Source organism: Lissotriton helveticus, chromosome 2_1 (assembly GCF_964261635.1).
Source record: "Lissotriton helveticus chromosome 2_1, aLisHel1.1, whole genome shotgun sequence".
NCBI lineage: Eukaryota > Metazoa > Chordata > Amphibia > Caudata > Salamandridae > Lissotriton > Lissotriton helveticus.
The window spans coordinates 797147342-797219430 of NC_136059.1; positions in this window are offsets into that span (position 1 = coordinate 797147342).

Consider the following 72089-nt stretch of genomic DNA (forward strand, 5'->3'; position numbering starts at 1 on the left):
TTACATAAGGGCACCAACCAGTACTTTCTGGTTTTACTGTAGGCGGGTGCAAAAAAAGAGCATGTGTACTTCATCCTCCTTGATCGCACCACATCCAGGGCAGAAGTTACTTGTGGGATTAGACCACATGCTTGTATGTGCCCTTAGTGGTAGTGTTCCATGCCTCCATTGGATGTATAGCTTCCTCGCTCCTACAGGATATATGACATTCATAAACTCCTCAAAACCAAATGAGTGTTTGAGAGTTAGAAAGGTGATGGTCAAGGAGCCAGCTTCGGAGTCATGCAACCATATGTTTTGTTTTTGATCCATAAAGGACTTCGCAAGCGTTTTGTCTGAAACCCCACTGCATGCCCGTTCTGGATCATACCAGAGGCCAGGTAGTCCCATTTTCCCGAGTTCATTTTTCACAAATACAAGCCAGGGAATTTTTGCTGCGCTACCGTGGCTCAGCACATCCTTCAATTCGAGCCTATAATTGGACAGTTCTGGAGTTATCCATAGCCTGCGCCAAAACCTCAAAGGTTTCAGGGCTAAGTCCAATCTCAAAGGCAAGAGAGGTGTGCTTTGGGGGAGTGCAAGTAACTGCCTCATAAACTTATTCTCCTCCCTGGGGATTTCGGGCCTACAGGAGTACCCCCAGAGTTCCCCACCGTAAAGAGCCGATGCCCTTGCCTTTACTTTGTAAATCTCCAATGCGGGACTCACTGGCTTGAATGTCGATGAATTTGACATTTTAAGGATACCACCCACTAGTTGGGAGAGTTTCAATTGGGATTTCGCCTGTTGGGGGCCCCAGGAAAGATTTTCGGTAATCGTTACCCCTAGATAGTGAAAGGTCTGTACCCTCTCCAGTCTAACCGAGCCCAGAATCGGAGTTGGACGGGTCCGTGCTGGTGGACTGAAAATCATAAATTTGGTCTTATCAGCATTGATTTCCAGTCCTCGGCAGCGGCAAAAGTATGTGAAGCCGTCCAGGACTCGTTGAATCCCCATAGGGGACTTGGATAGCAGGAGGGTGTCATCGGCAAACATTATCGCTGGCACCCTCCTGCCTGCCAATCTGGGTGCGTCATTGTTGGGGACCGCATCCAGGTGCGATATAACACCATTCACGTAGAGGCAGAACAGGGTTGGTGCTAGGACGCACCCCTGCCTGACCCCCCTGCAAACTGGAAACCGGGACGACAGCGCCCCATCCCTCCCGCATCTAACCTGTGCATAGTTTTGTGCATGCAGCCTCATCAGCATCGCCAGTAATGCATTTGGGACTCCCAATCCCAAAAGCACCACCCATAATTTGCCCCTGGGTACTAGGTCGAACGCGGACCGAAGGTCCACGAAGACCATATAGAGGCTGCCACCCTCTAATGTCGCCGTCTTCGAGAATAGCATTATTAGTCGGAAGATCTGGTCCACAGTCGACGTGTTCTTCCTAAAACCAGCCTGATAAGGGCTGAGGATGTCACGCTCCACGATCCACTCCTGTAAGCGGTCCAGGATTAAGCAGGAGAAGATTTTTTGAGGGACGTCAATGAGGCTAATAGGCCTGTAGTTGGTTGGGAGCAGAGGAGAGCCCTTCTCCAACCAAGTACCCTGTACCACCATGCCTCCCAAAATAGCGTTGAATAGGGCACATAGGTAAGGGGCCCAGATCGCCGGTTGATCCTTGAATAGGTCACCGGGGAGTCTATCTAGGCCAGGAGCCTTGCCCATGGCCAACTTCACTATGGCAGTATAAACCTCCTTCACTGTAAACTCCTGGTCGTCTTGTTGTTCCCCCAGACCAGGTATATATGCCGGTAGGCTTTCCAGACCTGTATCGGCATAGAAGGTCTTAAAGTGTAGCTCCCAGACCCCTGCCTCAATGTTAGGTTCAGTTGCGGATCTAGGCTCTTCTGAACCAGTGCTGACAATTGCCCAAAATCTACGCACGTCCCTCATATCCAGTGCGGAGGAGAGGTTAGACCATTTCTCCATGTCCCACTCCTTCCTGGCATAGTTCAATATTTCTTTATATTGTGATCTTAGGGAGCGAATTTTAGGTTTGTCTCTCCTGTCTTTTAAGGCCCCAATAAGCTCTGATTTTGCCTTCCTACACGAGGCGTTGTACCATGTGGATACAGGTGCCTTACGCCTCCTATTAGTGCCAGGGGGGTTGAAAAGTTCCGCTAAGCAGGCTACTAGGTCCTGATGCGCACCCTGCATATTATCTTTAAAATCTAGTGACAGAGGCTGGGAGATTAAAGAACCCACCTCCGTGACAGAGGGTAGAATTGCACTATATAATTTGGGCAGGGCGTCTCTTCATACCGCCAGTTTCTCCCATTTGACTCTGTGTCTGTTGTTGGTTATGGTTAGCCCTTCAGCCACATCCAGGCCAGTTTCCTTCCCGCTTGCCCTAGGCCCTGGACCCTCTATCTTCAGGCTGAGTGCATTGTGGTCACTATCCACCCTAGGCACTACCTCAAAGTCAATCACCTTCGACCACAAACACGACTCCACCATTATATAGTCAAGCCGTGATTCATGGCCCTTCTTGTTGAAGGTGCACTTTGACGGAGTGTCAGATGGAGTCCGACCATTACAGGCCCTGATGGAATTATTCAAGGTCAACGTCGTAATCTGTATGGCCAGGGGAGACCAAGACTTCGGATGTGGGGACTGGCATGGCGGGATTCCCCAATGTTCGTCCTCGCCCGTCAGAACTCCCTCATTTAGACCACGAAGTGGCTCGTAATGGCAGTTTAGGTCCCCAACGACCAAGAAATGTGTATCCCTACTAAGGGAGCCAAGGAAAGTAGACAACTCTTCGATAGTTTTGGACTCGTTTGCCACACATGTAGGCCGTGAATAAACATTCACGATGGCAAGTTTATAGGGGGTTGGCCAGGACAGGAGGACACACTGAATATCATCAAAGTAGGTCGGGATGATCTCACCCGAGCAACCCAGATGTAACCCGACCCAGATTGTAAGGCCCCCCGATGGACGTCCCTTTCCTCCCCACCGTGCAGCAATGTTAAATGCTGCAAAGCCAACTCTATGTTGGTCCTCCCTAGCCCATGTTTCTTGGAATACGCATATATCACTGTCATCCACAAAGGTACCCCACTCCGGACAGGCTAATTTGTTTTGTAAGCCTGCCACGTTCCATGACAGGATGGACATGCAGTTTGTGTTCCCCTCCCTAGGACATGTACTTTCGGGTCGAATGTTAACACTCCCCGATAGTTTATGCGGACTGGTAGTAGCTAAGGATAATACTGGTAGGGGGTCTTCTACTGCCCTGTCCGAACCAGTGAGATCAACACTCCTGTTTCTCAATGTTGGGGACTTCTGGGCTTCTGGCAGCTCGGATACCTGGTCACTCTCTATCACAGCCAGGCCATCCCTGGCAACCACGTCACAAGGCAGGGCCTCCTCCTGCATGTCCTGCCTGGCCAAAGTCAGTCAGTCGACCTGATCCAGGCCACTGAACCTATTATAGCATGGGATCCGGTAGTGGGCGGATGCGTGGTGGCCGAGCCGGTTCATCCATCCCCTCCGGGCTCGACTATGTGATACAAGAGACCAACCCTCATCTGGGTCTCTCAGTTGTTTACTGGGGTAAAAATAAGAGAGAGGCCTAACTTCAATTTTTGTGCCTGCGCTGGCCGGATTCCATTTACATATGTGGTCTACAATGTGTGGGTCCCTAAAGTTGACCAATACACAGTCGCCCTTTATAGTTTTAGGTGTACTGCCTACCCAAGCCACCCTTCGGACCATAGTTATTTCAGTAGTCATATGTGGGGGAAGGGGTCTATGCACATTAAGCCAGTGAGTGGCTTTATTTTTCAAAGTTGTATATGATTCAACGTTTGGCATACTACTTTCTGGGACCCCTGTTAAAACAATTAAATAGGGACTCACTTCTGGTGGCAATTCAACTTTGGGCCCTGTTCGGAGTCTCTTACTAGAACCTGTATCTGCGATGGCCCGTCCATCGTGTGAAGTAATACCAGACACTACCCCACCTACACTGCTAGGCACTGTATCCTTAACAGCCTTGGGTCCCCCTCCCATTGTACTAAGCAATGCATTTGTTCCCCCTGTGGATGCTGCAGAGTTACCAGCAGCTTTTTGTGTCACAGAGGCGGCAGGATTATCGTGCATCACAACTCCCCCTGCTATAATCAGCAAGTTCGGGTTGCCTTGAGCTAAAGCATTGTTTACTAAACTATTTAAAGTGCACACTGTTACTTGTTCAAAGTTAAATAATTGTCTTTCAATACTGGCAAGTCTCTCTTCCAATGGGCGTAGTAGGGCACTCAATAGCGCAGTGATTTTCGTACATGATGAGTCCTCCCATGTCGATGATTCTTCCCTGGGTGGGCCTGCACCAGTCACAGTAACACCCCTTGAGCTTCCCAGTGGCAGCGGTGAATCAGGTGCAACAACTATCATTTGCGTCTCAGCGTCCTTTGGGCTTGTCGGGATTGCGTTTTTGCTGCGACCTTTTGCTGGTTTGGGTGTCCTGGCTCCTGCCTTATTTGCAGTTGGCTGTTTCTTCTTGGGAATTGCACCCGTGCAGTTACCCTGGAACTGGCGGGTATTGGGTCTTTCAGGCGTTTTTATAGGGGAAGGGGCATCCATTTGCACTAAGAGGTCCTGCGGGGTCAGATGAGTGGGAGGGAAGGTACCGACCAGGTCCTGAGTAGGTGTTTGATTATGGTTAGTCAATTGGGTGTTATCAATGTCAATGTTCACAACCCTACCCACCTCAGGTGTTCGAGCATTCACAAAGTGCCCCAGTGAGGATCTTTTGGCCATGGCAAGATCCTGGGACACCCTGCGTTCCATAAGCACGATGCCCTGGTCTATCACTGAATTGGCTCTAACGATAAAATTGTCCAATGTTCCTGTGAGTTTATTAGTCTGGGCTTTACTCCTGGACTCCCGTACGGCCATGTTACAGATATATGCTATAGATAAATATATTAAAATTAAAAAAAGAAAATCTGTTTCCTCCACTGGGGTACTTACAAGTAGCTTACTCCAACTGGTTCCACAGATGGCGAAAGGGGGGTGGCCTGGTCCGGTCTCCACCGGGCTCAAACGGGCTATAACGGTCCCACGGAGCGTGAGTGTGCCGTAGATAAATACCACAGGTAGGCGGGGAGAGAACGGGAAGAGGCACCAGCTGCAGGTGATTAGGGAATGCTGGTCCTCGCAGTCCCGAACTCCCGCTCAGTCGGACAGTAGGACACCACAAATCCGGGTACCAAAGTTCCTCAGTGACACAGGTAGTCTGAGGGCAGAAACTGCTGCGAGCGGCTCCCGCGAAGCGGGGGCCGTGAACAGTTAAGAGCAGGCAGGCAGGCACTGGTAGGCGGGGAGATAACAGGAAAAGGCACGGGAAGAGGCACCAGCTGCAGCAATCATCCAGCTGATTAGGGAATGCTGGTCCTCGTAGTCCCGAACTCCCGCTCAATAGGACACACAAATCCAGGCACCAAAGTTCCCCAGTGACACCAAAGGTCCGTGTGACAACAGGGGTCCGTGTGAGAGCTACAAGTAGTCCGAGGGCAGAAACTGCTGCGAGCTAATACCGCCGCTGAACACCGAGAATGATGCTGTGTATCACTCACCCAGCACAGCTGCCAGTGCAGAAAAGAAGGCTGTTTAAGAGCAGGAGCAGGAAGCCAACTTGTTAATCTGTGAGTCCGCGTCTCTCACCGCAGGTCCACTGGTCTGAAGGGCTATAAAATCAGCAACAAGTCCGTCAGCACAATATTGGTACGTAATTGGCACAAACTCGCCGCTTATCAGCTTTCCGCTAATATAGAATGGAAGAAAAAGCGCTGCACACTGGTGACATGCGAGCTGCTTACAGGCAACTCCTCCAGGCTTCAGGGGATCCGAAATCCATCAGAAAAAGCAGAGCCAGAGACGCCAGCTACTCGCTACTTTCCAGCCGCCACCATCCATAAAACGACCAGCTTTCTGGCAGCAGTCGGTTGCGACCTCTGGTGGAGCCGCTGACCTCTACGCACAGGGCCTGGACAAAGAGCTTCCGGAAGTGCTTCCAAGAGAAGAGGTTAGCAAAATGGAAGCAAGAAATCCTGAGTGGTGATCCCGCCTCCAGGGCTGGTATTGAAAACATTGTATGTTAATTGCGTGTCAACAATGAAAATAAAATCAGCCGTGGAATACTGGTTGAAAAGCCACATGTGTGCAATCAATGGCATCCAGCATCCAAGATAAATGAGCAATGACATTAAAGTGGTGTGCCTCTCGTCATCTGTTCTGCAATGACTGTGGCATGTGGACGTTGCTGTATTTGACGGTTAGGCATAACAAAACCTCTTACTGTGCGTGGATTGGCTGCGGCACTACTGGTCCTCTGGGAATGGACTTCTGTTGAACAGATCTCCAGCTCCCCTCTTGCAAAGATGTCCAGGATCATATAGGGTGACCAACCGTCCGTAAATTTCACGGACAGTCCGTCATTTTGGCCTTCTGTCCATTGTCCGTGAAGGATTCTTTAACGGATGCAATTTGTCCGTCATTTTAGCCAGGCACCGGTCGCCCCACCCTAACGCCGGCACAGCTTGCACCCACCTCCCTTTTTGACTCCGATGGTGTTCCAAAGCTCCTCAGATACTCAGCAGCATTGGAATGCGCAGCGGGATGGCAACCCTCACACCTCCAGCCCTTGATGAGCTGTTAAGAGGTGCTCGATGGTGACTGAGAGGGAGGGGCTGCAGGTTCAGGAGCAGGGGCATCCATTCAGATGCAAACAGCCCTGAATGGTCATCTCTCTGCAATTTAGAGGGGGCCTCACACATTCCCCTCAGCCCAGGGCCCCAAACATCCTAGACTTTGCCAGATTACACCGAAGCAGCACGTGGTTCTCTTCACAGAGCTTAATTACTGTCATTAAATTGTAAGCAAACCTCGGTTCTTCAAACATGCAGTCTATAATGTAAAAAAAATAAAGAAAAGGCACAATCGCACCCACACTGATTAACAAAGTATGGAGGACAATCAGTTCAATCAGTTCTCTTAGAGTATCTCCTGTAAGTACTATACATCACAGTGGGGGATGGTATTTTGGCCAGAGAGCCTGTCTTCCTTGTCTAGTGCAGGGGGGGGCGAGGAGCCCAAGATGATACTAGAATACTGCATTCCCACCCCTGTGCCCACCCTGGTGGATCCTGTTCCCCCTCCTGTGATGGCACCTGTCCCCCCTCCCCCCGCCTGTAATGGCTCCTGTCCCCCCTGTGATGGCTCCTGTCCCCCCTAACCCCTCCCCCCACCTGTGATGGCTCTTGTCCCCCCCTGTGGTGGATCCTGTCCTCCCCCCCTAGCCTGTGATGGCTCCTGCCCCCCCTGTGGTGGATCATGTCTCTGCCCTGGGTGGCTTCTGTCCCAGTCCTGGAACGGCCCCTGCAGCGAGGGTGAAGTTCTTGATGGGCCTCTTCTCAAAAGGGCTCAGCTCAAAATTAATATGGAAAGGTGGGCGAGTAAGTGAGTGAAGGGATGGGTGGATGGCTGGATGAATTAGTGAAAGGGTAAATGGAAGACTGAAAGAGTGAATAAATGGATAATGAGAGAGATGGATGGATTGATGAGTGAGTGGAAGGATGGATAAGAGAAAATGTAAATAGCTGGATGTATGGGTGGAAGGGTGGCTGGATGATGGATGAGGGGAAATATGGATGAGGGGAAGGATGGATGAGGGGAAGGATGGATGGATGGAGGGAGGGAAGGATGGTGGATGAGGGGAAGGATGGGTGAATGAGGGGAAGGATAGATGATGGATGGATGAAAGGAAGGATGGATGAGGGGAAGGATGGATGGATGGATGGATGGATGCTGAGGGGGAGGATGGATGGATGAAGGGGTGGGTGAAAGGATGGGTGGATGATGAGGGGAAGGATGGATGGCTGGATGGTGAGTGGATGGATGGATGATGAGGGGGAGGATGGATGGATGATGAGGGGGAGGATGGATGGATGGATGGATGGACTCGTGGGTGAAAGGATGAATGGATGATGAGGGGGAGGATGGATGAAGGATGAAAGGAAGGATGGATGAGGGGAAGGATGGATGGATGGAGGGGAAGGATGGATGGATGAAGGGGAAGGATGGGTGGATGAGGGGAAGGATGGATGATGGATGAAAGGAAGGATGGATGAGGGGAAGGATGGATGGATGGAGGGGAAGGATGGATGGATGAGGGGAAGGATGGATGATGGATGAAAGGAAGGATGGATGAGGGGAAGGATGGATGGATGAGGGGAAGGATGGATGGATGAGGGGAAGGATGGATGGATGAGGGGATGGATGGAGGGAAAGGATGGATGGATGGATGGGTGAAAGGATGGATGGATGATGAGGGGAAGGATGGATGGATGGATGGAGGGGGTGAAAGGATGGATGGATGATGAGGGGAAGGATGGATGGATGGATGGATGATGAGGGTTAGGATGGATGGATGGATGGAGGGGTGGGTGAAAGGATGGATGGATGATGAGGGGAAGGATGGATGGATGGTGGGTGGATGAAAGGATGGATGGATGAGGAGTGGGTGGGTGAAAGGATGGATGGATAGATGAGTGGATGGGTGAAAGGATGGATGGATGGATGAGTGGATGGGTGAATGGTGGGTGGGTGAAAGGATGGATGAGTGGATGGGTGGGTGGATGGTGGGTGGGTGGATGGTTGGGTGGATGATGGATGGGTGGGTGGATGAGTGAAATGATGGATGGATTGATGGATTGATAAGTGCAAGGGTGAATGAATGGACGTATGAGTGAAAGGGTGGATGTAAGGATGGATGAGTCAGTGAAAGGGAGGGTAGATGGACAAAAGGATGAATAGATGTGTGAAGGAGTGAAATGATAGATGGATGAGTGATTGGGTCAATGGATGGATTCATGAGTAGATGAGTAGATGGATGGATGGGTGGGTGGATGTATGCTGGAAGGAAGGTTGGCTAAGTGAAAAGGTCGATGGAGAGAGAAAGGGAGGATGGATGACTAACAGAGTGGATGGGTGGAAGGATTAGTAAGTGAAAGGATGGCTGGATTGGTGAAATGGATGGATGGAATGAAGAGTGGATGGATAAGTGTACAGATGGATAGGGCGAAAGGGTGGATGGATGGATAATGGATGGATGAGTGAAAGGATGGATGAAGGGATGGATGAGTGAAATGATAGATGGAAGGAATACATGATGGATAGGTTTGCAAATGGTTGAATATGTTTGGAAATGGCTGGGCTTACTTATATACTATTGCGCGACCTCTGATGTGTCTGTAAAACGTAACTATTGTCCTGAAGTTTTGTCCTGAATTTTGACCTCCTGTCCTGAATTTGTGTCCTGAATTTTGACCCTTTGTCCTGAATTTTTACACTCACCGTCCTGAATTTGCACCAATGCCAGTTGGTCACCCTAGGATCATACCAGGACTGAAGCAATATCTTTCCACTATCACATCCTTCAAGACAACATGCCAGAGATTGATCCTATAGCCGTATAATGTCTCCCCCGCCAAAGTAGTTGTCCCGTAGAATAACAACCTATGCAGGAAACACGCTCATTGCCATTGTGTGGAACGTGATATGCCTCTATCTTGCCTTTAATGTGGCCAGGCTATGTGTGGGTGACTGATGGGGTGATGAGGCCCATTTGCTGAAGGTCGCGCTGCAGGTGTTTTTAATGAACCTCTTCTCTTTGAATTAACAGGTATATATTACACGAAATGTGAAAATAAGAGGATGCTTTTCCTTGTGAATCAAGACAATGCATAATTTCATGTGTATTTGATCTGTCAGTATGCCAATGTGTGCGTTTGCGTTGTTGCTTTTTTGTGTTCTGACGTGGGCAGCTGTGTTTTGTTTCTTTTTTGGTTGTTGTTACGTTTGATTTTTTTCCTCTGTCTGTGCATTTGTTTGAGTGTAAGTGTTTCCTATTTTGTGTCTTTCTTCTGTGAGTTTGTGTTGTATCGGTGTCAGATACGGTTGGCACCGGTACAACAGTTGTTCGATTTCCAGTTTACGTTGTTCCTTTTCTTTAGCGTCCTCAGTGCTTCTATTCATTTATCATCAGAGCAATTTTGTGTTACACCCTTTTTTTAAATGTCCAATTTGATGATTGCCATTCTGTCTTGGCATTTTCCATGTTTAGTGCTGTGGATATATATATCACACAAATAGGTTACAGTGTCCATCATAAGGTTATAATGAAGTTTGTGTAACAGTTATTGTTTTCTCACATTCCTGCACGCAGACCATGCATGCAAAAAGAAAGTTTGTACCCAGGAGAAGACACTGCTACCAGCACGTAATGTAGAGTAAATCCTCTAAGTGGTGACAGCCACTTAGTGATTCCACACAAATCCTTGCAAGTGCCCTCTGTAGCGGTTCACTCCCTACCGATACTCTGGTGTGAGGAAAAGGACTACTTTCAGTCTTTCTGTGGGAACCCTTTGGTCTCCATAAAGAGTTATGCAGCCACCACCAAGACGACCACTCACTCTGTAATCCCACAAGCGTGGACTTAAGCAGAGTTTCGCAATCAGACAGAAAGTCGCAAGCAATGCCAGCCCTGCAGTCCACTATCAGAGTTCTTGACTCAGAAACAGCCATTGTACATTGCTATTGCCTTTGTCAATAGCACATTGCCCTTGATGGTCCACCATTATCCAGTAGTGCAAATCTCACACACTTACTAGTGGAGGAGGATGAAGGTAGGTTTGCAACCGTAGTTTCAATTCATTAGAGTAAGCATTATCAAAATCTCCCTCGCCTCGGCCCATGCAGCAGTGAAATACCTCCAATGTTCAATTATGAGTTTTTCACAGACACTACCAATGTGGGCATCTGACATTCTCCTATTGCACTTGTGAGAATCTCTATTTTTCAACGCACTGGCGCTGGAGCATCCTCAAATGCAATGATTCCTTCAAGTATGTTTACAAAGTCCTGTAAGTTGCACTAAAAGTTACCTACGTTTCTCATATTCATTCACAACACCTTCCTCGTGGGAGTGAATACAGATCTTAAATCCACTTCTGTTTATATGCTTTCAAAAACCTCGGTAAACTAACCACACCAACTCAAACCCTTCAGATGCAGGGTAAAAGGAGGAGGGCAGTAATGTATACGGCTTGTTTTATAGCAGGGCTTATGTCTAAATGTATCAGGACCGTTTCATTTGTGTGCACCTCGTCTTGCTACATTGATGTGTACATTCATTCACCTTTGATACTTTAATGAGCGATAAACCCCTGTACTGGTTGCTGATGGGTGAACTTAGGCAACATTTCTAGTATGATTATAAATTACTTTTTTGTTATAACATTTTTTTTACGTGCTCTTACCATTTGCAGTATGTACATTTATCCAGTAAAAATGAACCCATATGCACACAAGCATACATCCTTTGGGGTAACTATTACATTACAAAGTTTTTCATCGATTGATCTTTTCATGCGCCCTCCGTGATAAATTGTCTCATCACTGTTTCTATAATTATATTTTTCAGTGTGATTACTCACTGTGATTTGAGGCGCTCTCTGATTTGCTGCTTCACCTTTAAGACACAATTTACTGCTATGTTTTCCCGAATCATTAAACACTTGCTTATATATATATTTTTTTATTAAAATAAAATGCAACATGGCATTGTGCAAAACGGTGCATGTTTTCTTCGATGAAAAGGCTGTACCGTCCAGGGCTTGCATTCACAACTGAACACTAGGTAGTAAATAATGCAATCTGAATTTATAGTAAGTGAATTCTATGAATCCATCTCGCAAATTATCAATGTAAGTCATATATGAACGTTATAAAGACTCAAGTGTGTAGCTGTTTTCGTGTTGGATTTATATTGAATCTCTATTCGACTAAAGCATAACCTCTTACGAATAGCCCCCATCAAGTAATTCATATTTTAGTTTTGCATATGATCAATTGCACATTTACTGCTGCCTTTTGTTTGGAATCCTTGATACTGTAGGGACCTCTTTTCCTAAAGCATGTGGTAGTAATATTGGAACCATTTGGGTCAACTGAGAGATCCTTGAGAGAATATGCTGGTAAAATCCCCTGGGAGCAATACCTTTGGTGCAAGACGACAGTGTTACCCTGTGTAATTTTAACTTCTGATTCCAAGTTTCATAGGTCAGAATAGGGAATAACGTTGTTTCAGTTTTACTTAGTTTCTCTTTCTGACCTATTTTGCCCATTCAAATTCCTCTAGGATAGAGTTAATGGCGAATAATAGTTATCAATAATGGCCTATGGGGTAATGTCCCATAGTCTCTGAGAAGGTTCAATGCCCCGGTCATTAATGAACATCAACAGCCTTAATAACAGTCAGCCTCACTGAGGAGAGGTTGTCAAAAAGTTGGTCTACGGGCCACAACATCGATGTTATTTTATGTTCTGTTGATTTGGATAGCCCACTAATCACCCGAGAGGGTATCCAAGCGCATGGAACAAGTGTGTGGTCACAGGGTGCTTATAAGAAGAGCCAGGTCAAAGATGTTAATACAAAAAATAATGAACTAATTGCTCTATGTGCATACACAGAGACAGAGCATAACAAGCTTTTTAAAAAGGCAAACTTATTTTTAAATTCTTCCAATGTTTGCGAGCACTAAGAGCAATTAAAAATACTGAAAACCTTGTTGACTTTTTGAACTATGTAACTTTTGCAACTGTGGCATTGTTCAGAATTTTGCATTCTTATTTTCAAAACCTTCTTTGGTCTTCATCTAATAGTTGTAATGCTCTTGAATAGTGTATGTCCTATACAGCAAATATAATCTTTTTTAAAATACATTTTTATAGGGTATGTTAAACATCCATCCTCCTGGACTAGTCCAAGAGCTCTGAGGGGTATTTGTGCTCCTTGCCTTGCCCATGCACCGGGGAATGTTTTCTAAAAAGAAAGAAAATGTGGTCCTAGTCTCCAGACAGTTGTCTCTGTCCTCCTTCACCTTAGCAGCAGTGAAGGAGGACAGAATTAGAGGAGTGCAAAATTATAATTAGGGGCTTGCGAAATTACGTCCACATGGGTGGTGCAAAATGTTCCATACAAAAGTCACTGGTGATGTTTTATACTTAAAATAAATAAACAAAATACTTCACTTCTGGTAGTGACTCTGTGTTCAGAATTCACAGCTGCTCTGAACTTCCCAATAAGGGCTCATTTGAAGCTGTAAGCCCACTCAGGACAGATATATTAACTCAAATGTCTCACTATGTCACTCAATGTGCCAAGATTACAGGAATGTCTAGAAGACTTCTTTCTACTGTATTAGTAGTGCAAGAGTGTGGGTTACCTGCCGTTAATCTGGTTGGTGTCCCCAGATAGTGCAACAGAACGTGTAACTTACACACAAGCCCATGCTTTAATCACCAAAATTCATATCTATTCTCACAGCAGGCACAAATCGTTCTGAAAAAGACCCACCGCCATCACGTGTCCTTAAGTACTTTCCACCCATACACGTAATTGTGTTGACCTCGGTGTAATAATAGTAAATTAGGCAGCCCTTTAATGCAAACGTGTAACATGCACTATACACCCAAACTAACGATTGCCACAAACCTCGTTGCTAAGGGGCTGCAAATAGGATATGAAAAGAATAGGCACCATTTTGAGTATAAATAAAAGTAACCAACTCCATGGCAGTCCCACGTTTTGCTCACCGTATACCACAATGCCATACTATGTAAATGTGATAGGGAAAATTGGGCGCCATCTTGAGTGTAGACAAAACAAAACATCACTATAATTTTATCATATGACATTCAAAAAGAGGAAACCAATGTACATTGGTCTACTAATATGTTGCTCTCTCATTAGATTCAATCTTTCGATATAATAAGGAGATTTGTGCCCAGATGTAGGTAAAATAAATTTACCGATTATTAATTACCGAAAATTACCGATTTTTACCGATTCGGTAATTAATAATCGGTAAATCTGAGGGGTGGATATGTAGGTATTCCAGATGTGCTTGAATAACGATTCGGAAACATTCGGTATTTACCGATTCGGTAAATACCGAATCGGTAATGCCCATACATTCCTATGGGCTTTGAAGCCCATAGGAATGAATGGGCATTACCGATTCGGTATTTACCGAATCGGTAAATACCGATTTTCACAAGGGTGCAGGGGGTGTCACTTTGACACCCTCTGGCACCCCCAAAACAGGCTCGGGTGCCATGTGGCAGGCATACATGCCCTAAGGGCAGGTCTGCCTGTCACATGGCATAGGTGTGAATGCACACATGTGCATGCACACCGGAATCGGTGTTTTACCATCAAATTGGATTTGATGGTAAAATACCGATTCGGTAAGGCCTCTGGGACTCAGAAGAGTCCCACCTACATCTGGGTGCCTCAGATTCGGTAAATTTACCGATTTTTTTATTTTACCGAATCGGTAAAATTACCGATTCGGTAATTTTACCGATTTGGTAATTTTACCGATTCGGTAAAAAAATGCCCCCTACATACCTGTCACCCATTTACCGATCGGTAACGGCCAAAATCGGCCGTTACCGGTCGGTAAATGGCCTGAAACGGCCACCTACATCTGGCCCCTGGTGTTCTAACAGCCATATCATCCATGTTTTAATATTTTTAATATTGTTAAAGACAGCATCAAATCTTCTCAAATAACACTACACTTTTCCATGAATTTCAAACCCAACCATCAAGGCATCGACTACTGACCACGGAATAAATCACAAAACTAAGTGCCTTCTAGAAATGTAATATGATACATAATTAAACCAGCATCAATACAATTATGAACATGGACACCATATTAGACTATAATGGAATGCATCATATAATATATCTATAGCGACAATGTTGTTCCATTTAATAAGTTATCATATGTAATTCAATAAAAGCTACTACGCATATGTACAAACCATCCTAGTTAAAGTATCCATATTGAATCCTATCCAGTACATTCATAATAAATCATCATTTTACTTGATGGAGCAGGGTTTTTCGTAAATAAAACCTGCTAGGATTAAACCTTCCATGGTGTGAAAATCATTAACAAAGTTTGAGATTAATCAAAAAATTATTAACATATGGTTTGGGAAAAAGAAATAAGAAAAGTGTGGGAAAATGACACTGTGCTTAAGTAGGCCACACATGATTCCTGTACCATGAGCAAATACAGCAAAATGGAGTACTGTTTATGAATTTAACTAAGCAATATTTATTACACAAAATAATAGTTTCAAATGATTGTTTTTGTTATTCTAATGAAAGATTGAAATTAAATTAGGAACTGGAGCTTTTTATTTTGAGCAAATAATCGAAAATGTTTATTTCTCCTAGAGAAAAGTACACATTTTTGAAGACGGCCTCAACACTGATGCTAGAGTTAATTTTTCTTTAAAAATGTAGAACTGCAGAAAAGGAGTTTTATACTAGATAGATGACTATTGTGTTCTTCCTTATCGATGGCTGCTACGTGTTTAGTGTACCAGCAGTATTTCCTACAATCCAAGGAAAAATGCTTTCTTGTGGATGACAGAGCTGGAGAAATGTTTCCATGTTTGTTCGAAAATGCGTGTGTTGAGGAAGGAGAAGATTTGATTTCCTTTGCCGAAGGACGGTGATGACAGCATGAAACTAAAACAATGGACGTTTGAAAGGAAAGAACGGCGGATGTGGTATGACTTAACACCCTATGCTTATGGACCAATAGGGGAAAAGATTTCTCAGATTTTGTTACAAGAATAAGCCTGAACTGATTAACATTAGAGTATAATTATTAGTGATAGATTCTTCTGCAAGAAGAGAGAGAGAGAGGAGAGAGAGAGAGAGGGAGTTCTATCTCTGGTACGAGGCAGCCTTGTGAGCTGTTTCCATGAGATTTCCTGGCTGATACTGTCTATGAGCGGACTCCTTAACTTTGCTCCTCATACTTTGTGAGGATAGCCCCAGCTTTCCCTTCCGGATGAAGGGTTATCATTTCAGCAATTAGCACACTGTGCTATAGTTTTCTAGGTTCATATTAAATTCTGTATTTGCATTGATCTTATTAAAAATGCCTTTTTTCTCTTACACTATCCACTCAACTCATGCTCCTTCATTGAGATGTCATTGTGATTTCCTGAATTATATTCTTGCATTGGAATTCAGATTCAATGCTGTATCTTTGGTTGACCATTTGATATGTGTTAGAACTGGGGGTCTCTAGTTGGCAGAGGTAGGTACCTTTGTCCAAATAGGGACCCTTGATTCTAGTCAGGGTAAGGGGGATACACACTTTAGATAACCCTTGCTCAACCCCTTGGTAGCTTGGCATGAGCAGACATGCTTATCCCAAAGGCAATGTGTAAAGTATTTGTACCAACACTCACAGTAACACAGTGAAAACACCACAAATGGACACCACACCAGTTTAGAAAAATAAAATATCTTGATCTAAACTAAACAAGACCAAAAAGACAAAAATTCAACATACAGATACTCAGTAGAATGGCTTTAAAGAGGGTTGTTGCAAAAATAAACTTGCAGATGATAAATGCAACACTTTAGTCTCAAAATACCTGGGATGCGTAACGCAAAACAAAGAAAAGGGGTGCAGAGAAGGCAATGCGTCGATTCTTCCTGCGCTCCGGTTCTGATGCAACAGGAATGGTGCCTGGATGCGTTGTGGCGATCCGGTGTGATGCGACAAAATGGCGTCTCTGTTGCATTGTGAGAATGTGGAGGTGAAGTGTGCATGCCCGCTGGCCGTGCGGCACACTCAGTGGTTTTCTGAGCCACAACAGGCCCTGTGACACGCTTCTCCGGTGATGCAATGACACGCTCGCTGATGACAACACGCTCCTCCGGTGTTGCAGCGGGCCCTGCGACACGCTTCTCTGGTAATGCGATGGCACCCTCTGTGGTGGTGGCACGCTTCTCTGGTGATGCGATGGTGAACAGCGGCAGTGGCGACACGCTTACTCGATGATGCGACAGCGGCTGCTGCGGTGGCATCACGCTTCTCTCTCATTGCGTCGCGCTTCCAGCTCTCCACAGCAAAAAGGCCTCACACACAGTTACAGGTCCTCCTGGCAGACTGGAACTCCAAGCAAGGAAGTTCGAGGAAGCTGGGGGTGAAGTCCTTTTGTGCCTGGGACTTCAGAAACAGGAGGCCAGCTCTTCTCAGGCCCTTGGAGACTTTTCTTCAGATGGACACAGCATACAGCAAAGTCCTTCAAGCAGGGGACACAGCACACAGCAAAGTCCCTTGGTCCTTTTCTCAGTAGAAACAGCAAACTGCAGGCGAACCCCAGACACATAGCAAGGGCAGTACTTCTCCTCAGTCTCTTCAGCTAATCTTCTTTGGCAGGGATTCCTCTTGATCACGAAGTAGTCTTAGAAACCTTTATATCCCTGTGTTTCCACAACAGGAGGCCAGCTCTTCTCAGGCCCTTGGAGACTTTCTTTTCAGGACTGGGTGCACTCTGCCAGTGCACAACTTCTCCCTTTGTCAGTGTGGGCCAGGGTCATCAGACGCACCAAAGGAGGTGGAGCCAGCATTGTGGAGGGGAGGCACAGCCCTTTTCTGGCCCAAGTGGTCCCCTCCCACCACTCCAAATGCAGATCAGCCTATTCAGCTTAGTGCTGACTCACCCAGACTCCTGGAGGCACCCCAGTCCCTGTCACTCTCAAATCAGACAGTCAGACCACAAACAGGCAGCGGCACACAGAAAAGGTGAACAAGAAAATAACCACTTTCTAAAAGGGCTATTTTCAAACACAGTATTTAAAAACCATCCTTCCTAAAAGATGTGTTATTAAATTCTGAGTTCAGGGATTCCAGATTCCAAGTTTCTATCTCACTCCAATGGGAAGATATGCAGGTAAACATGTTACACAGCATTCCCCATTCTGTCCTTTGCAGTTTGCAAGCCAACCTCAGACACACAGCAAGGGCAGTACTTCTCCTCAGTCTCTTCAGCTGATCTTCTTTGGCAGGGATTCCTCTTGATCACAAAGTAGTCTTGGAAACTTTTATATCCCTGTGTTTCCACAACAGGAGGCCAGCTCTTCTCAGGCCCTAGGAGACTTTCTTTTCAGGACACAGCACACAGCACACAGCAAAGTCCTTGTCAAGCAGGGGGACACAGCGCACAGCAAAGTCCCTTGTCCTTCCTTTGGCAGAAATAGCAATTGCAGGCCAACCCCAGACACACAGCAAGGGCGGTACTTCTCCTCGAGCTCTTCAGCTTTTTTTTCTATGTGTGAGAGGTCCTGGACCCAGTCCAAACCAGTTCTGGGTGTACTCTGCCAGTGCACAACTTCTCCCTTTGTCAGTGTGGGCCAGGGTCATCAGACGCACCAAAGGAGGTGGAGCCAGCATTGTGGAGGGCAGGCACAGCCCTATTCTGGCCCATGTGCTACTCCTCCCACCACTCCAAATGCAGATCAGCCTATTCCGCTTAGTGCTGACTCACCCAGACTCCTGGAGGCATCCCAGTCCCTGTCACTCTCAAACCAGACAGTTAAAACACAAACAGGCAGCGGCACACAGAAAAGGTGAACAAGAAAATACCCACTTTCTAAAAGTGCTATTTTCAAACACAGGATTTTAAAACCATCCTTCCTAAAAGATGTGTTATTAAATTCTGAGTTTAGGGATACCAGATTCCAAGTTTCTATCTCACTCCTATGGGAAGATATGCAGATAAAAATGTGACACAGCATTCCCTATTCTGTCCTATGGGCAAGATAGCCTTTCAATAATGAAAAACAAAATTGGCAGTAGTTCACTATCAGAACATGTTACACACACTAGTACATGTCCTACCTTTTACATACACTGCACCCTGCCCAGGGGGGTACCTTGGGCCCCCCACAGGGGTGTCCTAGGTGTAAGAAAAGGGAAGGGTAAGGCCTGGCAAATGGGTACAATGGTGAGGTCAACATGCCAGTTAGCAAACTGCGCACAGGCACTGCAGTGGCAGGCCTGAGACCTTTTTTCAGGGCTACTTATGTAGGTGGCACAATCAGTGCTGTACCCCACTAGTAGCATTCAAATTACCAGCCCTGGCACACTTAGTGCATTTTACTAGGGACCTACTGGTAAAACAAGTATGCCAATCATGGATACCCAATCACAATAATAATTTAGACAGAGAGTATATGCACTTTAGCACTGATAAGCAGAGGTAAAGTGCCCAGAGTCCTATAGCCAACAACCACAGGTCGGGAAAAACAAAGGAGGAAGAATCAAAAAGTTTGGGAATAACCCCGTAAAAAGCGCAATTTCCAACAATATGCTTTCAAAGAAAATAGATCAAAAGTAAAGTAATAGAGAAACTGAGTCTGTCGTTATTCATTATCGTAAATGATGAGATATATGAATAGTTGTATTTAGAAAAGTGTATATATAAATATTCCTTTTATTCTAGGTCCTCATAAGGGTGAATATTTCATCTAAATCTTTTGCCAAATCCCTGTCAAATTCTCCGATCCATCGGAGGACCTGACGTAATAGGGGCCAAAAGTTAGTTGTATAAATATATAGAAATATAGCATTGAAGCATTTTTATAGTGTGTGGTGTAAATGTTTTACGCTCTTCCTTGGTTACCAAAAACCTTTTTCCGGCTGTGCCGCACACTATCATACTCATCAAGTACTGCAGGTGTGTTATCAAGCATACTACAGAGAATGCCCTAATCCCCAATTATGGGTCAAAGGAAATCGTGAAATTAATTGTTTATATTTTGGCCATTTTTTATTGATCTTAAGCGGCATATCCATTTAAATTCAGTTTGTCTGAGGATCAACTGCTTATCGCCACCGCTTTAATTCACTGGTATATAATTTATTCCATGGAGACAGAAATTCAGATTACCCCCTATGTATTTCAGTATGGTGTAGGGTCATTGGATATTTGGTATCACCATTTTTCAATGCTCTAGGTTGTTCTTCGATCTGAGATTTTACAGTATGGACTATAATACCAATGCAAATAAAATTACATTCACAACCTATAAAATAAATTTAAAAACTGGATATTTCAGTTAGTGAAAAATGTATCACATGTTCAATGTTACATTTAAAACTCTTTATCCTATTTTTACCATTTTTGCATATATTACATGCATTGCATGTAAAGAAGCCTAAGCGGCATTCACCTGCCAAATTCCTGTAGGGGCGTGACATAACTTGGGTAGAATAGATCTCTTAAAGCTCTGCTCCTCCAGAAAGTAAACTTTGGATTAGGGGAGATATCCTAAATATCCTAAATACCAGGAACCTCTGGAAGTTGGCAATCTTTCTTCAATATCCTACAAATCCTAACACTGTATAATGTTTATTTAGTAACGAAGGTGTATGGAACGAATATTTAAAAACAAATTTTTACTTGCAGACCATGTTAGAATTTCACCTTAAAATGTATTCAAACAGTTGCAGAAATGTTTTCACATAGAAAATAACACATAGGTAAAATGTGCTTGCTTTAACCGTATATGAAAAATAACATAAATACTTTTTAATACTAGGCTATCATTCTTAAATGTGCCTCTGTAAATAGTCCAAAGACTTTTTTTTAGACTCTTACTCATATTCAAATGGACGTTTATTTAGGACACTTTCCATAGCACCAGCAACTTGCTAAAGAATATGCTGACTTCAAGATTATGTTCCCTAAGCCTTATCATGCCATATTAGATCATCTCATATCAACAATTAACCTTGCTGTGAATTTATAATGAATAATCTACTAGAATGAACAATGATTTAGATATATTTTATATGTATGCTTAACTAGAACATCTATTTATATAAATAAAAATGTAAATGTTCGTTTGTTCAAAATCGCAAATCTCGGAAAAAGCACATCAATTGATAGAATTCAAGAAACTTCACCACAAATAGATCACATTTCTATTTTATAAAAATATGAAAACTACAGAGGGAGAAATCGTGCATGCGCTGCAACTTTTAAATGCTGCATTTCTTAGCTGTCAGTGCAAACTGGCCAGACAATTAGTTTTGAAGCCTACTTGGGCTAACTTGAACTCACAAAAATAAACGTAATTTTTTCCTAATAAGCCTGCTCTAACACCTATTACAGTAATCGGTGCGAGTTCATGTACCAAAATACCTTTCTAAAGGCTTTAGCATAGTCTAATATGAATCCACCCGTAAAATATGTTTTTCACTATAGATATGTCAGACAAACTTCCTTTATCATATTTTTTTTAAGTTTACAGATCAGGTCAATAGCATTCATCATTGGCTTTTCATCACAACTAACTAACTCAGTCCTCATTTAATGAGTGTAAGCGTTCCCACACGGCAGAAAATGGAAAACAGCACTCTTTTTCAGTAGAGGCACACAAACTCTGCCCAATCAAAAGTTGTACTCTGGAAAATTTCAACTTGTGGGCTGAGCCAAAGCCCCCCTCTCAGTATTGGTTCATAAAAGTCCTTTTCTATTGATCATTTACAGTTTAGCGACAGCTGCGCTGTAAAACCAAGCCTACAAAATGGATAAACACCTCTGAAAACTGAAGTATACGGTAGGTTTTCAGTTGTAGTAATAGGCATGGATACTGGAGGTCAAGAGTTTGTAATAGCTTTCTATGTCTCTGTGTGGTTAGTTATAGCTCGGATCATAAAGCCCCATTATGGTATTGTGTTTTTTTCCGCAAACGAATATTACTGTTCCGCGCTGTAATTTGAGTATTTGTTGAGAGTTTTCTTCTGTCCAGATGTCAATGAATAGTAATTGAGAACAAAAAGGCCACGATACTGCGGAGGTTGATCTACTTAGAAGAAGATTGAAGCTATTTTTACACATGCATGTTATTCTCTGACAGGTCTGGCGCTATGGCAACGTCTCCCTCTCCTGTCGAACTCCAGACCATCTTTGTAAATCAGACATCAGACTCATATTCTCGAGCGCTCAATAAAGCGAATCTTACAAGAGAGCAGGGACTTGAACTTCTCTCCAGTGCTAACACACAATTTCTTATTAAGTCATTGTGCTCTTCGGTGTCAGCTTCCCTCTTTCGTTTTCATGACTATTGCAAATGTAAGAGCACAACATGCATTACATGAATTCGACAAAAAACATAAAATGTTTAATTAATCATGTTCATGAAAATGGTGTCTGCTTCCCTCTTTTGTTTTCATGACTATTGCAAATGTAAGAGCACAACATGCATTACATGAATTCGACAAAAAATATAAAATGTTTAATTAATCATGTTCATGAAAATGCAGCATTGAAAATTCTCTTAGGTAAATGTGTTTATTAAATCACTTTTTTCTAATATGGATTTGGTCCAATCCAATCAGAACAGCAGCATAATTCATGATAAGTGGTCAGTAGTGATTATCTTTCCATATTTGGGGGTTAGCTTTGACTCTTTGGGATTTTGTAATTCTAACCTGGCTACCAGGCATCTTGAATTTACCCAACCGATTGGTGCTCTTTTTAATATGACCCTTAAGTTAGGGGGCAAGCCTATAGCAGCTTTTTTAGAAATGCCCAAAACACAATGGATTTTGTTTTTGTTGTTTTCAACGTTTATGACAAAATTATCACTTTGAGACCCAAAAGAATGTTGGTCTGACGTGCAAATGTGCAACAATTGCTAATAATTCTATTTATAGTGGTCACACCAGATGATCCAAATATAGAGAACAAAAACGGTGTATATGAGGAGTTTGTATTTAATACATTAAAAAGATCAAACAGAAAGGGTACAGACAATATATCAACAGTGTTGCAAGAAGTGCATGTTCTTCACAAAATAAAACACTTCCTTGAAAGCGTGGCTCAGTGGTTAGAGGCGGCAGACCCGGAAGCTGAGATCGACCGTAGTAGTGTGGCTCAGGTGGAGTAGTGTGGCTCACTGGTTAGAGGCGGCAGACCCGAGAGCAGAGGACTGCCCGGGACCAGGGTTCGATTCCCGGCGCGGCAGGTTTCTGGACCAGGGTCAGCGGACTCGATAATTCTCTCGCCTCGGTGCCCACTCTGATCAGCGATCACACTCGGCAACTCTGGGCATTAGCTTGCCTCATCTTCACTAACGGCCCCACCAGACCGCCGGGGATGCCTGGTCTCACCCTGGAGATACCCATTAAGGGACCATCTCTCAGGGAAGCCAGGAAGGGTTTCGCAGCGGTCGAAGCGCCTTGGGACCCTACGGGTAAGTAGTGCGCTATATAAATGCCTATACATTTACATTTACATACATTTACCGTGGACCAGGGTTCGATTCCCCGCCTCGGTGGGTCTCGGGCTCAAAATTTCCACGGACTCAACAATTCTCGCTCCGGTGCCTACTCGAATCACGGGGTCACACTCTGCAACTCTGGGCAATAGCTTGCTTAATCTCCACTACGGCCCCTCGCGGCGGGATGCCTGGCTTTCACCTTGTGGACACCCTGCCGGGGTTTCTCACAGGGGAATACCAGGACGGGTTCCCTAAGCAAGCGCCAGGATGCCCTTTGGGTGACAGGTTTGCGCTATATAAGTACAGCTACATTTACATTTACTTGTGTGCGCTTTTCTTCTTTGATACAGTTAGTGCAATGTTTTTGACAAAGAAAAAGCGAAAGTCGACGTTTCGGTCTCTATAAATTAATTGATGAGACCATCTTCAGGACGAAAAAGATATATGTGAAGACCCCTATTGTCAAGAATAGAAGCAATCGGAAACAGAGTAAATTTTGTTTTCGGTGTAAGGTGATTCGCCAATATTTCTGAACCTGAGCAAGTCTTTTATTTAAAGAAATAGGTTTGAATACGGCCGAATCAGTGTAGGACGGCTTCTTGCGAGAGTCGTGGCCGTAGCGTAAATAGCTCAGACTTGTGAATGCCAAATCGTCACGAATAGCTGACAGAGTTGAAGGTCTTTGTACCTTGTATAGCGGAACAAGTCGTATCGTCCAGCAGCTCACTAGCGTGACAATTTGGCATTCACAAGTCTGAGCTATTTACGCTACGGCCACGATAGTCAACAGAATGAATGCTGTTGGGACCACCCTGCACACACAGGGTGAAATCAGGAAGAGGTGGAACGACCTCAGGGAGAAGATGCATGGCAAGTACAATACCCACCACCAGGAGGCACAGAGGACTGGCTGTGACCCTCCCATCGCACTGTTACAACTCATGCCCTGGGAGGAGAAGGTCTTGGCCATCTTGCATACTAAGGGCTTGTAAGGAATGCCTGGGGGACTGAACTCTGGTATATTACACTTCAAGAAGTGCCACAACATCAAAATGTCCTGTTTGTTCTCAACTCTGACTTAGCTATCGTTTCCTACATCTACTCTCATAATATGCGATCTTGAAAGTATCTGAGATTTCTGCTTGTCTGTGGGGTATTGGTGCCTGTGACACCACATGCCTACTAATCTTTGACAAGCCATCTGTTAAAATGCTGTCTGTAAGTGCATCATCATCAAAATAACAACCCACGACCCATGACGTGGCAATATGGAAATATATAGACTGTCAAAAATGCATGTTTTCAACAGCTATTGTACACTTAACCTTCGTCAAGTGTTGCAAAAGTGACACTGAACTGACTACAGCTACCATGAGGTCTATTCACTCCAACTCCAAACAAGATGCTAGACTGCTTGTGTCCCCACTCACTTGTAGGCCATGTTACTCCTAATCTACACTAGTCATACTGGTTAACATATCTCAAGTGTTGGTAAGCAGAGATAGAGAAGGTACCACAACCACTATGAGGCCATGTCACTCCAACTCAAACCAAGATGCTAGACCTCTTTTGCCCCTTCTCACTTGTCGGCCATCTTACTACTGATCTACACTGGTCATGCACCTTATCTTTTCTCAACTTTTGCTAAAGTGACATGGAACTGTCAACAACTACCATGAGGCCTTGTCACTCCAACTCAAACCAAAATGCTAGAATGATTTTGTCTCTTCTTACTTGTCGGCCATCTTATGACTGATCTACACTAGTCAGGCAGCTTACCTTTTCTCAGCTGTTGCTAAAGTGAGGTTTATTGGCTACCATGAGGCCTGTCCCATATGGTCAGCCTGGACAGACACCTACGGTTGGGCTCACCGTGCCCATACCACCCACCACAGTGGCAACACCCCAGCTAATTGCTGACCCCAGAACCAGTGGACCTAGCACTGTCAGTGACATCCATTGTACACCGGTCCTGGCCTCTCAGATGGCCATCAAAACCACCGCAGTGTGCAGCCAGTATTCAGTGGGAGGGTGCATTCTGTGCCTAAATCTAGCTGTCTTGGGGCTAGCCGTCACCCAGAGGCAGCCCACTGAGGGTACGGATGCCCAGGCTGCCATCGCACAAGTCCCAAAACTATACCAGAACTCCCACAGTGTGTTGGGCCAGGTTGTTACAGAGATGGGGAAAGAACTGCACAAAGGCATATAGTAGAAGGTTGCAGAGATACAGGTGGAGATGGGATACTCCTACACTAAGGTTGCAGGCCTATGCAATGAGGTGGCTGGTGTCTTCACCAAGGAGGCCGGCCTCCGCTCTGAGGTGGCCTCTCTGGTAAGGGTGCTGCAGGGTGTTAACACCACCATCTGCAGGGCTTTTCCACGGTCATCTATCCCTCTCTTTGGGCGTAGTAAATCCAAAACGTCAACATCTGCTGCAGTCACATGAAGAGAGGCCCCACAGAGAAGGATACTCCTGCAAGTGACCCTGGACCAGCAACTCAAAATCACCCTCTCTATCAAAAAGAGGGTATGTCCATGTAAGAATTCAGTAGCAAAGGATGGCAAGAAATACACCCCAACCAGCAAGAGAGGTCTTTCCTAATGTCCTCCTGTATGTCGCAAACACATTCATCCTGTTAACATTCTGGCCTACATTTCCATTTCTGAAAGGAGGAGTATGTTGTACATTGTACTCCAGAACCAATGGACTCCATTCCAATGCTTCTAGTCACCATGACTGATTCTCACACTTTGTTATAATGTTTTTCCACTCATTACATTTCAGTTGATTACTTTGGTTTGTTCACTCAATAAAAAAACTCATGTCACCTAAGCATTGTCTCCTGTTGTCATTCTCACATATGACAATGTGAAAGTACAACTATGTCGAAATTGGGGACTAATAGAAGCATGGATATGGTGTCTGTTAAAAAAGGAACACATTTGAAACACTACCATGTCACAAGGCATACATAAAAGTGGTTGGGCTTACAACATCTTTATTAGATTGGCCAATTCATAGGCTGACATGATGTCAGACACATTTAAAAAGAATGGCATGGCTCAGTGATACAGGGTCAATGATCGAATAATCTCCTGCAGACTTACAAAACATGGTAGGAGGGAACACATCTGACAACATACCACACAATAGCCAACAACAAATTAGGTCCTCATCATCAGCTTCAGGCATGTTGATGACCTCACAAAAGGAATACAACCACAAATAAATTAGTACACAGCCACATGTCAATATCAAAGTTTCTGACAACAGGGTCTTTTCAAATCAGTGTAGCATGCATCTGGAGGAATGTTACAAACTAATGGCAGTGATGGGCTACAAGCAATTTGATCCACAAATGAGGAACACAGCTACACCTACATCCAGTTCATAGATAATGAGAAATCAGACAATGGGAAAGCAGGATAGCATGATGTGGCCACTACACAACAATTTGCAGGATCAGATGATAGCACAAATATTGCATTAGGACCAACGCACAACAACAACAAAAAGTCCAATGGAAGCCAGGTAACTTCCATCATCGCTGTGCAAGCTTTCTTTTTTACCAGCTTTGTACACCTAAACTCTGTGATGCACATTCCCAGGAAAAGTCCTTGTCCACTTCGTATGGCTGATCAGCAGTATACACCTGCTGATGTCACAACTCTGAAATGTCCAAATAAAGATGACATGGCAAAGATACCTTAAACAGACCAACACAGAGAGATTAGCTGTACAAAAACTACAAATGGCACACATCACAATGTCAAGTTCAAAAGAGCACAGTTTTAAACAACATTTACATCTGAACAAACCTACACCACCAAAACATATACCTTTCCCAAAATGGTACCAGACTGACATAGTCCCAGTTGCTAGCTTCAAAATCAGCCTCAGGACATCACTAAAAGATTGCCTAGATTGTTCATTCATCTCATCTCACACATCCTTACAATCGGGGGAAGGAGGTTTTGATGAGATTCTGATGCATTCTGCTCCATTGTCTTCACCCCTATCATCATCCTCATTTGGTATTTCAGGGTCTCCACCCGGTGGGTCTTCATAGCCTGCATCCTCTGCGAAGTAAGGGATGTTCCGTTGCAGGGCAATGTTGTGAAGGATGCAGCAGGCCATAGTAATCTGACACACCTTCCCGGGTGAGTAGACAGGGCTCCCCACAGTCCTGCCCAGGCGTCTGAATCTGGCCCAAAACCAGCCCATTCCACGGGCTGCGGTTTTCTTCCATGGGCCTCATTGCAGTGGACTTCCCTTGCCATTGTAGGATTCCTCAGAGTGGCCAACAACCATAGGTAATTGGGCTTATGCTGAGTCTCCTAGGTGGAAGATATATAGAACGGCAGCATGTAAGAACACACAATCAGATCGTACTACCTCACTTTTCACAAAACAGAGCTGAAATACATTACACTTTCCTAAAAGCCAGGCCCTCTCTGGAAGGAGTTGTGACATCAGCTGTGGTATGGTCATGTTCCGAAGTATGAAGCCATCATGTGCAGATCTTGGGAACCAGGCACAGACGTTGGAGATTTACAAATCCGCTAAACAGACAACTTGCATGTTGATAGAATGAAAGTGCTTCCTGTTACAGTAGACTTGCTCTCTGTCATTTGGTGGTCCTAAGCCAAAAAGGGTGCCATCAATCGATCCTATCACAGGTGGGATGTGACTGGAACTATAGAAATCCACCTTCACAGTGCTAAATCCTGACATCTGGGGAAATGGATGTAGCTGCTTATGTATTTCAACATTGCTGTAAGCACCTCTGTGAGGACACAACTGACCATCGGTTGTAAGATTGCACCTGAAAGACCAACAGTGAATTGAAATGAGCCTATGGCCAGAAAATGCAAAACAGACATTAGTTTAACTAGTGGTAGTATTGAGTTAGGGTTATTGAGGTGAGGTAGGAGGCCAGGCTCCAACTGATGACTGAGATCCAGGATTGTTTGACGATTTAATCTGAACTTCTGTATTATCTGTCACTCTTGCACAGTGTATAGGTCCGGGAATGGGTGGAACAGCGGCAGCTGCCTTCTCCTCCCTGTCCCAGGGTAACTATGTGAGAATTAAATGTAAAATGAACATTGGTTTCAGTTTGCAAACTTATATATATGTGACCTGTAAGGCCAAAGTCATGTATTTGTACATTTATGCATCAAGAAGCACTACACATGTGATTTCATGACTGCACAATCTGACTCGTCCAGCAGTCATCCACAAGCAGGTTTACATAGTACTATCACATGAGTGTGCAATTCAATCTGAGTGAGCAGCATATTACTCTAACGTGATTAGAAACAGTAGTAACCCTTCTAAAAGAGTCTACTCCATAATAAAAAATCTCAAAACTGCGGCAGATAAATCTACACCTTCTGTAATATCTGATGCCCAATGTGAGACCCTTGCTTCCTTTTTTGTGAAGAAGGTAGAAACAATATACAGATCCTTACCTCAACAAGTGGTTCTTAAGGGGCCTGTGTCCTGACCCTCCTGCAGTCATCTGCTGGTTGCTTTCCCCCCTATCCCTCAAGAGGAGCTGGTTCGGCTCTGCCATAAGATTAAAACTGGCTCCTCAGTCAACCCTGTTAAGCCAGATCAATTCCTGAAATTGCTACCTGTGTTTTTACCTCCTTTGAGCCATCTGATTATTCAGTAACTGCTTGCATCTACGGTCCCTAGTGCCTGGATGCAAGCTAGGGTGGGTCCTTAGCTGAAAAAGCCCAAGCTTGACACTACTAAACCAGAGAATTTCCGACCCATCTCTCTCCTACTCTGGATTTCCAAGATTATGTTAATTCCATACTCACAGGTTACCTGGAGGAGAACAACTTACTGGATCCCTCCCAGAATGGCTTTCAGCCATGCCATAGTATGGAATCAGCCCTCTTGGCTGTGACCGAGCATCTGAGGAGGGCCTTAGACGAGGGTCGTACATCGGCACTGATTTTGTTAGATCTCAGTGCCGCATTCGACACCGTCTCCCACTAGATCCTGTTGCAGAGGTTGGAGGAGGTGCGGATGGCGGGCTGTGCTCTTGAGTGGTTTGCTTCCTTTTTAGCTGATAGGACCTTTCAGGTTGCAGTTCCCCCTTTTGCTTCCAAGACACACACCCTTAATTATGGGGTACCGCAGGGCTCAGCCTTGAGCACAACGCTGATTAACGTATATGTGCAACCTTTGTCAGCAGTTGCAAAAAGTAAAGGGCTCACAGCAATGTCTTACGTGGAAGACACACAGTTGGTAGTTGCTCTCTCTGAGGACTCAGGACAAGGTTCATGCAAGTTCCAGAGGGATCTAGAGTTCATATATGAGTGGATGACTGCCAACTGTCTTCAGTTAAATGCCAACAAGTCCAAGGTCCTGCTGGTTGGGAGAAACACTGAGTTGTGGAGTGAGCATTGGTGGCCTGCCAAGCCTGGCGATGCACCCATCTAGACTGGACTACGCCATCTCCCTCTACTTGGGAGTAAATAAAGTGGAATCACAAGACTGCAAAGGGTTCAAAACGCTGCCGCCAGAGCCTTGTTAGGTCTGCCCAGGACATGTCCTACCTCCAACGCTATCCATCGGCTACATTGGTTGCCTGTAGCAAAGCGCATTGAGTTCAAGACTCTTTGCATGTCTTTTAAAATTCTGAATTCCTCCTCCTCGGACATCTTGGCTAAATTGCTTACACCCTACATTCCCTCCCACCAACTTCGGGCTATGGGCCAGCATCTGGCAGTGATCCCACGGGAGAGAAGGGTGCGTGCTGGTGGATGCTTTTTGGTGAACTGGCAGCTGGACTCTAGAATGCGCTCCACACGGTCTTTTGTAGCATGGAAAACTACATGTCATTCTGCAGGGCCATCAAAATGCATCTTTTTCCATAATAGACTGTTGTGTGCTGTTTACCTGATTTGCTGCTTTCTGTTTCAGTGCTGGGATGCCCCTTTGCTGGGGCAGCTGTGCGCTATACAAAACCAAAAAAAAAAATCAAAGTAGAGAAACTGCACTGTAGTGAGGTGTCCATGACATGGATAATCGGCATTGCACATATCACAGAGCACATTGTACAAATGTGCACAGTGATGCAGATGAAGTGCTGTAGAGTAATGACATGGGAATTGAGCTTTTCAATTGTCAAGGTCTCAGCACTCAAAATTAATAGTCATGGTGGTGCATTTGTGTGCCAACTACAGTCTGCAAATGTGAACATGCCATTTGCAACACTGTAAACATGACCACAACCATGCCTGATCTTGTTAATAGGACCAATAGAGGGTTCCTCTTGCATCAGTCAATGACCGCACATTTGGCGGTTACTGGCACTGCAGCCCCTGCCATAGGCTAATGTTGGGGAACGTGACTGCGTTGGGCCAATGGTTGTGTGGATCTATGCTCATGACCTCGTAAGTGGCGTACATATACGTAGCGGTTTGATAAAACACTCCCTTATCTACCGACACTGCTGCCATCAACACCTCCTCGCCGTCAGCTGCTATGTGGCACCTCTGGGAGCAACCATGCCACGCTAAGCAGGTGAGAGGTCCCCTACCTTCACACTAGAAGTGCTGGAGCTGCTGGTTGGAGAGGTCCTTCCTCTGTATGGCCAGCTCTATGGCTCACCACAGGAGCAAGTAAATTGTGCATGATATATGAATGATACTGATATCTCAACCTTAACATGTCTATGTTCGATTATGTGCAAGAGTGAACACACAGTTCCATTGTGATGATTTAATCTCACTATTTCAGGTCAGAGATGTAATGAATGATGGTGCTCTGTGCATTGAACTGCAAACACAATCCATAATGATGTTGGAGTCAGACTATATCCTACCCTTGTGCAATACAAAAACAACTGCATCCATAGTGAGATGTGGAGCAATATGAGCTTCACATGGAGATAATGTTCAATCTGCCAAGGAATGATCCTGTAGCGATGCATTTCTAGTGGAGGTAACATATAAGGTGGAACAGTAGTTGAATACAGGTATGTGTATGGTCCCCAGATCTCTCAGCACATATCAGTCCACACCAACCTCTTGGCTGGGAGTGACGGAAATTCACAAACACTTTCAGTGAGCGACATAACATTGTTGTCCTGTATTGCATGGCCATTATATTTACACCAAGCTATTATCAACTTGCAAATATGATGTTAATGTGTATTCACCATGGTAAGCATGCAGAAAGCTGATCCTGCCAATGAATCCCACCCACCCTGGCCCAAGAGTTAGCTGAGGTAAATGTGACATAGCACAGCAGCACAGTGTCCTCCTAAAGGAGATCTGCTGATCCAGAGATAGTGTCTGAAATAGTGTTCAAGGACAATTGGTAGCCCAAGACAATTTAGTAAAGCCACCTATATGATTAGACCTGACAGAAGCCACAGACCTGAGTGTACTTGCCATGTATCTTCATTGTCAATGTGTTGCACTGTCTTAGAAAAAGTCCTTCACTACCACAAGTGTGCAAGCCCATTATTCGTGCTGCCATTGTGCAGAGTATCTGCACTCTTGAGACATGTACTGTGCAAATAGTTGGTGAGTACAGCAGTTAATTCCATCACTGCATCACCAGGTGTGTCACATGAAGTTAGCAGACCATCTGTAAAATGGAATGTTGGTGTTTTCCCTTTGACAGTGTCTGAAAGTGCTAAATGGCTTAGCTCTGCTGCCAGGACATCGGCCACACGCTCCATGAGTCATACAACTTTTTTATGTGGAGTTGTACACATGACGACTATTTTGGAGATTGTGAACACAAAGTGTGACACATGCCAGACCTTCTATGTTAAAGCACATCTTTGGGATCTATCACTGTGTGTTCTAACAGTCATGTTGTAAACAGCATGGACAAAGTCACACGTCTGGTCTGTTAAAGTGTCTGTCCAGTCATGAAGATTTTCCCAGGTGTCATGTGCTCCCAATGGTGTGTTGTGGTACATCTTGTATAAATCAACAGAACATGTGTAGTGGCCCTGGCATTAGTGTTGTAGTTAGGTTGGGATACGCCATAGACAACCCAACCAGAGTTTGGTATAGTTGTCAGATGATTAGTGTAACATTGCCTCATTTCAGTTTGCATGGGCATCAAGGGAGACCATATATTTGTGGTCTTGTCAAGTTCTGTTTGGACATGCCAGGTGTCTACAACTTCTTGATCAGCTACACAGATGACCTCTGTATTGCATGTCTACTCAGTCTTCTCATCTATTTCATCCATCCAGGTCATTGCCCATCTCAAGCTAAGACATTGGAAAGCCATCACCAGGAAAGTGCGGTCCCTGGGAGACTATCGCAGGTGCAGCGTCCACTGCAGGAAGAGGTGGGAGGACCTGAGAAGCTGGAACAGGAACCTTGCAGAGGTCCAGCTGGGAAAGTCCTCCCAATGTTGTAGGGGCGCGCCAGACCCTGACTCCTCTAATGGCCCAAATCCTGAAGGTGACCTACCCGGTGCTTGATGGGCAGTTGAAGGCCCAAAAGCAGCTAGGAGTGGGTGAGTATTGTGCCAATTCTCACATTGTGCATTCATATTTTCCTCCTGTTACAAGCAACAGTTGCCCCATCAATGTTGTAGGTAACTCATGTCCTAAGGATTATTGGTGATGTTGCATGTGTAGATAGTGACATTGGTGCATGATGTTTGGGCAAGACTTATGTCTTGTGGTCCTGATCCAGAGCTGTGTGGAGTCACATGTCAATCTTCAGATTTGTACAGACACATGCCTGAGTAATGTGACATTTCACCTATACATGTTTGATGATGTGTGCAAGCTGTATCTTGTCTTGGGAATCTTGTATATGTGAGATGGCGTACAGTGTACATAGGATGCCATGAATGAGCCATACTTGGCCTTGGTAAATGTGGTATGCACAGCATTGTGAGATGACAAAGAACACTGCCTCCATCTGTATTTATGCTTACATGATGACATGCATAGGTTTATTTTATGATATCACCTGCACAGGGACATGTTGTAAGGGTGTACATAGGTTAAGGCTGAAGGTCCTCCAAATTTGTATGTGTTGGCCAATATGTAAAGGTAAATGTTCATTCATGTTGGAAATGCAGGTGATGTGTACACACAGACTGGGATGTGTAGACATAGGAGGGTTTTTTAGTCATACGTAGGGACATAGGTATATCTCATTAGTCATGTCCCAATGTTGGGGCTATGTATATGAGGATATGTCCACTTACAGTTGTGTTGCACAAACTGTTACTCGCTAGCATTGATTTGGGAGTATGGAGTCGTGTGGACCTCACATTTCCACTGTTTAAGGTACTTTCACTGACTGAGGACATGCCTCCGGGAGTAAAATGCTAAGTTGGTGTGCCCATTTGTGGGTTTTTGAACACTCTGTTACCATGGTCTTTGTGTATATAAAACATGTTGGGTAGTGTCAAGTGTTATCCCTTTTGGACATAAGTGACAGCTCATTGTCATGGACTCGAGCTTAGCTGAACCTCTTAAGCATTTCGCTATTCTATGAAGTTGAAGACATGCAACTGAGGATGGAGTTGCCACCAGGACCAATGTGGAGTGGGGATGCCTCTAGCCTTGGGTGGGTTTGGTACCATGGATATCTGTGCTACTGCTGACAGTAAAAGTAGGCCACCTTCTGTCCATGGACATCATAGATTACCTTGTTGGTAGAATGATTTGTCCCCATTTGATGATGTTATTGTTGAGATATGCTTGCACATTGTGTTAATGCAGATGTCTTACACCTATTTCCACTGTCTTTTCAGCATCAACCGAGGTAAGCATAGGAAATGCTGCCGAAGGCGTTGGGGATGCAGGTGGCCACAGTGGCTCCGGTTAGGAGACTGACACCGACATGCTCAGTGGCCCGGAGCGTGATGAGCGTGCCCTGGAACATCAAGATTCTACATCTTCATCTTCTCAGTTGGCCTCCAGTGGCAGTTCCCTGGTAATGGTGGTCCCACAGTACCTGTCTCCACACAAACCTTGTCTTCCACCTCCCATTCCATCTCCATCCTCCCTATTGCTCACCACCAAGTTGTCCAGCTCTGTTCCTGTAAGGAGCGAGACATCTCTTTTACTCCAGGCATATCGTACCCTGCCCCCAAGGCCCCAGCTGCCCTGAGTGAGGAGGGTATTGTACTCCTGTGACAGATCTCTTTTGGGCAGAATGCACTGCTGAATGCCATCCATGGGCAGTCAAACCTGATGGTGCAGACGCTGGAGTTCCTGGAAGGCATTCACAGTAGTATGTCTGCCCTACAGAGGTCATTTTAGGCTCTGTCAGCCTTCCCCCAGCCCAGTCTTCCACCCCACCTCCCGCCTCTTCCCCATCCCAGAATCCTTTTACTCATGCCTGTCCCAAACAAATACAAAAAGTAGCAAGCACCCTCAACATCCACATGCAGCAAACCCTGATGGATAAAAATTAGATTTTGCATACACGGGGAGTATCGGACATATATATATTGTGTTAGCATGATGTATCTATATATCCTCTCTGCTTAATATGCACACAACATAACCCATATATGCTTTAGCCGGTAGGAAAAGGTTTATTTTTTGTTTGTTCCATACTAATAGAACAGGCTGAGAACCATACAGACGCCATCTTCTTTCCTCTGTGTCAGAACACAAGCTGGGATCACGTGTTACTCTCCAGTTTTTGTCAAGTCCCAGTTCATTTGAGTTACTGAGAGCAGCTGAAGGTAAACTGTTTTCCCTCTGTCCTGGGACTCAAGGTCGCATCTGGCTTTGGATGCGATAAGCGCATTCCTGGAGGCGCCGTGCCTACACTCCCGGGCACCAGGACGAAAGGGAGTCACCCCTCATGACCTTCCCAGTAATAAATAGTAAAGCTTTGAACCAATCATGTGTGCCATATATGGTCCTTCCGTGGGGCCCAAGGGCCGAGTAGTGTTTTTCCATTTACGGTGACTTCATGTGTTGAACTGAAAGTATATATGTTTGGTTTTGACTGTAAGCCAGCAGTCTTCTTCGCGCACCTGATGGGTGAAGGTTGGAGAGGCTCCTCTATAGAGTATTTTGCTTAATAAACGATTGACCCTTCTTCACTGCCAACTGACTGGGAATTTGGTAATGGTAATGGGGGCTATGTGGTAGGTATGGCCCTTTATGTTATTTTTACTGTACATTTTTACTGTACATCAACCCACCCCCAAATGCAGCCCTTTATGTTATTTTTTACTGTACGTCAATCCACCCTCAAATACAGCAAACAATCCAAACATGCACCTACCGAAGAGACCCTCACTACCCTCCCCAGCTCCACCACAAAAATACCCACAGAGAGCGCACCAATGGACACAGCCCGGATACACCAGACATCAGACACCAGCATCAACAACAGGTATACCCATAACACAGACAGGTGCTCTCTCAACCTCCCAAAGCCCACCCCTTGTTATCTCACCTCATGAGGCTCCCATTAGAAAACCCTCAGTTTCCCCTTGGCCTTTGCCACAACTACTGCCACCCTCCCATAATCGACCCAACCCATCCCAATACCTACCCCAGCACTCCATAGTCACATCTTTGAGATGCCTGGCCTGCCCACTGGATGCCCCTTCCTGGGGATGTTTCCCTGGCAGTGTCTGTGGTACAGCATTGTGCTAGGCCACATTGGAGTTTTGGACTGGCCATTGGCCTTAGTTTTTTAATTGAAACTGTTTACTAAATGATGACACCTTAGTCCTGCCATTCCATTTCATGTTATTGGCTGTTATGGTTCCTTCAGTAAGTGCTACTACAGTTGTGTAACATTGAGCCAGATTGTTGGTCCATTGGAAGCGGTGAGTATGATCTGACCTTTGTACTTGTTATGGAGTTTCAGTGGATGAGGGGATATTTTCAGTGAATGGATATGTGGGATGAAAACCAAATGGGAGTGACAATTCACTGTGTGGTTTTCCAAAAGGTAAGTATTTCAGCTTAACCACAGTCACCCACATTTAGCTTTCCCTTCTCCCGGTGATTTAGGTTGGGTATGTGTTAGGTGTGTTGAAGTTAGACATTTGCGTATCCATAAATGGAGGGTCATTCCTTTGTGTATTTCTGCATGGCCATTTCTCCATTTTGTAGTGTATACAGTTTAGCAACTTCCTCTAGATATGCGCCTGGTGCAGTTGGCACAGTGTTTGCCTTCATATGTTGTACCTATCCATTGCTTAAACATGTCTGGCACTTCGATATTCTATTGTTTGTCCCTGATACACTTTAGTTCCCAGGTCCAATGCCTATGGAATGTGTCAGGCATGTGCAAAATTAAGTGTGGCCCACTGTCCCAGGCTTTCTGTGTTCCCCTGATTAAGGCATGACTATCCTGCAGAGAGTGTTTCCATTGTATCCTTACAATGTTTTTACCACTGCTTCTATGTAATTCCATTGAGTGACATTGCCTTTAGATGTGGGATATGTGTGAGAGTTGACTATAGAGTTGTAGCTAGGAAAGTGTGTTTGACTTCTTCCATACTGATGTTACTTTGACCTCACGACATGAGCAGGATTGTGTGAATTGTGATTGCATCATATCCACTGGGGCATCTTGGTCAGAGTTGGAATCCCAAGACCTCTTGGTAGTTGTAGTCAATTTATTGTGACTTTATCAAAACTTGAGAAATGGTGAGCTGCACAACTAGTGAAGATAAGTAGTGACATGCAGAGAAGCGGAATACGGGGAGATGAGGGAAAACATGGCGGCCGCTTGCTAACGCGGTGCGCACGTCCCGACGAAGGCTACTGCCTGGATGCCCCTTATGCGCCCGTAGAAGCCTCCATATGGTCGATCACGCCATTTACTAAGGTGGTCCTGCCTGCTTGAGCTCTGTTCCCCTGGCACACACGCGGAATACTTGGCGCTCGGCGGTACCTTCTCCACCCGTGGCTGCCGCCTGAGTCTCAATCCCGGGCACACCTACGGCGCACTCGGTGCCGCCCCTTCCATCCGCAGCTGCTGTCGGCGCCGTGGTGTGGCTCGGTGGATTCTCTCGGTCTTGAATGCCGGCACGCCTGCTGATTGTTTGGTTCTTGGCGTTTGGCTCTGTCTTTTGCCTCTCCCTTGTGAGGCTGCTGTCGGTGCTGAGGGGCAGAAGCCGAGTTCAGCGGAGCTTCGCGGAACGGCCGATGTGCTGGGGGCGGTTCTCTTTTCCTGCTGCCTCTTGCTGGTGCGAGGCAGCCGTGGAGCTGCGAAGGAGTAGGAGGGCGGCTGCTTACAACTATACCACGAAAGGAGCTGCCTCAGCCAAAATAACAAGGTGCGGTAAGCGGGATTTTCGGGTGGAGGGTGCTCCAACAGAGGAGCAGACCGGGGTCAGCAATCCACTCCTTTGGGCCAGAAGTACTAATTCTGTAAGCGCCTCAAATGTTATTTCTAAGCCCTCAGGAACTGATTTAACTGTTAGCTGGGCCTCAAACACTGAATTACAAATTCAAACAGTAAGTCAGGGGGGTGCCCAGACAAAAGACCTTTTTTTTTACCCCGATTTAACCGCTGTCAAGAGCAAATTGCAAGCCCTCTCCAGTGCTGTCGCACTTCAGAACAATAGAAAAACACAGCCCAACCAGAAGAAGGTAGTGGTTAAGAAGAGGCAAGGCTTTGCCATCAACAACCTGGGGAAGCGGAAGGCAAAGGGAAAGGGGAAAGGTGGGCAGAAGGATATTGACCTAGGAAACACAGATAATAGTTGTCATCTCGTGTCAGACTCAGAGAAGGTGCCTGAAGGAAGCCCTGAAAAAGGAGTTCGATCTGAGATAGAGCCAAAATCAGATACAGAAATAGGGTCAGAATTAGATCTACTCCAACTACTAGACAATAAGATCCCAGGTGGCAAGAAGAGGCCTTCGTCTACACATACTGATAAAATAACAGCAGGGCGATCAAAGAACCAGAAGGAGCTAGCCCAGGGAGAAGCTAGTTCTAGAAAAGCCAAGCTTACAAGAGTCACACCTTCTCTGAAATCCTATTTTAGGGTTCTACCCCAGATCTTAAACCTTAATCAGGAACAACAGCTCCTGACAACTGCACCAGTTATGTCCACCACCACAAAAAACCCTGCCTCATCAGCCACACCTAGTACGGAGCTCTCAGTAGAGACCATGGAACAGCTAAAAACTTCAGGCCTGGATAACGATGCCGGAAACATGAATAGCGCCAGGATGCCGGGAACAGAGCCCTTGGCCATAAACTCAGCAGATATGGAAAAGACGGTTATACGAAGTGCCCCGGACCAAAATCCAGGTGGTCAGAGAGAAGACGGCGAAGACACTATACAGCGCATACTTCTCAACATGAGCAAGGAGATTAAATCTGGTTTTGAAGAGTCAAAATTATGCTTTGCGGAATGGAGGCAAAACCAATCGGAGATCCGGGCCATGTGTGAGAATCTGGAAACCAAGGTGGATGGGCTTTTTGAAAGGACAGGATGCTTAGAGACAATGGTGGGAGAGCTTAAAGCAAAGCTAGATCATGCTGAAACGAAAATTGCGACTATGAGAAGAGAGGGGGAAGCAGTAAAAGAAAGAGTTGAGTCCTTAGAGAATTACTCAAGAAGGAACAACCTCAGGATTTTAAAAATCCCGGAAGGAAAAGAAGGAAGTGAACTCAAAAAATACGTGGTAACCCTGCTTAAGGATACTCCGAAACTAGAGATGTCAGAATTAGACCTGGAAACCGACATACAAAGAGTACACCGAGACCCCTTCCGTTTAAATCCAAGCAGGTCCAAACCCCGGAAGATACTAGTTAATTTTTTAACTTATACAACAAAGGAAATGATTCTTACTCTAGCACTCAAAGCCAAAGCTCTGAAGACCTCAGATTTTTCCTTTGAGGTAAGATCAGACCTATCTAAAACTACCTTAGACAGGCAGTGGGAGCTTGGCCAACGTATGGAAAAGTTTAGATCCTTGGGAGCAACTGTACAGATGCGATTCCCCGCCTTCTTGAAAATGATGTTTAACAACAAAATGTATAATATCAAGACTCCTCTCGAGGCGGATGAATTATTAGTCTCCATCAATGAATTTTCCCACACCTCTAGATAAAAAAGAGATTCAGGAAGGACAATCGACAATTAAATAAATAACAACGGTGTCCCCTGTCTCAAAAAAAAAAAATACATATATAAAAGAACATGTATCACAGCCAAAAAAAACAAAAAAAAACTTTTGGGATAAAACAAAAGGAGGTATTCAGATGAGCACATAATATACATATTTATGTGTAACTAAAAAAATAAAGTTAGATTGTTAAAAAAAAAAAACAAGGGAAACGTGAAAAGAAAGAAAAGGAAAGGATCCTCCTCCTCTTACTCCTTTCTATGTCCTAAGATTATAGACTATATTGTTGTTGTGTTTGATTTTAAAAAGCATTCTGCTGATCGCTGGTACACCGCGCTGTGGATTCTATCACAGCTGTGGCCCCCCGGCAAAACCTCTCAGCTGCCGCCATCGCCGGCGTGCACACAGGCCACGCCCCCATCGAGGCCACGCCCCCCTGCCCTATCGAGGCCACGCCCCCTTGCCCTATAACTGGCGCTGAAATACGAGCGTCCAGTTGAACCTTCACTCCTGAGGCGGAAAGCCAGGAGTCTTTTTCTTAAAGCTGTCTAACTTTTAAACCTATTCACTTGTGAGTCACTATATTGTTGTTGTGTTTGATTTTAAAAAAAGCACTCACCAAGCATTCTGCTGATCGCTGGTACACCGCGCTGTGGATTCTATCACAGCTGCGGCCCCCCGGCAAAACCTCTCAGCTGCCGCCATTGCCGGCGTGCACACAGGCCACGCCCCCATCGAGGCCACGCCCCCTTCACATCACTCCCTTCGATAAAACATGTGTATGGGAAGGAAGCGCAGCGGACGGGCGCAGCGGGCGCGCCGACTGCGCGCCAAAGGCGCGCCTAAGGCAAGCCCGTCTGGGCCCGTCCGGGCCCGGACGGCCCCAGGCCCGGACACTATGCCCATTTCGCCAAGGCGCTGCCCTACCTATACACGAGACATGCTCCTGGCTCTGAACCCGCATAAACTCCCCTCCTGTAATTACACTTATACGGGAGATGACTCTTTCATCCGCTGCAATCTCTGCAACCCGCCCCGCGCGGAGACAGAACATCGTAGCCTTCAACTCGGCCTCCTCAATTGCAGATCGCTTGTCAAGCACGCCCACGAGTTAAACCTCCTAATTCTAGATCACGCCATTGACATTCTGTTTCTTACAGAAACATGGCTTACTTCTAACAACGGCGCCGATATCGTTAATGCCCTCTCTCCCGGCCACCAAATTTGCACATTGAACAGACCGTGTGGCAGAGGAGGCGGTTTAGCGATAATCTACAAAGATTACCTTACCTGCAGAATTGCTGACGGCAACATTAAAGACTGTGAAAGCTGCCACTACACCGTACAAATTTCGCCAGAAAAGTCCCTGTCTGGGCTGTTGGTATACCGCCCTCCAGGTCCACTTGCCGAGTTCACCAGCAGGCTCATTGACCATGTAACTCTTATGGCCACGACGTCCCCTAACTTCCTTCTGTTAGGAGACTTGAACCTCCACTTCTTAGACCCAGTGGACACCCACGCAGCCGATTTACGGCTGGACCTTGCCTCTATTGGTCTTCACCTAATGAACTCTCAGGCCACTCACGACAAAGGTCAGCTACTGGACCCGATTTTTACAAACATCCAGGACCTTAAAACCTGCCCGCCACTCCCCCTGCCCTGGACAGACCACCTCCTGATTCCCATCGATTGGCACCTTAACACCCCCCCCCCCCCAACTGCCTAAAACAGAACTCTTACGAGGCGTTGGCACAAACTTATACCAGAAGACTGGGCACTCAAACTCAGGGATTCCATCCCCTCTCCCACTCAGAACCCTATAACCGCCGACATTGAATTTAATGCTTGGATCACCCATTCTCTGGATTGCCTCATACCCCTCTCTAGCACCCTCAAACGCACCAAGAGAGTTAACCCTTCCCCTTGGTACACCCCTGAACTGAATGTTCAAGGGAAGGAATGCAAGAGAACCGAACGCACATGGAGGAAAGACAAATCAGCAGACAAGAAAGAAATGTTCCGGGCCACCTTAAGAACTTACAAACTTGCGCTTCATAAAACTAAGAGTTAATTTTTTGAGGAAACAATTAAAAACGCATCCTGCTCCGCTCAAGAAACCTTCACTATCCTAAAAGAACTTCTTCATGTCCCAGATCCCCCAGTAAAACCCACGGATCCTAAATCCGCGGAAAACAAATGCATTAAGCTGGCTACTTTTTTCGACGAGAAAATCCAAAAAATCCTTTCCTCCCTTCCTTCTATCGACAGCGGTGGCACAGGCTCAGACTGCCGCATCCCCCTTTCTTGTCATGGCCGGCACGTCGATTCCTCGGTACCCTCTCTTGACACTTTCGGTCCAGTCACCACAGAAGAGGTAGCCACGACGCTTGCCACAATCAAGAGTGGCTCTCCCTGCGACCCGGCCCCCCTACGCTTCCTCAAAAAAGTGGCCCCCACCATCATCCCTCCACTCACGGCCCTCATCAATGCCTCTCTACTGGAGGGAGAGGTCCCTCCTAGTTGGAAAGCAGCTGTTGTAAAAGGGCTCCTGAAAAAACCTTCATTGGACCCTCAGGATTTAGCCAACTACAGGCCAATCTCCCTCCTCCCAGGAAATAGCAAAATCACAGAGAAACTTGTGAACAAAAAACTATCTCTATTCCTGGAAGCGAACAACCTGCTCAGGAACTCCCAGACAGGCTTCCACCCAGGCCAGGGCACCGACACCGCCCTCCTGGCGGCAGTGGAGAAGGCCAGAAGCATTCTAGACTCAGGAGGATCAGTGGCAGTGATCCTCCTGGACCTCAGTGCGGCCTTCGACACTGTCAATCACCAGGTTTTAATCCAGCGGCTGAGAGACACGGGAGTGAAGGGCACGGCCTTGAAGTGGCTTGCCTCGTTCCTCGATGGCCGCTCGTTCCAAGTCTGGGAGAACGACAGCCACTCCCCTGCGGTCCACCTCCGTTGTGGAGTACCGCAGGGTTCATCACTAAGCCCAACGTTATTTAACGTTTATATGTCCCCGTTGGAGGAGCTGGTCACCCCGTTTGGGGTGACGATTATCAGTTACGCTGACGACACCCAGCTGGTGGTGACCCTCTCACACCCCAACCAAGAACCCTCCAATCTTCACGGCTGTCTTACGGAAATCCATGGTTGGATTAACACCTCCGCACTCAAGCTCAATGGGTCCAAGACCGAAATCTTGCTGCTTGGACAAAAAGGAGCCTCCCTGCCACCCAACATCTGGCCCGCCTGCCTAGGCGACCCCCCTTCTCCCAAAAACGAAGTTAAAAGCCTGGGTGTATGGCTCGAGAAAGATCTGACCTTCAGAGTCCAGGCTAAGAAAACAGCGGGAATATGCTTTGGACTCCTTAGAGCTTGTAGGAAGGTGCTCCCCTTGTTACCCCCTATCTCCCGGAAACTGCTGATCCAGGGCCTCATTTTGTCCAGGCTGGATTACAGCAACGCAATCTACTTGGGAGCCCCGGAAGCCACATTCAATACCCTACAGAAAATCCAAAACGCCGCTGCCCGGCTCCTAACTAACACCCCAGCAAGATCATCAGCAAAACCTGCCTTGAAGCAACTTCATTGGCTTCCAGTCAGAGAGAGGGTGGTTTTCAAGGCCCTCTGCCTGGCTCATAAACTCCTTCACAACAAAGGTCCCCCAATTCTCAAAAATTTCATTACCCCTTACGCAGCTACCAGGTCACTCCGGTCAAACCATGAGAACTTCATCATGGTACACAGAGTGAAAAAAGCCAGGTCTGGAGGCCGCCGCTTCTCGGTAAATACTGCAAAGCACTGGAACAACCTCCCACGCAAACTAAGAACCGAACCAAACATTCTCCATTTCAGGAAATCTTTAAAAACTTTCCTTTTCCCATGATCCCCCTCTTCCTCCGCTGCTGCTCCCTCTTGATTCTGCAGGTTCTAGCGCTGGGATGCTCACGGGTTACTACGCGCTCTACAAAAACCTTAACTAAATAAATAAATAAATAATATTGACTATATCTTATTCTTTTCTTTTCTTTTCTTTTCTTTCCTTCGAGATATAAAACGGGTGTACCCGGAAAAAACAAGGAGAGAGGGGAAGAGGCGGAGGATGGGAAAAGGGAAAATGGAAGATAAGGGAATGGATAGAGGAAAAGTGGGAAAGAAAAGGGAGGAAGGAACAAAAGGAGAAAAAAAACCAAAAAAAAAACCCCAACTAACATATAATCTGGACCAAATAAACCCCATCTAACACCGACACGATCGACCGACTGATAGACTAGATAAATGGGGCCCCAGGTAGGGTTACTTCGGGGGTGACAACCTGGCCAGCCATCCGGCCAGAGTAAGTAGGGAGGGGTTTTCCAGGAGAGGGAGGGGGGTGGGAGAGGGGGAGAAAGCACAAAAAAGTCCTCGTAACTAAAAAATTTTAAACCGAAAACTTATTGATTCCTGGGCCTACTGCTTAAAAGTAGTCAATATCCAAAATAATAGAGGATACATACTGAAAGGTCAAATGAAGAGAAACAAAAAAAAAATGGAGAATGGGTAAAGCGGGGCAATGGACTGATAGAGAAACATGAGAGACATTAAACTTCTCTCCTGGAACGTAAACGGCCTGCGCGTACGAGGGAGAAGAAATACAATTATGCAGTACCTCAGAGATTCGTCCGCGCAGATCATAACGATCCAGGAGACACACTTAAATAAACAAGAGATCACAGACATTCTCAAAAAATTAAGATGGGTCGATAAATTTGTTACCACAGACCATAATGCTAGCATTCGTGGATTAGCCATCATTTTTAAAAAAGGCGCTAGGGCTCAGATTGACGATTTGAAGGTAGATCCGAACGGCAGATGGTTAATAGCCAACGTCCAGCTAGATATAAGGAGATTTACCCTAGTAGCCTATTACGGACCTAACCAAGATGACCCCTCCTACATAAACACAATACAAAATCATTTGATAACTATCACCAACCCAATAATTTGGACGGGAGATTTCAACTTGGTATTACATCCCAAACTGGATAAATCCCCTAGTTCTAGGGCAATAACCCACAACAAAACAAGAGATGCACTACTGTGCTGCATGTCCAATTTGGGATTGGAAGACTTTTGGAGACAGAGAGCCGGGAAAACATTGGGGGTCTCTTACCACAACTACAAGTACAAGCATAAATCCCGAATAGACTACGCTCTATTTAGTTTCTCTCTAAAAGACTTGATAAGGAAAATCACATACCTACCATCGCACTTATCGGATCATTCTGCCATAATTTTCTCGTTATTACTAGACCGTGAACATACTTTTGCCTCATGGTCTTTTGACCATACTCTATTATTAGAGGAAACGGAAAGAGAATATCTTATATCCGAAACCACTGCCTTCTTAGAGCTGAATTTAGACTCCGCCCCTTTGGTCAGTGTGTGGGCGACATGGAAAGCGTACATCAGGGGCTGTATCACCAACAGGGCATCCTACAGAAAAAAGAAGTACCGAGAGGAACTATTGTCAATAGAGCAAGATCTGGCAAGGCTGGACTCAGCAGATCAAGTGCCCCACACTAACTTAGAAAAGAAAAGAGAGCTAAAAGACAACCTAGAAATCTTACTACAGGAGAGACTAAACAAACGTTGGCAGGCCAGTAAACTCTCCCACTTTGAATATGGCGAGTCAGCAGGGAAGCTGCTAGCCTGGAAAATAAAAGCAGACCAGGTTAGGAAACATATAAAAGAGGTGAGAGTAGAGGGAGAATCAAATAGCAGGAAAACTGATACTGAGATTGGTGAAGCTTTCAGTAGCTTCTTCCATAATATCTATACAGACGAAATAACTGACAATATCGATAACACTGAGGAAAGAAATAAATGGCTGGAAAAGATGAACCTTCCTGAGTTAAATGAGCATCAGAACGAGAATCTAGATAGGGAGATAACTGAGGGGGAAGTTGAAAGTGTTATTAGGCAGTTAAAACAGGGGAAAGCCGCAGGGCCGGACGGGATTCCGGGGGAATTATATCGGGTGCTTAAGTCCACACTCACACCGATATTAACAAAGCTATTTAATGACATATTATTAAAAGGGGAGACACCGCCTAGCTCTTGGGGAGAAGCGAACATTGCCTTAATCTTAAAACCAGACAAGGATCCGATAGACTGCGGTTCATATCGTCCAATCTCGCTTCTCAACAATGACTATAAGATCTTTTCGTCAATTTTGGCTGCTCGGTTGGGAAGCGAGATTGGAGATATCATACATCAGGATCAAAAGGGATTTATAAGAGGCCGACAACTTGCCGACTTAACATACGATCTAGGCGGAGCTATAGATATTGCCTCAACTTTTGCTCTACCTCTTGCAATCATGACTCTCGATGCAACAAAAGCGTTCGATAGAGTAAACTGGTCTTACTTAAATGCTGCTATGGTAAAGTTTAAAATAGGCCCTAAATTCCGTAGAACGGTAAGCTTATTATATAAAAACCCTAAGGCAAGTCTGCTAATTAATGGCACACGCACAAATTCCTTCGAAATTACTAGAGGAACAAGACAGGGGTGTCCTCTTTCCCCCCTACTATTTAACATTTATCTAGAACCATTTGCTCACTCTTTAAGAGAAGACCCCAATATTCCTCCCTTTTCGTTTTCTGGTTGGGAAAAGAAAGTCGGTTTGTATGCCGATGACATCCTTATTTACACTACAGACCCGACACAGGCTTTCCCTATGGTCATCAAAAGCGCGGAGGAATTTGGGAAGCATTCAGGTTATGAAATAAACGCGGGCAAGACAGAGATAATGGTCTGGAACATCACCAATCTTCAGCTCCCTTTAAGATCCTCAATGCGCTACCTGGGCATAAGAATCACCAAAGACCCCAATCTTCTGGCCCAGAATAATCTAGATCGCATCTCACGCGAAGCTAAATCATTAATGAAGTCCTGGTCTTTTCTACCTCTCACCATATACGGGAGAACTAACCTAGTAAAAATGTCCATTGTCCCCAAATACACATTTCTCTTCAACACAATTGCTTTATTATTCGACACGAACCAATTAATAAAATGCCAACAAAATATAAATTCATTTGTTTGGTGTTATAAATCTACCAGGCTGGCGTGGAAGAAACTGAGAAGGAGAAGGGAAAAAGGAGGTCTTGCTTTGCCAGACCTGGAATACTACGCTTGGGCATTCCACCTGACCCACTCCAGGATGTTACTAAAGTCCCCACTAGACAACTCGAAGGGCCATATGTTCAAAGCTATGCTACTGGGCTCAGACCTTCTACTGGACGGATTCCTATTCAAATTTGCGCATCAGAGGTTTTTAAAAAAAGTCAGACTAAAGACACTATATTGCCCCATAAAAGAATGGTCTCAAATCAAATCCAAGGCGGGGATTCCATACTTTTCTAACTATGCGCCAATTTGGGACTTTCCTGGGCTCTCACCGCATTACACTCAGACGGTTAAAACAGTCTTACAAGAAGCACAAATCACACGATGGGGAGAATTAGTAGCAGACAGCTCTCTTATCGAATGGGAAATATTCTCAGACAGTGTAACCTCGCCATTAGCCTGGCTCGTTTACAGACAGCTTTCTAGCTGGTTGCGCTCTCAAACAAGTAAAAAGATCAAATCTGGAGGAGACAGCCCCTTAGAAAGGAATTTAATTGAAAAACCATATAAAGGCAAGGAGGTTGCCTCACATTATTGGAGCATCTTGGAAGAAAGGGAGGGTGAGTTTAATCTTCCAACAAAGCTATGGGGAGGAGAGGGAGAACACCAGGCAGAAGGGAAATGGATAGAGTCCTTTACACTCCTCTATAAGATCGTAAAACCAGCTTGGCTGAGGCGCAACCAACTATTTACATTACATCGGGCGTACTATTCCCCTAAAAGGCTTTCCAAGTTTCAATCGGGGAAGTGCTGCAGTAAATGTTCTTTGCTAGCCGCCTCAGATCTGCATATGTTCTGGGAATGCCCGAATGTTACCATCTTTTGGCAAGAAGTCAAGATATCACTTGAGTCAATCCTTAAAATCTCCATCCCTTTTTCTTGGTCGCTAGTAATATTTGGACTGAGTGATAACATCAAAGGATTAGAAAGAGAGTTCCTATACTATGCCATACTACTAGCAAGAAGACAAATCTGTAAAAACTGGGTCAACATCAACCCACCAACCCATGCAGAGTGGTTGTCCTCGCTTTATATGACGTCAAAAGTAGATTTGGCCAGAACATGCAGCCCCTGTACAGTGAGATTTTGGAATTTACTAATTGGGTGGAGTCGGAACAATTAGGACCCCGGTTTTATTTTCTTTTGTTCCCGGGTCCGATGATTAAGCCGGAGTCTCCATGTCCAAAGGGAGGCACCCCAAGCCATAGTAATATTGGACTATCAGCCCATATTGGGCTTGTATTGGAGGTAGCTCCTGTGGGGTTCTATTTCTCAGCTTTGACACAAGACCAGCCTCTCAGGAAAATTTGACGGTATCTTAAAGGCACAGAGGCTGCTGGGTCATGCGGCTGGAATGCCCCTGGATCGATTAAGTGGCTAATGAGGACAAAAAAAAAAAGATAAGTAGTGACATGGCAGACAAGTGAGAAAGGGTAAGTCTTGTGTGTGACAGACATTGATAGGTGTAATGTTGTGGAGGAGGTGGTGTTGTGGTACACAAATTAAAACAGACATCAATGTCACCTCTAAATATAATGCTGACACGTGTCCTTTTTTGTAAGTTGTGCTTGTGTAGTACCAATGTTTGGGCTCTGAGGGCATCCTACAACTTTGGTTAGGACTTTCATTATAAAAAAGTCCCAGCCAGAGACACTGTATATATGTGAAATCATTGGGGACCCCACCTCCCTTGCCTGGTCCACGGTGAGGCATTGTTTTGCAGATATGTCAATGGCAACAAGTAGTTGTGTCACTTACCGCCAATTTCATCCATGGTGTCTGTTTTGGAAGTGATCGAGAAGGTAGAGCAGCGGCAGGACAGATATTATCAGCTCCATGTCAGCACAGGATGTGCTGAGGTTAGTAGGGTTGAGTTTTGTCTTTATATCCCTCCCTTTCTACCATCTCAGATGCTGTGGTTGGACCACCATGCTTCCATCAGCTATGAGGCAACACATAATTGGGTTGTCGGTATCACTTGCAGTCCCGGCCTCCCTCAGCGACCTCCACTCTCTGAGACCGCTGACAGTGTCACGGGAGCAATAGCATGACGGCAGCAGTCCTCACACAGCCAAATCACCTAACTCATATTACAGGAGATTGACTGGCGAGCTCACCATGCTGGCACCACCACCGCCCAGCATGGCCATCCACGGACTGGCAAACCCGTAATCAGGCCCTAAGTCTGATAAATTCTAGCTGAAGAAAGCGTTTTTGGAAACTAGGAGTTTTAAAAGAGATGCTGGGAAAATTGTTAAGCCAGAAAACAAGCAGTATATTTTCCTACAGGGTACTGTTGGCATAAAGCCCTATTTACTGTATATCCATAATCAATGGAAGAGGGTGCTACTGCTGAGATTCACAACGGGCTCCATATGTAGTTTGGTTGGTTTTCCCTTGGGACAGTACAGGGGTGGCCTGCCCGCCTGCCTTTCCTTGTTATGATACCTCCCCTCAAACCATATAACTTTTTACTTCTTGTTGTGAATATTTTATTAAGTGTACTAAGCTACATTTATTACTGTCATGTGGATTATGGTAGCAGGAAACACAAAGTACAATTCTCTGAAAAGGAGTTGGAGCTTTTTATTGAAGAATGTGTGGCACAAATTGATCACTTCTTCCACAAGGTATCATTCACTGTTCCTTGGGCCCAGAAGAACAAGATATGGAACAGAATCCTGGTTTCACACAAAGGACCATATCAGAGATACGGAAGCAATGGTAAGAGTTAAGATCTTGGACCAAAGAAAAGGTGGCCAACAGGGTAGCTGAGGCTCATGGTACAGGTGGTGGAGCCTCCAGTACCCTCCCACATCAATGGAATCATTGATTGAGTAGACCTTTTTTTTTTTTTTTGCTTTTCAAAAACCTTTATTTGGTCAGCATGTTACAGTACAAGCCATACAGCATATGATACGCGTAACACTTAGCTATAATTTGATTACAGGTTAGCCCTGCCATTATCTCATCACTGATTGAGGAGGCCCTTGAACCTGAATGTGTGGTAGGAGTGTCAGACATCGACACCTCCAATCCTGCAGGCTCTAGCCAGAGTAAGTAATCTTCACTTTCATTACTTAACCTAACCTAATATTTGTAATTCCTCAGGTATAGCATCTCTGCTAACAGCACTCTATTGAGATGTTTGCTTAACCTTGCCAATTCATTATGGGAGTTATACTACATCTAAGTTACACAGTGTACTGATAAATACACCACACATATATGTACATTGCATACATGTCACAAACACCTCACTCACAGTTTACAACAATATTGTGAACAAACATTAATCATGTATTACATTAACTGTGTACATGCATTTCCAAAGATCACACCCAGGACGTGTAAGAGGCAATTGTTACTGATGAACTACTAACATACACGTGAAAATGGAGGGCATAATTGCAAGTCCTGCACCCATCACTCCAACTTCAAATACTGGGAGAGCAAATATGGCCCCACGATCAGACTTTGAGTAAGGTGATGTGGTGCAATCCTAAAGCAGGAACAGGGGGCAGGACATACAGACACTGTAGAGTCCAACAAGCAACAGTCCACAATGATACTGTGTCAGATGACATAGCAAGCAGTTCACCTTTTCTTGGTGGCCTGAAGAAAACCTCCCTGTACAGAACCTGCAAGCCAAGAAGATTCAGATTGTTAATAAGCATCTGCACAGCATGTCAAAGCCAATGCTGCCATTACAAAAAGGACAACTGTTGGTTTGCTGCCACGAAGAAGGAACACAGTCTGCAAAGACACAGGCACAGGCAGCACTTGGCACACTGTGATGTCTTTACTCAATCAATAAATAGATTAGCAGTAGCCACAACCACCTTCACAAGGAGAACTGTAAATATACCGAATGACATGAGGCACTGCTGTCAAGAGGTTATACATGGGTTAGTACAAGAAACCACAGACCATGAAAACATAAAGACACACAACCTGCCTGTCTCTAACATTTTGCAGCAACTGGAGAGCGAAGACGCTTTAGTATCAAAGCCACATCTGTGCAAGAAGCAAGCTGTACCAGGCATACATGCCAAAACACATAAGGAACTGACATATCTCCTTCTCCAAAGCCTTGTCATACCGAGATAGCAACCAGCACCAGAGGACATAATACGTTAACAATGTAGACTCTCAGAATTAGGAGGCTACTTTGTAATGTTTGTGTTTATATACATTGTTGCTTTGTTTACACAATAGTACATGCCCTGTGGATAGAGCTGAGGACGAAGGGTTACATTGTTGCAATCTGATCAAAAGGCGAGATTTCAGTTATGCGCAATACATTACCTTTATGTGTGTTGTTTATTTCTAAAATGTGCTCATTGTTCTTATCTTAAAAATAGCTGTTGGTGATCACGGTGTCTCGAGCTTGACCATCTGCTGCACGTGTCACATCCTGCTTAATTTGTGGTGGTAGTTCCTCATCTGAGTTTGAATATGGCTCTAGTTAATGTTGTGCAGACTCTTCGTCATGGCGATAGTATGTAGAATGGGACAAGTTCCAGTGACTTTGCAACATATCTCAGGTCTGTAAACTGTACTCCACCAGTTTTGTGTAAACATCTGAACCTAGACTTCAGTATACCAAAGGTATGCTCTATTATAGATTCTGCTGTCTTATGTGCCCTATTGTTCTGCCTTTCACTTCCTATTCTTGGATTTAGGTATGGTGTCAGTATCCAAAGGCGCAAAGCATATGCACTGTCTCCTTAAATAGTATGAGAATGAGAAACCCATAGGTCACATTACAAACACACTTATGGACACTGTATGAATTGAGTTTGCTATTCTCCTACCATATAAAAAGCCATTGCCAAAGTCACCTAGAGACAGACGGTTATGTATTACACTGTTGTGGAACATAAAGGGGTCATGTGTGCTACCCAGGAATCTGTCTACGGTCAGTTATGGTGCATGAGGCATCACATTCTACCTCTACTTTGAGCGAATGTGTGCTTTTCCTATTTCTTTATATAAATTCAGATGGGGACATATGCAATATGTGTGACATCAACACAGCCAATTACATTGGGAAATTGTACTACCCTGTAAAACATTAATTTGGTCTGTTGCAATTATTGGGGAGTATTTAGTAACCATTTATATTGGCTAACTTTTGCTAACCATGATGTCCAGAAACCTTCAAAAAAATACCTGGAAATTGGACTTTGTGACATGTCACCTGCCACTGCTATTACTCCCTGGTAACTGCCAGAAGCCAAAAGGTGTAGACAACACAATACCTGCACATATGGTGGTATTGCATTGCTTCTGACTGTTTGGGTCTGTAGCTGAGGTTAAAACTCAGCAAGTATTTCCAGTATTACCTCACTTCTGAGTTTGTATGTCTAAAATATCACATCCTCAGTGTTTTCAAAAAGGGTGATTTGCACCCTAAATATCCTCTCCTGTGCCTTCCTCCTTCCCTGCCAAAATCCTCATCCTCCTTGCCAGGACATACAAAGCCACCATTCTGAAAGAGCGAGAAGCATTTTGGGTGCCTTTTTCTAGTTGGCACAAGGTGACCACGTGATCCACATTGATGGTAACTGCATTTCCTAAATGGCCATTTTGCGACTGGTCGCAATTAGGAAATCCTATGCACAGTGTCAGCGCTTCACTATTTGGAAATCACAATTTGCGATTTCCTATGGAATACCAATATGTGATTTCTACATGTTGCAAATCGCATTTTGCGCCACCACAAATGTCTTTCATGAATACCGAAATGGCATTTTGCATTTCATAACGGCCCAACATTGAGTTTTGCACTATTAGGAAATGCAAAAGGCCTTCATACATATGGTCCCTAATATCTAATTATCTCATGGGACAAACGGAGCACAAGGTGCCAAAGTATCACCAGGCTTAAAAGCAAAAAAATGAAATAAGAAAGCACCAGGAGAATAGCTGTCGCAATATATGATCCCAAGTTCCGCTGCAACAGTCTGCTTCGTTTCAGACTCCTCTCATCTCTCCTCTAAGTATCAGAGAAGCTAAAGACCGCTCTCCATAATGAGTATTTCATGAACCAATGATGGGAATTCCCCAGGATAACCACCTACTCAACCTAACAGATCAGATCTAGCCTTTGGCATTCTCTTTCGAAGTGCATAATTTCAAATTGTACCTTTCTCGCTCATGCAACCCTGATTAGCTCTCTTATGCTCCCTGTCTACTCAGCACTGTAGACACCCAATTACACACATGAATTAAAGATGGTAAATTGAGATTTCATTCTTTAATGAAAAAAACTGTAACCCATAGTTAACTTTTTGTCTCTCACAACTCTCAGCAGTGCTATGAAATGAATCACCCTTTTCCATTGGAGTTTGGATTATAAATTGCTCTTGGTGCCATTGAAGTCCAATGAAAACAGGCTCTTGTCAGGCAATTATAGATTACATAACAGATGAAGGGATATTAGCTGAAGCAGTTCAAAAGATTTCCAATCAATGGTTACCTCTGCAGTGTCCTTTCCTTTTGTTTCTTTTGTCGTAGGCGGGTGAGAGGTTTTCTGCCGCATTCTGAATACTTAGCTCAAATCCTATTTAATTTAGCAGCATGCTGTTCCTATAGTAATAAGGCAAAATATGGCATTTCAGTTGTGTTACTTATTGTATTTCCTAAATCAGCTGCACCAGAACTAACCGCCACCTTGACTTATGCGGTATGGGCCCTGTTTTACTCTACTAGGAGCCTCACTTAAATTACACTTATCAATTCCAAATATTCTTAATAAATTCATACTTGAAATGAAGTAAAGATTAAGATTAGAATCTGGTAAAATATGAATTGCAAGAAACTGTCAAGTAGGCCTGGGCGTAATTCGAATCTGGAAGGCCAGCTGGTGACGAGGTTAACTGAGTTGGTACACATATACTTGTACTTTGGCTGGATCAGCATTGAGAATGAAACATCACTGGTGATGTTTTTATCTGTACATCGATGAAAAACTAACTGGTGGACATCTTGAAACCTGACAAACCCTTGTGGGTGGGGCGCCATGCAGTCAAAGCTTACAGAACCCAAGGGGAGACACAACTCAGAGTGGGCTGCCCTGGCCTGCCTACTGATCATAAGGTGTGCCAGCCACCAACCGATCATGTGATACAGAAGAATTAGGCCTACCTGTCAGCCAGGTGGCAGCCATCAACAGGTCCAGCACTAAGGAGGCTCACCGCTCAAGCCACCAACTAGCTTTTTACCTCCAGGAGACTCCACTGGTGCCTACACTGGTCATCTGGACACCCTGCTGACCTGCGAGGAATCATGCCCCCATCCCTGTACCTAGTGGTGCAGTGCAGGAGTGTCTGGCCCCTATGCCACTTCTGCACACGGTGTAGGAGCCTCCCACGAGTCCGCTTCACGTCCTTCCCACTGGCCTGATGGCAGAGTTACCCCAGAGGGCACAAGCACCTACGGACAGAGACAAACACTTGCCTCAGAGGATGACGTTCAATAGATTGCAGCAATATACCTGATCTGCAACTCATGAAACCCTGACCCAGTATCAGGTTGTCTACAAATGATTAGCATCATGTGCCCCAGGAACATGTGGTGCCCTAGGGTGCTGGAGGCAGCCCCTTCCATCCATGCTGCAGTCCCTAAACAATAATAAGTAAATGTGCCCACAAGGGAATTTGTTTATCTCTAGATTTTCATACTATTCTCATATATTCATGGAGTCCTAAATAGTGACTTCAAACAATTCATTTTTGGCGTTAAACATATTTTTTCAAATCTCACAACAAAGACAAGACAGGTGTATTATTTTTCAGAAAATTATACATGTATATAGAAAAATTCATTGAGGGTACATGAAATGTAAATCACAAGTATACACAATTGAAATTAGTTAAATCCTTTATACACTAATCAGTTGCTCATTGACACTTTTGTCAACACCTATTCCAGATCTTTAACAGCATGGACAACATTATAGGAGATACTATGAGTGTTGTTTCACAACTTATTTGTATATGGGATTAGGTAAGCTTGTCAACATTTCGGTCTATTTGTTCACATCTTTTAGACCATCTACAGGACGAGATTTCTATATTGAATCAAAGACCCTAGATTTTTTCACAAATCTAATCTTATGATTTAAAGGTCGCAGGCTGAATGTTTGCATAGAATCAATTCCTTATATGTTGAACCCGTAACAAATTTCTTTTTAGCTAGTGTAGTGAGTCTTTGCACAACGGCATTGGTGTCAGGGTCGATTAGTGCACCACTTTGCTGATTTAGTAGACTTATAACAAAAAATAAGCCATCACAGATCAGGTCTCCCTCGCAATGGAGACCCGATCCGTGACAGCTTCACGATGGAGACCCGATTCGTTCCCTCAAACGCCACATTGCTCGTGTGCTCATGACAGAACCATTCCATAATGTGCGAATGAGCACTAAATCCCTCTGCTGAAAACAGCAGATGGATCTCCTTTTATTGCCTCAGGAAGTGAGTATGATATTCTCCAACCTCACAAGGCATTTTTTTCAATGTAATGACGATCATGCGCATGGCACGCTGACGCCATTACATTGAAGCTGAAACTGAAATGAGCCGGTTGGCTAGTTTCAGTTTTGCTGTTTCGGTCTAACTCAGCCCCCTGAGCACTGAAACAAACAGGAGTGATATTATTGGAAAGGGCAGAACCTCCCCTTTCCAATGGTAACTCTCCCTAGTAGATCCTGCTTGGGGATCGCCACAGGAGGGCGATTGCCAAGCAGGGATCTACCTACTAGGCACCAGGGAGGGGGGAGCGGCCCCTTGGGCAAAGATCTTTGCTCCCTTCAATGTTTTTTGCATACAATCAGTCTTTCTGCCGCCCTGGGGGGCATATGGGGGCAATAGCCACCAACCTGCCCCCCCGGAGGGGGAGAAAGCACATAAGGCACAAGGGATTTATTTTATCTATGTATATAATTGTGGGGGCTGCCCAAAATGGACATGCCAATGCCCCCAACAAATCTTCACATTCTTTCTACCCCCCCCCCGGGGGGACAAATGGGTGTTATTACTCCAGATCTGCCCCGAGGGGGGCATAAAGCCCACTAGACGCCAGAGATTATTTTTTTTTTTATAAAAGAGGAGTGAGGGCTGCACACAATGGGCAAAAAATCCTTCTGCCCTCCTGAGGGAGAAGAAAGCACACTAGACACCTGGAATTTTTATTTATGTACATTTAGGGGTGGAACTGCCCAAAATTGGCACTCCAATGCCTCCACCCCCCTTAAAAAATTCAATTCATTCTGCCCCCAGGGGGCAGATGGGGCAATAGCCTGTGATCTTCCCCAGGGCAGAAAGCCCTCTAAGCACCAGGGATTATTTTTTTAAACATAGGGGAGGGGGCACTGGCATGCCCATATTGGGCAGCCTCTACCCCTAGTAATTGGACAGTCTTTCTGCCCCCCCCTCGGAGGCAGATGGGGGCAATAGCCCCTGATCTGTCCCCTTGAGGGGCAGAAAGCCCACTAGGGAGCCAGTGCCCTCACCCCTTAGAAAAGTTGCTACCGTTTTACTGCCCCGACAGGCAGATAGGGGTAATATCCCAATATCGGCCCCCCGGGGGGCAGAAAGCCCACTAGTCACCAGGGAATATGTTTATTTTTATATGTAGGGGTGGTGGCTGCAGAAAATTAATATGCCAGTGCCCTAAACACAAATTGGTCAGTTTTTCTGCCCCCCTTGGGAGCCAGATAAGGGTTATTACAACCGATCTAGACACCAGGGATATCTGTATTGCATGCCAATGCCCCTCCCCTCCAAACTAATTGGAAAGTCTTTCTGCCCCCTTGGGTGTAGATGGGGCAATAGCCCCTGATCTGCCTCTCCGGTGGGGGCAGGAAGCACACTGGGAAGCCAGGGTCTATTTTTTTGTAGGTCAGTGGTGGGGGCTTCCTAGAAGGGGCTTGCCAATTCCCCCACTCCCTAAAACAATTGCCACAGTCTTCCTGCCCCCCGAGGAGGCAATAGACCCTGATGTGCACCCCAAGCAGGCAGAAACCCACTAGGCACCAGGGATTATTTTTTTTACATGTAGGGGTGGGGGCTGCCCAAAATGGATGTGCAAGTGTCCCCAAACAGAAAGCCCACTAGACACCAGGGATATCTTAATGTGCATGTCAGAGAGCTGCCTTACCGATAAGGGGCATTTCTCTTTTTTCTCTGGACACATTTTGACTGTTTTTGCCCCCCTTGAGGGCAGATTAGCAATATTTTTTGGCTCATCTGACCCCCAAGGGGGGTGAAAATCACTAGATACCAGGGAAGGATTCTGTGTGTGTGTGAACTGTACTTTTGTTGATGGTCTGCGTGTACTGGCGTTTGGCTGGCTGTGTGTGTACTGGCATTTTGCTGGCGGTTTGTGTGAACTGGTACTTGGCTCTGTGGTGTGTGTGTACTAGTGCTTGGTGGCCGTGTGTGTAGGCTGGCACTTGCTGGCAGTGCGCGTGGACTGGTGCTTGGCTGATGATGTGCATAGATGGTGCTTGGCAGGTAGTGTGTGGATGGTGCTTGGCTGGCGCTATGCGTGGATGGCACTTGGCTGTAGGTGTGCGCAGCGGTGGCTCCTCTGCTATTACAATGATAAACACTTGTTTTATTTTTCCTTTCTTCCCCATTCTTGGGGATTGAACCAGGGGTGACTGAGGGGAGTGGTAGATGCGCTCATTTCACTGCACATGACAGTTTGGCGGGCCTCCCTGGACTCCCCTGGGTGTCTAGTTTTCAGAACGGTCTGGATTTGGTAGGTTTCCCTAGCTGGTTGCTGAGCCAAGGACCAAAAACGCTGGTGACCTCCTTGCAAAACCAGGTTGTTTTGTGATAGATAATTTTGATGTCTCCCCAATTGTGTATTGGCCCTTCGCTACTGTGGGTGCTTGACCAACCCACACAAGATTGATACCATTTTCATTGGGAGACCTGAGGAAATGCTGGGTGAAATGTGTATCAGCCCAGATATCCCACAAATTAGAAATGTGAGGAAAATTGTATTTTTGTAGCTAGATTTTAGATTTGCAGGGTATTCAGGGTAGGAAGATGTTGGGAGATCCACACAAGCCCCCTCTGTGGACTCTCCTGGGTGTCTAGTTTTCAGAAATGCCTGGGTTTGGTACTTTTCCCAAGATGGCTGCTGAGCCTGGGACCAAAAACGCAGGTGACTCCTCTACAAAACCAAGTCTTTGTGTGTTTGATAATTTTGAAGTCTCCACAGTATGTTTTGAGGCGATTCCTGTCACAGGCAATAGGCATACCCACACAACTGATGTACCATTTATATTGGGAGACTTGGGGGAATGCTAGGTGAATGGAAGTTTGTGGTTCCCGCTGACTCCTGGACTTTCCATCATAGAAATATGAGGAAAATGTGTTTTTTCTACAAACTTTGAGGTTTGCAAGGGATTCTGGGTAACAGAACTGGCGAGATCCACACAAGCCACTCCATCCTGCATTCTTTTGGGTATCTAGTTTAAAAAATGTCCAGGTTTACTAGGTTTACCTAGGTGCCGGCTGAGCTAAGTACCAAAATCCACAACTAGGCACATTGAAAAAAAAAGTTCAGTTTTCACTGGAAAAATATAATTTGCTTATGTTGCGTTTTAGGCCATTTCCTGTTGTGGGCACTAGGCCTACCCACACAAGTGAGGCTCCATTTTTATCAGGAGGCTTAGGGTAATGCTGGGTGTATGGACGTTTGTGGCTCCCCACAGATTACAGAACTTTCCATCACAGAAAGTTGAGGAAAATGTGTGTTTTTTACAAAGTTTGAGGTTTGGAAGGGATTCAGGGTAACAGAAACTTGTGAGAGCCATACAACACACACATCATCCACATCCTGGATTCCCCTGGATGTCTAGTTTTCAAAAATGTAGAGGTTTGCTAAATTTCCCTAGCTGCAAACTGATTGAGGGCCCAAAATCTACAGCTTAGCACAATGCCAAATAAGGGTTCTTTTTCACTGGAAAAATGTGATTTGCCCAAGTTGGGTTTTGGGCCATTTCCTGGTGCCTGCATTAGGCCTACCCACACAAGTGAGGTACCATTTTTATAAGGAGACTTGGGGAAATGCTGGGTGGGTGGAAGTATGTGGCTCCCTGCAGATTTCAGAACATTCCAACACAGAAATGTGAAGGAAATGTCTTTTTTTGTTTACAAAGCTTGGTGTTTGCAAGGGATTCTAGAAACTGGTGAGAGCCACACAGGTCACCCCATCCTGGATTCCTCTTAGTCTCTAGGTATAAAAAATATACAGGTTTGCTAGGTTTCCCTAGGTGCCGGATGAGCTAGGGTTCGAAATCCACAGCAAGGCACAATGCAAAAAAAGGGGCAATTTTCACTGGAAAAATGTTATGTGCCCACTTTGCATTCTGTATTATTAACAATTGGTTCATTCGGGTGCATAGTATTTCTTTTACTGTCTCATAAACATATGTAGTATTCAAACATCTCTTTACTCAAAGAAAATTTCCAGCAAAAATTATTTAAAAAAAAGGAAAAAACAGAATCCCAAACCATCTATGTATTTACGTATCGTTTTATAAATTGTAGTCATTCATAAGTACTTCCAGCATATATCATTTGCAAAAAGGCTGTACAGAAGTGAACAAAAAGTGCAGTTCGTGACTTGAAGTGCTCAGTGCTTACGGCGCAAGTGTGACATACAAACTATACAAACATTATTAACAAGGGAGACACCAGAAAAGTTTAACGTGGCCTATGCTATTTCAAATATCCAACTGTACACTGCAATTGTCAGTATTAAATAACGGATTTTGATGCAATAGATCCACTATCTTATTCGTCGGTTTTTCGACCCTCTGGAAGCGCACGTGGGGCGTCAAGGCGGGTCTTCTTCAGGACTGTGTGGGATGGGGGACAGCCTTCTCACAAACCCAGCCGGGTTTAAGGTGGAGATCGAACTGTGTAAATCTGTTCTGTCGGTATAGCAGTTACTTGTGCCCCCGATGGTTGTCCTACTTAGTGGCTCGCAAGCGTGGATCCTAATCAGGAGCAAAACTGATTAGGAGCCACGCTGACCAGGAAGATATTTCTCCTTCGGCGGGTGGTATCTGTTGTTGAGCACCCATTAGTTTGGAAAGTAGGAAACAGTACCGACTTCGTTTCGAATTTGAGAACCCACAAACAACATCAGTCTGGAACAATTGATGTGGAGTACCGTTTGGTAGATTCACCATACCCTCATTAAGCTAGGAGAGAGTATTGGCTTTTAACGGAAGCAGCACATTCCCTTGCAGGGCAGGGCATCGCAATAACCGCCGCACTACATCTCCCAGAACACCCTGGGCTCTAGCGGTCCGGAACTCGCAATCAGATGCTGGTATATAAGCGCCTCCCAGGAAGGGTTAGGTGCTTGTCAATCCTTCCCGATCCCTTGACTGAGCCTGTTGTTCTTCGTGTATACGCCGAGACCTGGTTCCGTGGACGCTTTCCTTCCCGCTGTACGAGGACGACGCTGCTGGTTCCGCGGACGCTTTCCTTCCCGCTGTTCGAGGACGACGCTACTGGGTTCCGCGGACGCTTCCCTTCCCGCTGCTCGAGGACGACGCTGCTGGGTTCCGCGGACGCTTTCCTTCCCGCTTCTCGAGGTAGGATCTAGTGTGATAGCGCGGCCGTGCTATCTAAACTGCTCCTTTTCATTTCGTATATTTACTATTACTTTCCTTGAAGCCTTTCTTTGCGTAAGGTACTTACCACTCGGCAAGCAGACATTGCTTTTCCCTGAAGTGACTGTAACTTCACCTTTTACCCAGGAAACTATTCAAGACACTCAGAAAACTTTGCCTTCCTCTTTTTTTTGTATCTGTGATTTAAACAGCAGAGGATTGTTGCGGGGTATTCGTGCTATGGACCGTATTACCATGGGGGCGGTTCCTACCTCGAACATTGCTGGGCATCTTGTAAGTGTTCCCCGAATTAATCTTGTATTTATCTGTACGGGTCAGCCTATGGTCCTAGTAAACCAACTCTCCTTTTGTCTCAATAGCTGCTCTGTGCCAAGAAGAATCACATATCTTAGACCAGACCTAGACGGGTGCCCTATCAGCAGTGTATTTTCTTATTTTGTCCCCTTCCCTTTTCCCCGGAGTGCGACCTGTCCTAAGTGTGTTTCTCACATTGGGGGAGTTGGCGCTTGAGGGAACTGGGAGGCCTCTCTTCAAGCTGTGGTCCCTGCTGGCTAGAAAGAAAAAGGTTAGTGGCATGTGCGTTTCTATTTTGGGCTACTAACCTTCTGATAACCGTGACACCCTTCCCTTCTCAAAGAAAAGAGAACTCTCTCTGGGCTCATGCCAGCTTCTTTGGGATCACTTGTGTTACCGCACTTGATGCCACAAGGCCGCCCATCTCTGCCACTCCGGATTCGGCGATCTGATCCAGAATCCATTTAAATTGGTTCAGGGCAATGGAGGCCATCCCCGACCCCTTCGGAACTGCACTCACCCGTCTCTTAGGACCAACTGATCGATGTTCAACTGCTGTTCACATAGAGCTCTTCTCCACATCGGCCTTCAAAGTACTTGTTTAAATATTTACAACTTCCATCAAAATCAGCATAATCCCTTTACCACCCATGCAGTGAGACAGCCCAGCACCTAGTCATGCTTCCCCTCTGAAATTCGGTTTCTGTGATTAAAATAAGTGTTTCCAGGCGCTCGACCATAAGCGCCACCCCGCCGCCACTTCAGGTAGGCAGACAGGCAAGCAAGAAGCACCCACAGCAACAGAGGCAATACACCTTTAAATCCCTGCCTTGCCACACAGGACCAGTCAATCAGGCACCTGGCAATGAGGGAGTGTTGCCCCACCTGCACATCAGCCATCCACCAACCACCAGGGCCAGTGGGAGCCAGGGTTCAACCCCAGTTTGGCAGGAGTCCCCAATTTCGGTAGCAACTCCACCTATACCAATAGCATAGGGCTCCATCTTGTCCTGTTGGGAGGCATCGAGGGGACAAGAGTCAGGGACCCCATACAGGCAAAGTGACTTACCTGCTACAAGTACATGCGTTAAGCTCAATCGGCAGCATCTCCTCTCACGCCTTGAAGATGTTTGCTCTGGCTTTGAGGGTGCACATCAACGCAGTGGAGAGGAACTGGGGTTCCCCCAAGGCCCTGTCTCTCCTCGCATTCAGGCTGCTTTTAACTTCCAAAGCAGCCTGGCCATCTGGGCATACCAGAGAAATGCATGGTGCATTACTGGATACCAGACACGAAAGATGCCCATCTGGTTGCACAAAATAATTACAAAAAGGGGGGTGGTGATGGACAGAGTATCTGAGTTAATCAGAACACTCCTACCCAGTCAACAGATCAGGGCTTGATCCATCACCGTTTTTTAGCTCACTGCACCATCCCAGTTCAGAACCTGGCTATATGCAAATTAGTCTGTCCCTGGCCCAGTGCATCATGGGAACAGGGCAGACCAAACTACCAAGCCAATTCTTCACTGGAAAGGAAACAAGCTTCCGGGGACCGGTTTCTGGCATTACAGCCGTCTTCGGCCCGGCTTGCTTGAATCCTGATGGTGCAATGAGCAAGGGACTCATGTCTGAGCATACCCTTCCACACTCATGGTGGCCAAAATAATTACAAAAAGGGGGTGGTGATGGACAGAGTATCTGAGTTAATCAGAACACTCCTACCCAGTCAACAGATCAGGGCTTGATCCATCACCGTTTTTTAGCTCACTGCACCATCCCAGTTCAGAACCTGGCTATATGCAAATTAGTCTGTCCCTGGCCCAGTGCATCATGGGAACAGGGCAGACCAAACTACCAAGCCAATTCTTCACTGGAAAGGAAACAAGCTTCCGGGGACCGGTTTCTGGCATTACAGCCGTCTTCGGCCCGGCTTGCTTGAATCCTGATGGTGCAATGAGCAAGGGACTCATGTCTGAGCATACCCTTCCACACTCATGGTGGCCAAAATAATTACAAAAAAGGGGGTGGTGATGGACAGAAACCGGTCCCCGGAAGCTTGTTTCCTTCCCAGTGTAAGAATTGGCTTTTGTAGTCTGGTCTGCCCTGTTCCCATGATGCACTGGGCCAGGGACAGACTAATTTGCATACAGCCAGGTTCTGAAACTGGGATGGTGCAATGAGCTAAAAAACGGTGTTGGATCTAGCCCTGATCTCTTGACTGGGTGAGAGTACTCTGCTTAATTCAGAGACTCTGTCCATCACCACCCCTTGTTGTAAATTATTTTGTCCACCCTAAGCGTGGAAGGGTATACTCAGATGTGAGTCCCTTGCTCATTGCACCATCAGGATTCAAGCAAGCCGGGCCGAAGACGCCTGAAATGGCAGAAACCGGTCCCCGGAAGCTTGTTTCCTTCCCAGTGTAAGAATTGGCTTTTGTAGTCTGGTCTGCCCTGTTCCCATGATGCACTGGGCCAGGGACAGACTAATTTGCATACAGCCAGGTTCTGAAACTGGGATGGTGCAATGAGCTAAAAAACGGTGTTGGATCTAGCCCTGATCTCTTGACTGGGTGAGAGTACTCTGCTTAATTCAGAGACTCTGTCCATCACCACCCCTTGTTGTAAATCATCTGGTTGCACAGCATCTTCTAAGAAAAGGAGTCTGCTCTCCCTTGTAAAAGACTGTGAGAGTGTGAGCTGGGTACAGTGCACTAGATGTGATCTAGCGGTACCTGGGAGGTCACCTCTGCTTGTCCGGGTTCAGAAACTCTACTAGGTCCTGGTCCATGAGGACCCCATAGACCCTTACCTGTTATCCAGTTTGGGATCCAAGAACTTGGGCTCTGTCCCTTTCCCCTCCATATGCGAGCTGAATCCTTTTTTAGAAGTCTTGGCACTGCCAGATAGCATTGGGCTAAGGGGAACTCATGGATCTCTGATCCAGGGCCCAAGGGAGACCTCCACGGGCCTTCTGGACCAGGTCCTGGGCACACAACAACACAGCTGTCAGACTGGAGAATACTCCTGGATAGGCAGCACGGGAACAGAGATGCTGGATCCCAAATCCGCCCAAGGCAATGAACCAGAGCTTAGATTAACAAGCCTCTAGCTAATTACCCCAGGGGGAAGGGGGAAAGTGGATAAAAAACAAACAACAAGAAGAGACTCCCTTGGCTGGTTCCTCTCGTCAGTCCGACCCGCAGGGGGCTTCACGTCTCTTTTTATCAGCATTGACCTTATACTTTTCCTTAGCTGTCGTTAGGTTTTCTATGGCTTCTCGAGGAATTTGTTTCAGATGTGACACCAAATCTTTGACTACCGGGACTGAAATGTCTATCTGTCTAAGAGTTGTGTTGGGATGTCTTCCATAATTCATATAGAAGGGAGAGAAACCTGTGGACACATTTTTTGCATTATTGTGAGCGAACTCAGCTGCCCACAAATACTCTGACCAGTTCCCATCTTGCTTTAGCAGAAATAGCCTTAAATATTGTTCTAACTCCTGGTTCACCCTCTCGGTCTGACCATCGGTTTCTGGGTGATAACTGGTGGAGTACCTTACTTCTGTCCCTAGACTTTCCATGAAAGATTTCCAAAAATGTGAAATGAATTGTGGCCATCTGTCTGAGATTACCACCCTGGGAATTCCATGTATTTTCACTTTTTCTGTGCTAAAGTGAGCTGCCAACTGTTTTGCTGTAGGAACCCTTTTTAAAGCTGCAAAATGGGCCATTTTAGAGAAGGCATCTACCACCACTAATATGGTATTGTAACCCTGACTGAGTGGTAAATCAGTAATGAGATCTAAGGTAACTGTGTGCCAAGGATAAGGTGGTGTGGGCAAGGGTTGCAGCAACCCCTTTGGGGCCTGCCGTTCAGATTTTTCCTGAGCACATATCTCGCAAGTTTTTACATATTCCTCAATGTCCTTAGTCATCTCCGGCCACCAATAATGTCTCTTGATTAACTCCTTGGTTTTTGCTTCTCCCTTGCGTCTGGCTAATCTTGCATCATGACTTTCTCGTATCACCTGTTGCTGTAGCTCCTTCGTGGGAATGTATAGACATTCCTGAAAATAAAGTAGTTGGCGAAGAATCCTTCTGCCTTCTTTTTCCTTAACCCAATCTTGCATAGCCTCCAGACTCATCATTTCAGATATTCTACTTTCCAGGTTGATGGAACTCGTAACTCCGATTATTTTTTTCCTGTGGAATGATGGATTGATTTTCCAAGGGTGCCTTTTGATTTTCTGTATCTATTCTAGATAGGACGTCAGCCTTTCCGTTTTGTGTTCCTGGCCGATAAGTAATTACGAAATCGTAATCTGCAAAATACAACGACCATCGTAACTGCCGTGGAGTTAGGGTTCTTGCAGTCTTCAGAAACTTTAAGTTTCGATGATCTGTAAATACCGTCACTTGATGCTGGGCTCCCATTAAGTGATGACGCCATTCCTTGAAAGCATCTTTTACAGCCAATGGCTCCTTTTCGGTAATTGTATAATTGATCTCAGCTGGAGACAACTTTCTGGATCTGTAGGCGACTGGATGCAATTGCCCAGTAAACTTGTTCCGTTGAGATAGAACTCCTCCCACACCTTGATCGGAGGCATCAGTCTCGACGTGGAAGGGTTCCGTAGGGTCAGCATGTTGAAGAATTAGGGCTGAAGTAAAATCTCGCTTCAAGGAATTGAAGGCTTCCTCAGCTTGTTTTGTCCACTCAAATTGGATTCCTTTCTTGAGCAACTTCGTAAGCGGTAAGATTTTCTGTGAGAACTCCCCGATGAATCGTCGATAAAAGTTAGCAAACCCGATGAAACTTTGCACCTCTTTGACACTTGCCGGAGATTTCCAGTTCACCACCGCCTCGATCTTAAGCTGGTCTATAAGGATTCCATTTGGGGATATGACGAAGCCCAAGAATTCTACTTGAGAGACATTAAAGGCACACTTCTCCAACTTAACAAACAGTCGGTGGTCTCTTAATTTTTGTAAAACCCCTTTGCACTTGGTTCTGGTGGCTTTCTTGTTCCGTGGAATAAATAAGAATGTCATCAATGTATACTATGACGCATTGGTCGATAAATTCCTTTAGTATATCATTGATGAAATGTTGAAAGGCGGCTGGTGCATTACAAAGACCGTAAGGCATGACCTGATACTCGAACAATCCGAATCGGGTCCTGAAGGCAGTCTTCCATTCATCGTCTTCTCGCATTTTGACCAAATGGTAAGCCCCTCTCAGGTCTAGTTTTGTATATATTTGGGCGCCTTTCACTTGATCCAGCAGAACTGATATCAAAGGTAAAGGATATCTGTTCTTTTTTGTGATCCTATTTATCGCTCTGTAATCTATACAGGTCCTCAAATCCCCTTCCTTCTTTGGCACAAAAAACAGAGGCGATGAGACCGGGGACTGGGAGGGTCTAATGAAACCATTGGCAAGGTACTTGTCCAAGTATTCTTTTAAGTGATGGTTCTCCTTCTTGGTTTGTGCATACACTCTACTGCAAGGTAGATTGGAGCCTGGTTCTAGTTCTATCTTGCAATCATAGATTCTGTGCGGAGGCAACTGTTCTGCTTCTACTTCATTAAACACATCTTGGAAATCCTTATACTCTTCTGGGATCTCTTGTGCAATGATCACGCATATGGAACCTCCCGTTTCACACAAGGAGTGGGCTGGATTTTACTCTTGCGTGTTCTCTTTTTTCTCAAAACAATTTTCTACACAGTACTTGGAATTCATCCTTATGGTTCTACTGCTCCAATCAATCGTTGGGTTGTGCTCTGTGAGCCAAGGAAGACCACGTATTAATTCAAACTGTGGAGCATCAATTAGGTTAAATTGGATCCTTTCCTCTTGACCTTCATTTGAGATGAGATGAATTATTTCAGTATGGCTCGTTATAGGTCCGGATGACAAATTGGTTCCATCTACTGCTCTCACTGGTTCACTTCTGTCTTTCTTGATGGCCCGGATCCCTGCTTTTGCTGCAAACTTCAAATCGCAGAAGTTTCCTGTGGCCCCTGAGTCTATCATTACTGAGACTCCAGTTAACGTTTCAAATCGGAACTTAATCTCCATTGATAAAATCAAATGAGGGGCCGCAGACTGTAAAGTGTTGGCAACTCTGTGTTCTTCTGGAGTTTTTTCTATACTCGCATCCACCCGTTCAACTCCTCCAACAGATGGTGCCTCTAGTTTTTCCTTCGGCTTCAAATTCATTTTTGGCTTTTTTGGACAGTTCCTGACGAAATTACCTCCGGCTCCACAATACAGGCACAGGTTACTTGTCCGTCTTTTTTCTTTTTTTTTTTGGCAGAGGACCCCGTATTGTGCCAATCTGCATAGGTTCCACACTCAATAGTCCGTCGCCACCTCGGCTATTTTCCAACCTCACGCGTTTAAACCTCGGAACCGTTGGCCTGAAATCTCTCCTCTTCTTGCCTTTTCTTTCTCCTTGTCTAAAATCAATTTCTAAGACTAGATCCACCAAGGCGGAGATTTCGGTAGGTCTGTTTGGAATTCCGGCCAAAGCATCTTTTAGTTCGTCTCTCAGACCTCGATAAAAAACTGCAGCTCGCTTGCTTTCTGGCCAATTGGTTTCCACTATTAGTTTATTAAATTGTGCCAAATATGACACTAGATCTCGATTCCCTTGCTTCAAGTCAAGCAACTCATTGTCCACTACTTGAGATATTCTTCTTCGGTCAAATATTCGAAGAAACTCTTCCTTGAACTCTTCATAGTTTCTCAACATTGGGTCATCTCGGGTTATCAGTGGTAAAGACCACGACGCGGCGTCTCCACTCAGATAGGATAATGCAAACGCGACCTTTGATTGTGCATCAGGGAAGATTGAAGGGCGACACAAATAGTGTAATGAACATTGTGTAATGAATATTTGGGCCTTTTGTGGATCCCCACTGAAATGGTCCGGGTCCGCTAGGGGTATTATTGGGGATAGGGAGTGGATAACTTGAGTGGTCGATCTATTGGTGCTGTCTGATGAGGAACTTGACGTATCCTGTCCTAAACTGAATGGCTGTCTAACTCTTTGTGCTAGTTCTGCCGTTTTCTTTCTAGAATTTGCCATCTCTAATCTCAAATGTTGATTCTCCTCTCTGACTGCGCTTATTTCCTTCTGTATGGTGTCTAAGATTACTCCTAACCCTTGTAAATCTAACCCTTCCGCCATCTCTGTTCAGGTGCAAAGTGCAACTTGGGCACTTCACTCTGTCAGACTGGAGAATATTCCTGGATAGGCCGCATGGGAACAGAGATGCTGGATCCCAAATCTGCCCAAGGCAATGAACCAGAGCTTAGATTAACAAGCCTCTAGCTAATTACCCCAGGGGGAAGGGGGAAAGTGGATAAAATAACAAACAACAAGAAGAGACTCCCTTGGCTGGTTCCTCTCGTCAGTCCGACCCGCAGACCGCTATCATTTGGAGAAACACCTAAAGAAGAACAACACTATTAGTCTTTCCTATACTACTCTACTCTACCAAGGTATATATGTATTATTACTCTAACCTACCGTATTCTACCAAGAGACATCCTTCTCTTCTTTCCTATTTCTTGTGTATACCACTGGTTTTTGACTTGTCTTAATTGACTGCTGTAATTCACAATTACACAACTGATTACTTCACCTATGTCTTTTCCTACTCTTTACAGGTTAAGTACTCTATTTATGTTACTCACTAGTTTATTTCTCTCTACGTCTTCTATCTCTTGTGTATTTGCATTGGCTGTAGACTTGTCTTGTAGTCTCCTGTAATTTACAATTACACAACTGGTTAATTTTATCTATGGCCCTCCCTATTCTTTTTCGGTTAATTACTCTACTGATTTTACTCACTATTTATGGCCTCTGTTGTCTCTCTTCCTGTATCTCTTACTATTGGTAGCCAACTTCTCTAGTAAGATGATTATTTATTATTCACTTCGTTCTTCTCTTTACTTTTTTCCTCTAGTAAGGTTTCTATGAACATGAACGGTAACCTTAATGCTAGCAGACTCTTCAGTTCCTGTTTCTGGTAAGTTTTTGCATATATCTCTATTCACAATGACCTTAACGTTAATTGAATTAGGCTTCTTGACACTTAGCTCTGAACTTGTCGTCTTCCTTCACAGGTGCTGCTCGTTGGTTTGTACTGTTGCGAACACGGAGCTGGAAGCAGGTAAGACGTCGTTCTCCGTATTGTTCTACGGTCTCCGGTAGTCGCACTGAAAGGCCTTCCGACTTTCCTGTCAGTTAATATCTTATTTCTTCAAGAAACGAACATTGCTACGGTTCTCAAGGATTGACACTTTTTCTAGAAGGAAACGCTAATACCTTCACAAGCGTTTCTCGCTAAAGTAACTAATTTCCAAAAATCAGTCATGAACTCCTAAGAAACTCGACTCCTCACGGCTAATACTCTGGTGAAGTGCGCAGATCTCATTAGGCACGCGCATCACCTGGACTCAGCTCCCTCGGGAACAAAACACTAGACAGCCAACCCCTGAACACAGGCGGCGGCCATCTTGGAATTCCGATACCGTATTCTTTCGAACCAAGAGCCTGCAGGCAGATAGGGTTTATGTAAAACCGATGCCACCCGCGACTCTAGGGTCCTGACAACAGCGGGTAAGAGGAGGGAGCTCAGGGCCAGGGAGTCCACCCCTTGGTCTGATAGACAACTGACCCAGGGCTCTATCAGAGCTTCTGTACCCAATGAATCATGGTAAAGTTTTGGCTAAACGGGCTGAGCAGGCTGCCCTGCATGGGGATGTCAGTTTTGCATTACTGCCTGCTCTCTGGGAAGACAGCCATAGGCTCAGGCCCCTGGGATATGAGACTAGTAGGGCAAGGGGGTATGTCGGGAGGGCTCATGTAGCTCTGATCCAGGGCCAAGTAGCTGCTTCTGAACAAGGACAAACATGGACGACCTCCTCAGGCCTTGGGAACCTCATCCAGTGCAATATATGACACAATAGTTGGATAAGGGAGCCCAGGGCCTGGGGCTTTCAACCCAGGTCCAGCTGGAGCTCTGATCCAGGGCTCAGTCAGAATTTATTATCTTGGCAAGCAGGGTAGATCTCCCAAGGCTTGCGGCCCATCTGGAACACTTTGAGACAAGGGGAGTAAAGGAATGGATCCCAGGGTCGCGAGCTTCCCCACGGGCCAGCTGCAGCTCTGACCTACGGTTCTGGTTAGAGCTTGTGAATGTGTACAAGCTAGGTAGATCTCCTGTGGTCTGTTGGTCCCCTTTCCAGGCACTTTGGGACACAGCAGGATGGAGAAGTCTAAGCAGAGCCTGGGGCTTCCATCCAAGGTGCACCAGGGCTCTGATCCAGGGCTTGTTCAGAGCTTCTGAATCCACACAAGCAGGGGAGACCTCCCCAGACCCTTAGATCCCTGTCCCAGGCACTTTGCGACATAGCAGACCGTAGAAGAGAGTCCAGGGCCTAGGGCTCCCAACCCTTGGCCCATCTGGTCTCTGATCCAGGGCCCTCTAAGAGCTTCTTATTCAAGACAAGCAGGGGAGGCCTTCCTAGGCCACAGGTCCCCATTCAGGACACAATAGCCAAGGGAACTGACTCCAGGATGAGGAACTTCCAACCCAGGGCCTGCAAGTCCTCTAACAAGGGGTCTAGTCAGTGCTTCATATCATAGACAAGCAGACCTGATCAGAGCTTTGAAAAAACACACAAGCATGGCAGACCGCCCCAGGCTTCTGGGACCCCATCCTAGGTACTTTACGACCTGGCAGACCAGAAAAGTGAGCCCTGGGCCTTCCACCCTTGGGCCAGCCAGGGCTCTGACCTAGGTCCTGGGTCAGGGATGCTGAACCCAGATATGAAGGCGAAGCCACCTTGTTCCAGTGGGTCCTCATCTGCGGCACTTTGAGACATGGTGGAGCAGGCTTGGGTGTTTTTACCCCGGGGCCCACCTGGTAAGAATGTTTGAAACTGGACAAGGTAGAACCCCTGGGCCTGGAGGACCCCATCCTGGGCACTTTGCGTCACAGTAGGCCAGAAAAGGGATCCCAGGACGTGGGGCTTCCACCATTGGGCCTGACAGGCCTCTGCCCAGTGCCCAGAGCCCAGTCAGGGATTGGAAACTACCCGTCTACCTTGTGCGGTGATAGGATATATATTTTCATTCAACCTTTAACCAGTACTTGAGAAACATTGAATTTTAGATTGTGCCATATACATTGATAACAAGAAACTGATGAGCACTATATACAGGAAATCTACATCAGTAAATAGTGTTTTGCATTTAAATTCAGCACATTTGTTCCATCAGAAACACAATATTCTCTATGGTGAATTACTTAGAAGAAGACGGATTTGCAGCAAAGATTCTAATTTTTAAACTGAGGCTATGAATATGAGAACACGTTTTGTTCAATGAGATATAGTCCTCAAGTGATCCAAAAAGCTTTCAACAAAACGAAACATGTCAAGAGAACTGATTTATTATATTAGAACATCAATAAGCCTCAGAAAACAAGTAGCAAGACCTCGACTACAAGTAGTACTATTAGATTCATCGCAAAGTATAATCAAGAGAGCCCCATGATACACAAACGTTTTGATGAACATTGGCATCTCCTGCGATTAAACAATGATTTGAGAAAATATCTTTAACATACACCCTCAGGTTACCTTTCAAAGAGGCAAATCTTTGAAGATCACTTTATCTCCTAGTGATAAGGTCAGTTATTCTAAACAGACCCCTAAGAGAGAAACTATTCTAGAAACACCAGGTTTTTTTAAATGTGGTAATTGTATCAGTTGAGATTTCACACAAACGCAATTGTTTGCCTTAGACAAAAATAATATCTTTGTCATTAAAAACGTTATAAACTGTAACACGTTTTTTCATTTATGTAATCACATGTGCGTGTCAGAAACTTTATGTAGGCTCCACTATCAGACCAGTTAAAGAACGCTGGAAGGAACACTTGAGAGTCTTTAAAAATACTAATGAGAAATATTCCGTCACTATGCTTAAGAGATACAATTTGTGGCTCAAATCGTTATCATATATGCTTTGCTGCAATTGAAACCATTAAACCCCATAGAAGGGGTGAGGATCGTGAACATTTTTTTTTGTAAAAGAGATAGTTTCTGCATATTTAAACTTCAAGCAAAACATATTAGGTTTTAATAAAGAAGAGGACTTACGTTATTTTTGCCTTTTGTATACCGTATGACCAATATTGTGTTTCTATGTTATAGTGATTTGATGAATCTTTTAATAAGGATGAGCTTTATTTGGCTATACAGTTGACCTTGAGGCTAATCTTCTTGTTAAATGAGCAATGTTTGCCTTTTTCGTTATTAATATGTCATTGGATGAAAAAACTGTGATCTAACTGCAAAACATGCACTTTTTCAATTACAACTTATGTTCTCAGTAAGACCTAATAAATTCTCTTGTCATAACACACTTGTTTATTTATGCATCTATACACTTATGAGCAACAGCCTTCTTTCATCTCCAATAAGACTTTACCAAACATGTCCATAATATATGTATATATTTGCAGAATAAGAATTTCATCCTCCCGTGATTATGAACACAAGTGTTTTTTTTTACCAACCAGCACTGTGGTGAGAATAAACACTTCA